The following is a 72,089-nucleotide window of genomic DNA, read 5'->3' on the forward strand; positions in this document are numbered from 1 at the left end:
CACCAGCTTCGCCCGACGGTCGTCGAGCTTCACACGGGATCACGCATCGATGGCCTTGGGCTGCCTCGTGGGAAGCCCCAGTCGGGGGTGGATGCGCCCGACGTCCATCATGACCCACTTGCTCCAGAAGCCGTCGATCCTCTTCCTAGTCTTCGATATGGCATTGGCTTTGGAGTATGCAACAAAGCCCGCACATGCTGAGATGTGGGCATCAGAAACTTGAAGGGAGAAGAAATGGCGCAGCAAGGCCACTCAGGGCATCACCCCGACGTGTGCCTCATAGTAGTAGGCGAAAATCGCCAGGAGAAGGACAGAGTTGGGGTGGAGATGCAAGGCATGCAGACTGTATTGGCGGAGAACAACAAGAAAGAACTCAGAGAAAGGATGCACCAGACCAGCGATGATGGCGCTCATGAAGAACCGATAGAAAGTGCTCCCCTTGCCCTCTGGCTGAGCGGAGCCGGGTCGGAGCACAGTCTCCCCCACCTCGCTGCCCTGCACCGCCGTCATCAGGCGCGCGAGGGCGAGATTCTTCTCTGTCATATTTGGGTGATCCAGAGCTGGCGAGTACCAGGCCAGTGGAGCCCCGACCGGGGTCTTGCGAGGCGCCATCGCTCGCCGGAGGTGAGAGATTGAGGCGGATCTGGAAGATTTAGGAAGCAAGGGGGTGAAGGGCAAGAAAGGGGATCTGAAGCGAGACGGATGAGGGCAAAGAAAGTAAGCCTGACCTAGACCAGCCCTTTTGACAGTCGGGCAGTTGTCGAGGTGTCGTGGGGAAGCGGAGACGCCCGCGTCCAATCAACTACCACGCGGCGCCCAAGGCCGCAGGCTGTTGGGGCCTGCGGCACTCCCCACTTGCCCCTTCGCTCCTCTGCTAAGCCAAGTCTGAGCGCGCCTTGGGCCCGGAGGCTACTGTCGGCGTTCTGGGAATGGGGGTCCCCAGACTTGCCTGCCTGCAGCCTGCGGCGTAGGTCAAGTGGTTGCCCAGTGCGGCCCATCTTCATCGACTCAAGCTCAAGACCCTCGTGAGGGGCCGAGCCTCGCGGGGCGGACGACAGGAAGCTTCCTCAGGAGCGACCTCGCTAGGTAGGATCGCGAGGAGGCGGAGAGATCAAGGCAGGGGTACCTCGCGAGGTGCCCGTGACGCAAGCCATGACGATCGAGACCAGGCGGGCGCCGGCCTGTGCAGTGTCCTCGTTTCCTCTTTGGTGCAAAGGGGGCAAGCTCAGGCGCGGAGTACCGAGGCATCAAGTAAAGGTTGCCATTTCAGTGCAATGAGACCAAGAGCAGCAGAGCGGCAGGATGGAGGTCACCATGGAGCCCAAGACGGCGTCATCGCCAATGCCTTTGGCAGTCAAAGACCAACTTTAGTCATGATAAGTGTACTAGATGTTCCCCTTCAAAATGGCCATTGTTGGCGCCCTTCCCGCTCAATATTTGGGAAGAGGACCAGGGCCTCTATATATAGGGCTAGCCACCACAGTAGGGAGACAACTCGACCGGTCAGAGGGGACGGCTCATCCAGAGCAGGCATCTTAGATCGAATCCTTCCCAAGCAGAACACCACCACAAGAACACCCCTCGCGAGGTTGTTCTTCCTTTGTACTATTCAACATCAGCCCCTGAGGCAATCCACACACCACACACTAGAGTAGGGTATTACACCACAATGGTGGCCTGAACGAGTATAAACTCCGTGTCCTTTTTGTTGTTCATCTTGCTAGTCTAGATTCTCAGCGAGGCATTGGGACGTGGGTTGGTAGAGGAAAGATCTTCGCGCGCACCCCAGAGTTTGAACCTTAAGGGTTTGCCAGAACCCCACATCCGACATCCTGCGGTAGCGTCGATGATTGATCAATGCGGGGGAGGGGGAAGGGATCCTTGGGGCAAGCCTTATTGAGGTCCTTGAAATCGACACATAGGCGCCAGGATTTGTCCTTCTTTGGTACCATCACCAGGTTTGCTAGCCAATCCGGATGTTTTATGTCTCTGATGAATCCGGCCTCGAGTAACTTGGCTAGCTCTTCTCCCGTGGCTTGTCGCTTAGGTTCTGAGAAGCACCGAAGAGTCTGCTTGACCGGCTTGTATGCCTTCAGTATGTTTATGTTATGTTCGGCCAGCCTGCGTGGGATGCCTGGCATGTCTGAAGGATGCCAGGAAAACATGTCCCAATTCTCGCGCAGGAACTCTCGTAGTGCGGCGTCTGTTGTGGGGTTCAATTGTGCCCCAATGGATGCTGTTTTTGTAGGGTCCGTTGGGTGGACCTGGAATTTGACTATTTCGTCCGCTGGTTTGAAAGAGGTGGACTTGGGTCGTTTGTCGAGTATCACGTCGTCCCTGTCCACTATGGAGCGCAGCATGGTTAGATCTTCAGCCGCTAGGGCTTCAGATAGTGCCTCAAGGGCCAGTGCGGCGGTTTTGTTTTCAGCACGGAGTGCTAAGTCCGGATCACTAGCTAGAGTGATGATTCCATTGGGCCTGAGCATTTTGAGCTTCATGTACCCGTAGTGGGGGATAGCTTGAAAGCTCGTGAACGCGTCCCGCCCTAAAAGGGCGTGGTATCCGCTACTAAACGGGGCCACTTGGAATGTGATTTCTTCGGACCTATAATTCTCTGGCGTGCCGAATACCACATCTAGTGTGATTTTTCCCACGCATCGTGCCTCTCGACTAGGGATGATTCCCCTGAAGGTCGTGCTGCTTCACTCAATGCGGCTCTTGTCTATTTCCATCTTGTTGAGGGTCTCCTCATAGATGAGGTTTAATCCGCTGCCGCCGTCCATGAGCACTTTAGTAAGCCTGAAGCCGTCCACGATTGGACTAAGGACCAAAGCGGCTGGTGCCTGAACTGTTCGGAATTGAGGTTCGTCACTGGCATTGAAAGTTATAGCCGTGTCGTTCCATGGATTTATTGCTGCAACGTGGCAGACTTCCGCGAGGGTGTGGAGTGCTCGCTTGCGCCTATTATTTGAGGCGAAAGTCTCGAAGACTGTCAGTATCGTATTATTATCTTCGGCGGGATGTTGCTCTACGGTATGGTTGATGAGGAGATCCTCGCCGCTCTTTGCTACCTGCCGGTGTATCCAACATGCTCTAAGGCTATGTGTTGGTATGGTATCTGGTGTGCTGTGAATTTTCCATGGCCCATTGAGCCATTCCTCCAATACGGTTCCACACCCTGCAGCGGGCCTTGGTTTTTTGGTAATTGAATCGGGTGACTTGCGAGAGTTTACCCTTTTAGTTCGGATGAAGGGTTTAGCGAGAGCCGGAGGATCCCAGAATTTTGTTTGGGTTTTCCAGGAGCTTTCCATCGCACAGTACTTCTGTATTATGGCCGCCAAGTCAGCAAAGTGTACTATGTCACGGCGACTTATGGCGTTGAGGATTCCCTTGTCCGTGCAATTTTTGCAAAAGAATGAGATTGCCTCTTCCTCGCGACAGTCCTTAACCTTATTCATTACAAGGAGGAATCTGGCCCAGAAGTGATGTACTATCTCTTGGGGCTCTTGTCTGATGTGGGAAAGATTGCTTGTATCTTGGTGGGTGGGTAGATTTAAGTCCAAACCCTAACCCGATCTGAGATCCAGGGCAGAGAAGCTTCCGAGCTTGGGAGCCCGGGATCCGGGGTGTTGCCCAATTTTTTTGGCCCGCTGTCCGATTCTAAGTTCGGAGCCTAGGGCCTATCCTCCTGTAGACGGGTATCCAGCTCGGAGAGCTTGGGAATTCGGACATAGTTCGTCCTCATAATAGAGGATGAATCAGCGCATTGCTCTTCCACTAACGCTATCTGATGAGTGGCCGGTGGAGAATTAATCTCCCTTTGGTCGGGTTTAAGCCCTATCCGATCATAGTCCGTAGCCACCCCCAGAGCGGCGATGCAATCCAAGAGGTCATTCAAGGAGGAGAGCTCCATTGGATCCAACTGCTTGGCAAGTTCCGAGTTGACATGGAGGCTGTTTTTGATGACCTGAGAAGTCATCGTCGGCGCGACGGCCGATCAGGCGGTCATGACGAAGCCGCCTAGTCGGAGAGTTTGGCCTAGAGCCAGGGTTCCTAATGGTAACAGGAGGCAGGGGACACGATGTTTACCAGGTTCGGGCCCTCTCGATGGAGGTAATACCCTACTTCCTGCTTGATTGATCTTGATGATATGAGTATTACAAGAGTTGATCTACCACGAGATCGTAGAGGCTAAACCCTAGAAGCTAGCCTATGATTATGATTGTTGTTGTCCTATGGACTAAACCCTCCGGTTTATATAGACACCGGAGGGGGATAGGGTTACACAGAGTCGGTTACAGAGAAGGAGATATACACATCCGAATCGCCAAGCTTGCCTTCCACGCAAAGGAGAGTCCCATCCGGACACGGGACGAAGTCTTCAATCTTGTATCTTCATAGTCCAACAGTCCGGCCAAAGTATATAGTCCGGCTGTCCGAGGACCCCCTAATCCAGGACTCCCTCACCCGCCTCTCATGCATGCGACCGTGCCTCACATGCCTGCGATCGTGCCATGCAGGCAAAGGTAGAAGTCGGGTGCGCGGAGAGCGACAAGTTGGTGGCCGGCGGCTCCGTGTCCGCCGCGATCACCGAGGAGAAGTAGAACACGGGAGTACACCGCCGTTTGGGTCCCACAAAGGCCACCGCCTAGGCGACACCGGCGTACACAACCGCTGTCTTGCCCGGTTCTTCTCTTTTGAGGACCTCCGTCCATCCCATATGGGCTTCACAGAAGCGAAGGCACCACCTTCCCCTCTGGTGAAGCATTAGTCGGGGGTTTCACTCCGATGAGTGGCGGGAAGTGAGCCACCCTTTGCGCTGAAGCATATACCTCCGGGGCTCCCGACAGTCCGGTGATCGGGCTGCCGGACATGAGGAAGACAAAGGGATCCGCGGGCGGCGATTTAGATTAGGTATTACTTATACCTTTCCTCGCAAAAATGGTATTAATTATACCTTCAGAGCCGGACTAGCACCGTTGATGTAAATGTACTGAAATCCGTTATGTTTATATGAAAATCCGGCTTTTTATATGAAATCCGTCATGTTTGCATGAAATCCTACCATGTTTGCACGAATTTCGTCCGATTAGTTTTAGTAGTTGTGAAAATATATGCGACTAGTATTGGATGGTTGCCTCCCGCATCCGTCTTCGCGGACTGGTCCCCTGTTCGCAGGTGGTTTTTTGCGGGTTGCCATCGGAGGTGCTCTTAAAAAGGAAATTACATGCAAGTATAAAAGAAGAAACACTCTTTTAGTATTTTATCATAGTGACCTTTTTACGTGGGATGATCCTATTTACATTTTAAGTCCTATATAATCGACTAGTACTACATGTGCTTATTGAGTGAGAGATACAGAAAGATGGTGTACTTTTTATTTTTTTAGTAAACCGTTGTTTCTTTAAGAACCATGTGATTGGTACTTGTAAGATGCTGTAGTATTTCAGTTTGTGCCAAGCCACTTGGTAGTAGTGCCTATCCATTGAAACTACAATATTTCCCCACTATTGTACTTGGAATATTACAATGGTTAATGGAAAGAGTAAGGCCATATTTCACGACTACTTATCTGAAGCATCATACTAGACACCACATTTTTTTCCTTTCTGTATACATTGTATATCCGAGTGCCAAAACATCCAATGTAGTGAAGCAAACCAAGCTGTAAATTTTCATTTTTCTCATCCTCCATTTCCATCTCTATTCACCAAAGCAATTGCTATCCTGGTTTGGACACATGCCTTAGGGATGAGTGACATAGGGGAAAACAATACATCAACTTCTTGAAAGAGCTCTAGAAAGAGGGACCAATACTGTAGCTTGGCAGCTGGTGGGACCTAGATGAGCATATGTTTCAGCATGATCGTCTCTATAAACCTACAAGGCAGATCTACTGGTCACTCGTTGAGGCCATCTACCATGGACGTGGCACTACCATGTGGGCCCATCTAGAGATGGAGCCAGGATTCGAGTATTGGGGGGGGGGGGGGGAGGGGAGATAACTTGGGAAATTAATGTCCAATGCAACCAAAAAAATGTGTCGCCTTGGCGCAACTGGAACGCTGTTACAATTCTATTATCTTAATTTTACCCTGACTATTTCCAATATGTTCAAAAATTTATCAATAATTTTGCAGACCATAACTTAGTTTGTGGGTAATTCCCTTTTTGGTGCAGATTATCATGCAATTCTAAAGCAAGTCATCTCCCATTGGACTGGATTAATAACTTTGGGGGACGAATAGGGGCCTAGCGAGTGGGGGTGAGGGTGGGGGTGGGGCAACGCCCCTGCTCGTCCCCCAGGCTCCGCCACTGGGCCCATCTCTAGCCTGTAGGCCTTGGCTTCAGCTGCTACCGAAGCAAACCCTACTAATTCATAATCGCATAATTCATAAATCGGGAGCTCCTATTTGACGTATTTGACGCAGACAGAGACACCAAATTCATAACCGCATAATTCATAAATCGGGAGCTCCTATGTGATGCATTATGTGTCAAATAGCGACCGGACGCACGTAGAGACACCCGACTGGGCCAACCCTTGGTGTAGCGATCGTGTCTGTACTGTAGCGCAATAATTTGATTGTCTAAAAAGAGAAAACGACGTGTCCTAGCAAGGATTCGAACCATCTGTGTCGATTGATACACCACCGAATTTTATTGTAAATCTTCTTGTGGACGATGTAGTAGTCATTGATAAATAAAGCTAGCCGTGAAGGCCTTTCCTAAAAAAAGGATTCGAACCATATACCTATTGATCGCAACGAGAGTAGCTAAACCAGTCGACCTAACAAGCATTCAGGACTAAATACGAGTGTGTAAGTTTAAGAGCAAAGGTAAATACATAATCGGGGCATTTTTGGGTTCTTTTAATCTTTTCTTGGAAATTTTTGAAAAGCAAATAATGTTTCAACATCTGACAATTATATGAACAACTCGAACAAACTTTTAAAATTCAAACTTTTCAACAAAAGCATGAATTTTTACGATTTTTGAAAAATCCCAAACATTTTCTAAAATGCGAACATTTTTTTGAATTTGAGAACAAAATTTGATACAGGAATATTTTTAAAAAAATTCAGAACAAATTTTCAAAAGTGCAAACTATTTTTTGAAATTCCCAAACATTTTTTTAAAATGAGAAGATTTTTTCAGTTTTCAGAACATTTTTCGAAAAAAATCAGAAAGGTGAACAAATCTTGAAATCCAAAATAGTTTTTTAAAACACAAACAATTTTTGGAAATTTTAACATTATTGAAAATACAAACAAACTTTTAAAACATGAACAATTTGGAAAACAAAGAACAATTTTAGAAAAAATTCGAACATTTTTTAATTGTTACAAAAATTAAAACTAAGAACAACATTTTCCGAAAGTCAGAAAAATATGGAAATGCGAACATTTTCAAACTTTTCAAACAAAAATTCATAAGACTGGAGCATTTTTAAAATCCAAAAGATTCCAAATAAGGGTGTTTGCATTTGAGAAAAAACTTGCTGAAAGAAGGGTGTTTGCATTTGCACTTGAACATAAAAAAAATTCCAAATAAGTATGTTGTCACTGCCATTGACAAGCAATTTCAAACCACAAAGATGATTAACAATAGAACTATTGATGATTCAACAAGGATATTAAAAAGGAAATTGCATGCAAGTATAAAAGAAGAAACACTCTTTTAGCATTTGATCATAGTGATCTTTTTTCGTGGGATGATCCTATTTACATTTTAAGTCCTATAATCGACTAGTATTACATGTGCTTATTGAGTGAGAGATAGTGAAAGACGGTGTACTTTTTTATCTTTTAGAAAACCCTTGTTTCTTTAAGAACCATGCGATTGGTACTTGTTAGATATTGTAGTATTTCAGTCTGTGCTAAGCCACTTGGTAGTAGTGCCTATCCATTGAAACTACAATATTTTCCCACTATTGTACTTGGAATATTACAATGATTAATGCAAAGAGTAAGGCCATATTTCACGACTACTTATATGAAGCATCATACTAGACATCACATGTTTTTCCTTGCTGTATACATCGTATATCTGAGTGCCAAAACATCCAATGTAGTGAAGCAAACCAAGCTGTAAATTGTCATTTTTCTCATCCTCCATTTCCATCACTATTCATCAAATCAATTGCTATCCTGGTTTGGATATAAGCCTTAGGGATGAGCGCCATATGGAAAAACAATGCATCAACTTATTGAAAGAGCTCTAGAAAGAGGGACCGATACTGTAGCTTGGTAGCTGATGGGACCTAGATGAGAATCTTTTTTTGGAATGGCCATCTCTATAAACCTACAAGGGAGATCGACTGGTCACTCGTTAAGGCCATCTGCCATTGACGTGTCACTACCATGTAGGCCCATCTCTTGCCTGCAGGCCTTGGTTTCAGGCGCTACCGAAGAAAACCCTACTCTCTCTGTTTCTATCGTCTTTTGCATGGTCGCTTCATCCCTCGTCCCCCGCATGCGCCGCTGCTCGATCTCCTCCCCACAAATGCACGGTCTACGCTGGCGTTTCAAAAGAAGTTGATGGTGAACAAAAATTTCAGGACCTAGCGAGACATAGGTGGCATGAGCATCATGTGTAATAGATAATTAAGGAAGAGTTTACTTAAGGAAGAACATTTTTACCATCGCGAACATCGTGTACATATGCACCTTTCTAAATTAGTCTGTTCGCTGTTTTGGCACAAGAAAGTGAGAAAGAAGAGTGTACTTAAGGAAGGAAATCTTTACCATCAACACTAGTCATATGAAACTACTCCTTTACTTTTTCCACATATCAAACTAAAATTGCGTTTTTTTATGTTTATGCCTTTATATTTTTCATGATATATATATATATATATATATATATATATGTGTGTGTGTGTGTGTGTGTGTGTGTGTGTGTGTGTGTGTGTGTGTGTGTGTGTTATTTTGTTAAGGTTTATTGTTCCTCAATTGCACTAGGGCCTCCATAATGCTAGAGCCGGCCCTGCCCGCCAGCGTCTTCTGAGGCCCTATGGTAGAGCTCCTCACCGTCAAGTTCAATGTCGACAGTGGGTTCTGTCATTGGTCGCTGTCCGAACCAGATAGCATGACATCGTCCTCATGCACGGATGCAGAACTCGACGGAAGCGGTGTCTCAAGGCTGACGGGGCTAAGCTCTACGTCGAGAATCTGCATCCGCCGGTTACACACCCACAACCAGTAACACAAACACATGGTCAAACGATCCTTGAGCCCTTCGCCTAAATTGCAAGCAACAACGATCTTCGCCGATCCTTTGCCCATGGCGCTGGCCAGATCGTGCTCTTCTACACTACGAGGAGGGTGGCTCTCTGTGGCAAGCTAGGAAGAACGATGGGTGTGTGGTGTGTAGAACCCTTGATTGGTTCACTTTTATAGGCCGACCAGATTGGGTGTTGGTTCCTCAACCTCGCCCGAGGGGGTGTGGGTGCAAGAGTAAGTGCGCACGAAGCAAAATGTTTCGCTAGCATGTGGATAACACACTTTTTATGTTTTATTGGTTCTCCCTGATTGTGTTTAGGTGTTTGATTTGGTTGCTTGATCTAGCTACTTATGCTTACAGTGTGGTCCACCGTGTGTTTGTTCTACAACGAAACATGCAACCGATACAACCAGAAGTTTGTGAGTAATTTAATGAATATATTGGTGTTTGAGTTGATTGGGGGGTAACCGATGTGGTATCACACACTATAGGAAAAACTAGAAGTGGATGTGTGCTTTACCGTGCCTTCCTTCATCGTGGGACCTATTTTTTGTCATTTATTGTTGATAGCTGTTGGTTTTTTTCTTAGTCTTTTTAAGCTAGGTGCGTCAATAGTTACGAGTGAGACATGGCAAGAAGCGATAAACTTTCCGTGACCATTCTAACTTTTGTAGGTGATCCATGAAATGAAACTAATAATCGCATAGCAATACAAGTTCATGTTTCAAGAATCAAACATTGCATCTACTCTATAATTTTGTGATCAACCAAAGAATCGCAACTGAAGAACATATAACAAACAAGGTAGAATATCACTTGAATTGTATTTAAGACATGATTATTTCACACGCATATGAGACATGTTTTCAAGGACTATATATGTACGTCCTTTTAAGCAACACCTTGACATTCTTAACTTATACAGTAAGAGTGAAGAAAAATTAGACTCATTTAAGACAATAAAACTGAGCATGTTTCTGACTGTCTTTTTTTTATTATTTGAACATTCTTGACCGTCAGATCTGTTGTGTACATTGGCCTTCACAACACGTTCTAGTTCCTATGCCAAAAATCCATAAACTGAGCCTTTTCTCTCAACCAAATTATCTAACCCATAGCTCTCCACGAGCTTTAGAAGAGATGTGATGCAATAACGACATACGCGCCTCTTATTGAGAATGACACGGGTGTGGTCCACCATGTGTTTGTTCTGCAGGGAAACATGCAACCGATACAACCAGAAGTTTGTGTGTAATTTGATGAATATATTGGTGTTTGAGTTGATTTGCGGTAATGGTTTAAGCAATGTGGTATCACACACTATAGGAAAAAGTAGAAGTAGACGCGTGCTTTGCCGTGCCATCCTTCATCATGGGACCTATTTTGTATTAGTCTTTTTAAGCTAGGCGCAACCTTATGTTTGGTATTTTTGTTCCTTTTCCAGTAAAAATTTGGAGGGAGCGAGGGAGGGAGGGAGGGAGGGGGAGGAGAGAGAGAGAGAGAGAGCATTGGTTGGGATGTGGCTCTAATACACGATGAAAGTTTTGCGACACATATCAGCCGATGCATAACACATGAACGAAACCACACATCACAAGGCCGGTGGAGTCATGCCACAGGAAAGTGTTAATCACAGGGCCGGTGGAAGTCCCCTTGCCCCATGCAAGGGTTGAATGGGTTCAGGAAGCAGAAAAATGAATCATGGGCTGACAAAGCGGGCCCACCTGCCTTCCAAACCATGGAGAAAAGAAGAATACTCTGTTTCTAGGAAGCTTTAATTTCTTTTAGAGACATAGTTAATTTATTTGAAAGGCTATAAAGCATTTTTTTCTAATATGTATCAGATAATATCTCATACAGGTAATCTGATTTCAAATTAAATCAACATGTACTACAAAGGACACCATTAGTTGCAACCATCAAATGACGCTAGTTTTACTTTCCACGAGGAACAACATGCACACACGTGAGACACATTATGACATTAACAAGCAGAGCAAACCACCATGATAGCACATCATATCATCTACCTATTTTTTGGTCCATGAGCACTTCACTAAACATAAGAGTATCAACTGAATATTGCATAATCTGAGATACTTGAATGTCAAAGTACTCAACACATAACCACCATGAGAAGAATACATATTTGGAGGAGCCACACCGGCATGGCATTTCCATGGGAACCCAACACCATCTCTCTACAACATGTTCTTTAGGGAGTCTCTCTACAACATGGTATCCCCATCCAGAACCCTTGTTCCTCATAGACATTTTTCCTCATCACAAATTTGCGGCTTAGCCTCATGCAGCCCCTTTGTTGCTCACCACAGCCCCAACTAGGATAACCACCGATTGTTGAGTACACCATACTGGTGAGAGGTGCAAGAGGATGTCAAGTCACCTAATGAGGCAAGAGTCAGGGGGCAACGACCGGACGGTGAGTGAGATAAGATATACATCGGATCAAGTTTAGCAAAGAAGGACCATCAATCAATCACCCAGGCTGTCCGCTGCATCGATGCCGGCAGTGTCAATCGCCATCGACTTCCTAGCTCCCCACTTATCACTTGTCATTATTACCTTAGGTCTATAACAGTGAAACCAGCAATGATGAAAGCCATTTCCATGTCAATTAACAGTAAAAACCAAGAGATTGTGCTACTCTTTATCTATCACATTCTAATAATCATCATCTAATCAACAATGACATCATGTTAAGTAATTTTCAATATGTACACTGTAGATGACGTTGCTATTACGGAGTTCACATCTAGCAAATCATGTCAAAATAGATCATATACATGCAAGCAGCAGAATCATGCTTCATATATATGCAAGCAAGTGGACTAAAGTCCACATGTACTAATCAGATCATACATAGTAGACAACAGGAATGTTGCTTTGCTCTATGTTAATGATCACTAATACAAATAAGTTCACACATAGCAGATAATAAAATTATATGTGCTCCTGATCATAACATGTACAGAGAAGTACATGATAACATATCTACTTATCTAATCATAGCTATTCAAACCCACATACATTCAGCCAAAATTGAAGAGGAATACCAGCACAACTTCTATTAGGGAAGTGCACCATGTCTACCAACCTCTGTTCCCAGTCTCTGTTCGTCTTTGCTCGCCTTCAGTCACGCTCAAAGCTGATGCAAAAAAATACCAACAAAATATCAAACAATGAAACAAAAAGGAGAACAATGGGCAATGAAAAATAGTGCACAATATACTATTCTAAAGCAAGGAAATCAACCTTGCCTTGAAAACATGTGTCGTGAGCAGCATCATGCAATTTGAGCTCGTAGCAAAGAAGGGGTACTAATCCTCCATAGCTTTCAACTGAAGGCCAACACTCCAGTCCATTCATATTACAATCTGGAATGTTTATAACAAAATTTGAACAACGGTCCAAAACCTTAGTAAAATACATTTGGAACAAAAGGAATAACCATTACTAGTAAATATCATAGATGTTTTGTGATTGTATAGCTTACTGTGAGCTCAAAGATAAATATAGGTGCGGCTCTTTGTGAATGCCTAAATGCATCAATACAGGTATCTCAACTCATTTATCATTGCTTTGGGCAAAAATTAAAGAAGCCAAAAAAGCATTTTTATCTGAATGTGTGTAGAAATCTCTAGGAATCTCTTTACATATAGCTTGCTTTATGGCCGAAACCTTGAATTAGTATGGAGATTCCTAAGTGCATTGCCACATAATCAATATGACACTAACTCAGGCCATTACCATACTTTAGGAATAGGAACAAGATAGAACTTTTTTAACAAAACATCTATCTTGGAGAAGATTCCTGATATAAAACATGACAGTTAGCACAAATTCATACCATAACAGTATGGGGACCAACGATGCAAGGGGCAGTCTAGCCATCAAAGTAAAGTTATAAGATTACCGCTTGAAGAACTCACACTATTTGCACCAGCAACACAGAGACACAGTGGTATAGTAGCTTCTCTCCACTTCACCAGCAGACTAGTATCCATTCCTAAAACAACACAGTAAAGAGATAATAAATGTAACAATAGAAGAAAACTACACCGCAAATGAAAATCTAGATACCATCGAGCATGCCTGATTGATAAAGAAATGTTGTCAACCATAAAAAAATAAAGGTACATTCTGTAAAGTATGGATGGTGTCTGAACTAATTCTCACACTATGAAGAAAGTAATGAGAAATTTCGTAAACTAAGAATTCAACCAACAAGTAAGAGGAAACTAAACTTACAAATAATCTATGTTCATTCCTTTGCATAATATGTTGCACTTATCATCTGCAATATAGACACCAATCCATTGAAATTTCTCACCTGTACCTGAAAGTTATTGAAGGGAGGAGCTAACTTACCAATACTGTACCTAAAAGTACGTGAAAGCTAAGGAAACTAAACTGCACCTGAAAAGTTAACTTCTCACATGTACATGAAAGTACCTGATATACTCCTCCTCGTCCGCTGAAAGTACCTAAAAGTTAAGGAAACTAAACTCGCCATAGTTTGTGGATTAAAATGGATGACTATTTGGAATAAAGGATTGTGGATTAGAGCATACCAAGCGAGCTGCCAATTAGAAGTCAATTTGTAGTGTGATACCATTTCATTCGAATATGTTCTCTCAAAGCCACTAGTGAAAGAACATGCAATGCTCCCATGTTTGGTTTTGGTAATTTATGAAAATCTCTATGGACTAATGGTTGCCTTGAGTTATATTTGAAGGATTCGTCCATAGGCTTGTCTTGAAGTCCATGTGTTGGTTCAAGGATTTTATGTGTTGGCCAAGGTGCTATTCAAGGAATTAACCAAAGATTGGTCTTGTGAGAGTTGAGCTTATTGCAAGCATGTCTTGAAGAATAAGATTGTGTGATCATTCATGTTTACCTTCAAGGAGTCATACAAATAAAGAGAGTTGGAAAGATCAAGGTTGATCAAGACTAAGTCAAGAGTGAATCAAGTTGATAAACACACAAAGCGTACAAGATGTACTGAGAGGGATCAAGTGATCCCATGGTATGGTAAGCATTGTCCATTACGCTTTGTGTACTAACCCATGATCTACGTGTGAGTTCTATGTGGGGTTAGGTTTGTTTCCATGGGTTTGCATCAAGAGGAAGATCTCATACAACCCATGGAGGATGACATGAAGTGGTGATCGTCATCAAGATTGCCGTGTGCAAGTTTAAGTGGAGCATCACGAAGAGATCAAGTGCTTGAAGCTTGTTGTCCATTGTGGTGACAATGGACTTGTGAAGATGTGCAGAAGAGTGGATCACCCATAGTGGATTATGGTGGAGAAATCAATTGGTCTTCATCAACCCAACACAATCAAGAAAGGTGGTCCATCTTGAGGAGGACAAGATCATCACCATCTAGCTCAAGTGGATCATGCGCAAGGCAAAGGTTTGCCCTTGATAGGTTTTCTATTTTACTGGTCTCATGGTGGTAGTAGGGAGACTGGGTTATAGGATCGATTGCCGTACTATCAAAGGGGCTCTCAAGTTGGTATCTTGATCCTATCGTTCATAGAGAGCTCAAACCATTGCATCCTTGCATCATATTTCTTGGTTCTTGTTTGGTTCTTCTCCTTGTGAGATTTGGAGCTTATGGTCATTTTAATGACAAGCTCGAGTTCATCGAAAACAGAGTTCACATGTATCTTCTATGATGTTTTTGATGTTCGGGTTTTTGCATGTTCTCTTTATGAGTCTTAGAGCTTATAGTCATCTTGATGGCAAGCTCAAGTTCACCGAAAACGGAGTTCACATGCATCTTCTATGATGTTTTAGATGTTGGGGGTTATGCCATTTCTTCTCTGTTGGAGGTTTCACTCATCTATATGTTAGGCATACCTCCCCTGCCTCTTCTTACTATAACCAGTTGTTGTTGGATAGTTCTGGGCTCATATGCAGAAGTTATGGCAGTTCTGTGCTTTCTTCTTACACCTGCGGTAGTACCATGCCTTGGAGCAGTAGTACCGCCTAGAGAAACAGGCGGTAGTACCGCCCAGAGCTTCACGCGGTGGTTCTGCTCCAGTGCCGCTCTAGTACCGCCTCAATTCGAGACTTGCTTTTCTCGTGTCAGGTTCAGCGGCAGTAGCAGCGACAGTAGGAGCGGTAGTACCGCTCATAAGCGGTAGTACCGCACCTACCACCGCTACTAGTGCCGCTCTAGGTCTCTCTTCTTCCCTCTTGCTCTCTCTTGTGTGCTCTGACCCCAGCGGTAGTACCACTAGGGCAGGCGATAGTACCGCCTGTAGCGGCAGGCGGTAGTACCGCTCACTTGAGCGGTAGTACCGCTCGTGTGCGGGCTGAGCATAACGGTTGGATATTTTCCCCGCCTATAAAAGGGGGTCTTCTCCCACATTGAACTTTATCCCTTTAGCTCGAGTTCTTCCCCCATTATTGACCTTCTTAGAGCTTGCTATCTCTCAATCCGTCCATGGATTCTTGCTAGTTTTGGGGGGGGGGGGGAATAGAGAGGAGATCTAGATCCACATTTCCATCAATCACTTTCTTCTCTATGTGAGGGGAACCCCTTGGATCTAGATCTTGGAGTTCTTGGTGTTCTCCTTCTTGTTCTTCCTCTCATTTTCCTCGCTTGCATTAGTTGCTTTGGTGGGACTTGAGAGAGAAGGACTTGGGCACTCCGTGTTCCCTTGCCATTGCATTTGGTGCATCGGTTTGAGTTCTCCATGGTGATACGTGGAAGTTACAAGTTGAGAAGCTTATTACTCTTGGGTGCTTGGTACCCTTGAGCTTGTCCTCTTAGGTGCTTGGGCACCCTAGACTGTTGGTGGTGTTCGGAGCTCAATCATTGTGGTGTAAAGCTACGACCAAGTGTCGGGGTCTCCAATTAGGTTGTGGAGACCGCCCCCAAGGGTTGCCAAAGTGTACGGGTTCGATGACCGCACCCAAGGGTTGCCATTTGTACGGGTTCGGTGAACACCCTCAAGGATCCCTTAGTGGAATCACGACACCTTGCATTGTGCGAGGGCGTGAGGAGATTACGGTGGCCTTAGTGGCTTCTTGGGGAGCATTGTGCCTCCACACTACTAGGGAAAACCTTATACACAGAAACTTAGCAGTAGCGCTGGTCAAAATGGGGTGCTACTGCTAATTAGCAGTAGCGCATGCAGCTAACAAGCGCTACTGCTACCAGCTTAGCAGCAGCGCGTCTCGGCAAAACCACGCTACTACTAAAATTGGCCGACCGTTCCCGTCACGCTAGGTTTAGCAGTAGCGCGCCCATGGAAACCATGCTACTGCTAATTAGATAGTAGTAGTGTGCTTTTTCTGCAAGTTGCTACTGCTAATTTTGAACCTGGCCACATGGCGGGCCCCGCTTAGCAGTAGCGCGTCCGCCAGGAGCGCACTACTGCTATCATTTTAGCAGCAACGCGTTTTCTGACCAGCACTACTGCTAAACCGCAGCCGTACCACCTTTTCCCTCCCCCTCTCCCCCTCCCCCATCCTCTCTTCCTTCACTTTCCCCTCCCACCTCCTCTCTCCCTCACTTTGCTTCTTCCTCACTACTTCTCCCACCCATTACTCTCCTTCTTCTACCTATTTTTCTCTCTCCTTATTACTCCTAGCTAACTACACTACCTCCATTAATGCATCTCCTTTCTCTTTTTCCTTCCCCCTCCACTAGTTGAACTTGTCTCCTCCCAAACTAGCTAGCTAGGTAGATCTAGCTAGCATTTAGTGAAGTGACCTATGTACCTCCCTAACTAGATATATAGCCTTGTCAAGAAGAGCTTTGTCCACTTTTGATCATTCCATAGGTGTGTGTGGCGACACGACAACATCGTCACCATGCTCGATCTCGAGATAGTTGATTTAAAAGTTATGCTTTTGCAAGAATGGAAATATGTGTATGTGTGCGATATGACATAATCGAGCGATATGATGGAAATTATGTGTGTGGCATGAGTTGCCGCTGAATTGTGCTTGTGAGTTGCCTATATTTTTCTGAAATGACGATTTATTTCCGTTTCATCGAATTCCAGGCAAACTCTATATGTCCTATTTTTAGGGAAGGTCATGCCGAATTTTTGTATGACTTTGATGCATGCATGCATTTTTATAATCAATTTGTTTATTATTACCATGCATGCGTTCATGATGGTCAGTGGAACGGTGGTGGACAGGTGGTTGTGGTCGGCGGTGCAGGACATGAAAGAAAATAACCTGACAGAGGTTTTATGCCCTTGTCAAAGATGCAAAGGAGGAGTTTGGTTTGACCCCTATGATGTGATGGCACAACTGCTCATGAGTGGTTTCATGGATGGCTATACTCGGTGGATAATTGAAGATGAGGATGATGATGCTGAGGAGGCCGACGGGGCAGACAATGACGACATGGGGCAAGACGAAGAGATCATCGATAATGGTGGCGGAGAAGGGGCCGGACATGGTGGCGGGGAAGAGGCCGGACATGGTGGCAGAGAAGGGGCCGGACATGGTGGCGGAGAAAACATGGACTCCACACTGCAAACTTCATCGGTACTAAGTTCAATTGTGCGGGACCTCATGTTCAAGCACTGCTTCGCAAGGAGACGAGTATTGAGAGAGCTTCTTCTAGAGAGGAGGCCAAGCTACAACAACTGGTGGTAGACTCGAACACTCCATTGTATGATGGTTGCAATCCCCGGGTGACCCGCTTGAGTTTCACGCTCGAACTCCTGAAGACGAAGGCTAAAAACAAATGGACTGACACTAGCCTCGATGAGCTTCTCAAGTACCTAAAGGATGTTCTTTCCGCAGGGAATCTATGTCCTACTATGTGGATGAGGCCAAGAAGATCGTGTGCCCTCTTGATCTGCCGCACGTTAGATACCATGCATGCATCAACGATTGCATCATTTATCAGAAGGAGAACACGGAAAAAACAAGTTGTCCATTGTGCAATGCTTCTCGATACAAGAAGGCCAAGAAGAAATCTCCCTAGAAAGTTGTATGGTACTTACCGATCACTCCCCGTCTACAATGGTATTTCGTAGATCCCAAGGAAGCAAAGCTCATGCGCTAGCACGTGGAGAGGAAGAAGCCCGGTGATGGAGATGATGCGAAGCTGAGACACATTGTAGATGGAAGCCAGTGGAAAGCGTTCAACAACGAATATTGGTATTTTGCATGTGATGCAAGAAACATCATGCTCGGCGCGTGTACTGATGGCATGCATCCGTTTGGCAACCAGAATACCAATCATAGCACATGGCCCGTGTTTGTATGGATGTATAACCTCCCCCTAGTTGTGCATGAAGTCGAAGTACATACACATGAGCATGCTAATTCAAGGGCCGAAACAACCAGGAAATAATATTAATCTATATCTAGGGCTACTTCAAGAGGAGTTAGACATGTTATGGAAAATACCGGCCAAGACATGGGACGCCAGCAAAGGCAAGTATTTCTATATGAGAGCCACGTTGATCACGACGGTGCACGACTATCTCGGTTATGAATGTCACATGCTAGGTGTGCCATGGATATTGCGGATGCACGCGGTGCATGGATGATACGACATCTTAGCAGCTAACGTCAAGGAAAGATGGAGGGTCTGGGAAAATTGTGTACATGGGGCATCAAAGATGGCTCGGGAAGGACGACCCATGGAGAAACCGTGGAGATCTATTCAATGGTGAGGCTGAGCATCGAGGACCTCCACGTAAGCGGAGCGGCGCCGAAATCAATGAGCTGTTGAAAAACTCGGAACAGTGCCCCGTGCCGGGAAAGACAATGAAAAAGGCACCAGAGCCACTACTGAAGGTATGTAAGACAAGGTCTGTTTTCTAGGACTTGGAGTTCTGGCACAAACTCGACATGCCTCATTGCCTTGATCAAATGCATATCTATAAGAATGTCCTTGAGAGCTTGCTTGCGACATTGATGAACATGCCGGATAAGACCAAGGATGGGCCGAAGGTAAGAAAAGACTTGCAAGATTTGGAAATCAGGGAAGATCTGCACATGCCGCCCCGTAAAAAGTCAGAGGAGACAGAGACGGAGACAGAGGCGCGGGAGAAGAAGGGCAAAAAAGTAAAGGAATAGGATTATTGCCCCCCTTCTTGCTTCACTTTAAGTCCGGTTGAGATCGATTAATTCTTCAAGTGCCTTACCGGAATCAAAGTTAGTTTCGGTTACTGTGGCAAGATAAGCAGATATCTAGACACGAAGAAGAAAAGGTTCAGCGAGATGAAGTCCCATGATTGTCATGTGATGATGACGCAGATACTGATGTTACCCTTAGAGGGATAATGGACAAGCACGTCCGTGACATGCTTATTGGTCTCTGCAACTTTTTCGATGTCATCTCTCAAAAGTCGATCAGTGTGAAACAGCTCTGAAGGCTACATGAAGAGATCGTTGTGATACTAAATGAGCTTGAGATGTAGTTCCCGCCCGCGTTCTTTGACGTCATGGTGCATCTGTGTGTCCATATCATGGACGACATAATAGACCTGGGGCCGTCATTCCTGCACAACATGATGCCATTTGAGAGGATTCGTTCGTAACATGTCCCGTCCGGATGGAAGCATCATCCAGGGCTATCTAACACAAGAGTGCATCTCTTTCTGCGAGAATTTTCTATATGGTGCAGACCGACCGCCTGGTGTTGGTTTTCCAGTTAACAAGCACGATGGGAGGCTCAAAGGAGAAGGTCATTCCAACGGTCGCAGGAAACTGCATGTGGCCTACTTAGATCGATGCAATGACTTTGACAGAGCAAACTTGGTAGTGCTACAACACATAGACCAGTAGATCCTTTCGTGGCACTGCACAAAGAAACTATCGCAAAGAAGTATCATCACTGGGGGGATGCAGGACGGACGTCGAAGTTACTAGAGAGCACAACTCCACTTTCATGCATTGGGTCAAAGAGCATATTATTGCTAATCCCCCGAAAGAGGGCTCTAAGGACGGATTGCTCATATATGCCTTAGCACATGGCCCCTCACCCAACCTCGTCACCTATCAGGCATACGATATCAACGGATACACGTTCTACACGGAGGCCAAAGATATGGACAGTGATGATCAGAACTCATGGGTTACGATGGAATGCATGACTGGCAGCGACAACGGCGCAACTGAGAGATTTTACGGAAGGGTCGAGGAGATCTGGGAGCTTGACTACTATGGTTGCACAATGCGATGATGTTCCGTGTCAGATAGGCTAAGAATTTCAAAAGAGAAAACCGGTATTTCACTACCATGACTATACCTGACGCCAAGATTGCTACTGTGAATGCTATCGCAAAAAACGAGCCATGGATACATGCTAAGCACGTGACACAATGCTTCTTCATAACCGACCCGTACAATCCCAGCCGTGTTGTCATGAGGAGAGGCAAAAGGAACATCATTGGAATGGATGGAGTCGCCACGAGGAAGACTACGACCAGTACGGTGATGTCTACTACACAACATTCTTCTTGTAGACGTTGTTGGGCCTCCAAGTGCAGAGGTTTGTAGGACAGTAGCAAATTTCTTTCAAGTGGATGACCTAAGGTTTATCAATCCGTGGGAGGCGTAGGATGAAGATGGTCTCACTCAAACAACCCTGCACCCAAATAGCAAAGAGTCTCTTGTGTCCCCAACACACCCAATACAATGGTAAATTGTATAGGTGCACTAGTTCGACGAAGAGGTGGTGATACAAGTGCAATATGGATGGTAGATAAAGGTATTTGTAATCTGAAATTATAAAAACAGCAAGGTAACAAATGATAAAAGTGAGCGTAAAGGGTATTGCAATGCTAGGAAACAAGGCCTAAGGTTCATACTTTCACTAGTGCTAGTTCTCTCAACAATAATTGAAGGAAATATGCCCTAGAGGCAATAATAAAGTTATTATTTATTTCCTTATATCACGATGAATGTTTATTATTCATGCTAGAATTGTATTAACCAGAAACATGATACATGTGTGAATACATAGACAAACTAAGTGTCACTAGTATGCCTGTACTTGACTAACTCGTTTATCAAAGATGGTTATGTTTCCTAGCCATGGACAAAGAATTATCATTTGATTAACGGGATAACATCATTAGAAGAATGATGTGATTGACTTGACCCATCCCGTTAGTTTAGCACTTGATCATTTAGTATGTTGCTACTCCTTTCTTCATGACTTATACATGTTCCTGTGACTATGAGATTATGCAACTCCCGTTTATCGGAGGAACACTTTGTGTGCTACCAAATGTCACAACGTAACTGTGTGATTATAAAGGTGCTCTACAGGTGTCTCCAAAGGTACTTGTTGGTTTGGCGTATTTTGAGATTATGATTTGTCACTCCGATTGTCGGAGAGGTATCTCTGGGCCCACTCGGTAATGCACATCACTATAAGCCTTGCAAGCATTGCAACTAATTAGTTGCTTGCGGGATGATGTATTACAGAACGAGTAAAGAGACTTGCCAGTAACGAGATTGAACTAGGTATTGAGATACCGACGATCGAATCTCAGGCAAGTAACATACCGATGAAAAGGGAACAACGAATGTTGTTATGCGGTTTGATCGATAAAGATCTTCGTAGAATATGTGGGAGCCAATATGAGCATCCAGGTTCCGCTATTGGTTATTCACCGGAGACGTGTCTCGGTCATGTCTACATAGTTCTCGAACCCGTAGGGTCCGCACGCTTAAAGTTCGATGATGGTTATATTATGAGTTTATGTGTTTTGATGTATCGAAGGAGTTCGGAGTCCCGGATGAGATCGGGGACATGATGAGGACTCTCAAAATGGTCGAGACGTAAAGATCGATATATTGGATGACCATATTCAGACTTCGGAAAGGTTCCAAATGATTCGGGTATTTTTCGGAGTACCGGAGAGTTACGGGAATTCGTATTGGGCCTTAATGGGCCATACGGGAAAGGAGAGAAAGGCACCAAAGGGTGGCCGCACCCCTCCCCATGGACTAGTCCGAATTGGACTAGGGAGGGGGGGCGCCCCCTTCCTTCCTTCTCCTTCTCCCTTCCCTTTCTCCTACTCCAACTTGGGAGGGGGGGGGGGGGAATCCTACTCCCGGTGGGAGTAGGACTCCCCTATGGCGCGCCAAGAGAGAGGGCCGACCCTCCCCTCCTCCACTCCTTTATATACGGAGGAGGGGGGCACCCCATAGACACAACAATTGATCCCTTGGATCTCTTAGCCGTGCGCGGTGCCCCCCTCCACCGTAGTCCACCTCGATAATATCGTAGCGGTGCTTAGGCAAAGCCCTGTGTCGGTAGAACATCATCATCGTCACCACGCCATCGTGCTGACGGAACTCTCCCTCGACACTCGGCTGGATCGGAGTTCGAGGGACATCATCGAGCTGTACGTGTGCAAGAACTCAGAGGTGTCATGCTTTTGGTGCTTGATCGGTCGGGCCATGAAGATGTACGACTACATCAACCGCGTTGTGCTAACGCTTCCGCTTTCGATCTACGAGGGTACGTGGGCAACACTCTCCCCTTTCATTGCTATGCATCACCATGATCTTGCGTGTGCGTAGGATTTTTTTTTGAAATTACTACGTTACCCAACATCAGCATCCGAGCCTAGGTTTTATGCGTTGATGTTATATGCACGAGTAGAACACAAGTGAGTTGTGGGTGATACAAGTCATACTACTTACCAGCATGTCATACTTTGGTTCGGCGGTATTGTTGGATGAATCGGCCCGGACCGACATTACGCGTACGCTTACGCGAGATTGGTTTTACCGCCGTGCTTTGCACATAGGTGACTAGCGGGTGTCAGTTTCTCCAACTTTAGTTGAACCGAGTATGGCTACGCCCGGTACTTGAGAAGGTTAAAACAACACTAACTTGACGAACTATCGTTGTGGTTTTGATGCGTAGGTAAGAACGGTTCTTGCTTAGCCCGTAGCAGCCACGTAAAATTTGCAACAACAAAGTAGAGGACGTCTAACTTGTTTTTGCAGGGCATGTTGTGATGTGATATGGTCAAGATGCGATGCTATATTTTATTGTATGAGATGATCATGTTTTGTAACCGAGTTATCGGCAACTGGCAGGAGCCATATGGTTGTCGCTTTATTGTATGAAATGCAAGCACCCTGTAATTGCTTTACTTTATCACTAAGCGGTAGCGATAGTTGTAGAAGCAATAGATGGCGAAAAGACAATGATGCTACGATGGAGATCAACGTGTCACGCAGGTGACGATGGTGATCATGACGGTGCTTCGGAGATGGATATCACAAGCACAAGATGATGATGACCATATCATATCACTTATATTGATTGCATGTGATGTTTATCCTTTATGCATCTTATCTTGCTTTGATTAACGGTAGCATTTTAAGATGATCTCTCACTAATTATCAAGAAGTGTTCTCCCTGAGTATGCACCGTTGTGAAAGTTCTTCGTGCTGAGACACCACGTGATGATCGGGTGTGATAGGTTCTACGTTCAAATACAACGGGTGCAAAACAGTTGCATACGCGGAATACTCAGGTTAAACTTGATGAGCCTAGCATATACAGATATGGCCTCGGAACACGGAGACCGAAAGGTCGAACGTGAATCATATAGTAGATATGATCAACATAGTGATGTTCACCATTGAAAACTACATCTCACGTGATGATCGGACATGGTTTAGTTGATTTGGATCACGTGATCACTTAGATGACTAGAGAGATGTCTGTCTAAGTGGGAATTCTTAAGTAATATGATTAATTGAACTTTAATTTATCAGGAACTTAGTCCTGGTAGTATTTTTCAAATTATGGTGTAGATCAATAGCTCGCGTTGTTGCTTCCCTATGTTTTATATGCGTTCCTAGAGAAAACTAAGTTGAAAGATGTTAGTAGCAACGATGCGGACTTGGTCCATGATCTGAGGTTTATCCTCATTGCTGCACAGAAGAATTATGTCCTTTATGCATCGCTAGGTAACAGACGTATTGCAGGAGCAGATGCAGACGTTATGAACGTTTGGCTAGCTCAATATGATGGCTTAGAACCGGGACTACAAAAATGTTTTTGAAACGTCATGGAACATATAAGATGTTTCAAGAGATGAAATTGGTATTTTAGACTCATGCCCGTGTCAAGAGGTATGAGACCTTTGACAACTACTTCGCCTAAAAGATGGAGGAGAATTTCTCAACTAGTGAGCAAGTACTTAGATTGTCTGAGTACTACAATCGCTTGAATCAAGTGGGAGTTAATCTTCCAGATAAGAGAGTGATTGGCAGAGTTCTCTAGTCACCATCACCAAGTTACTGGAACTTCGTGATGAACTATAATGCAATGGATGACGAAAACGATTCCCGAGCTCTTCGTGATGCTGAAATCGACGAAGGTAGAAATCAAGAAAGAGCATCAAGTGTTGATGATTGACAAGACCACTAGTTTCAAGAAAAGGGCAAAGGGAAAGAAAGGGAACTTCAAGTAGAATCACAAGCAAGTTGTCACTCCCGCGAAGAAGCCCAAAGCTGGACCAAAGCCTGAAACTGAGTCTCAGCTTGTGCTACTAACTCTATTTCTTGTGAAGCATCCATATTGAAGGATAATGTTGAGCTAAAGTCTCAACTTGAGTTGCTATCTAGCAATTATGGTAAATTGGAAGAAAGTCATGAAAAGCTTTCTAGCACTCATGGCGATCTTCTAGTATCCCATAATGTGCTAAAGTTAGCTCATGTAACATCTATTAAGCCTCATGTGGATACTAGCACTATTTCAATTCAAAATGCTATATTTCCATGTGCTAGTCCTTGTAATTCATCTACTCATAATGTGGCTACATCTTGTGATGAATTAATTTCCTTGCCTTGTTGCTCTAACGATGAATCATATATGTCCTCTAGTACTTGAGCTGATACTAACCATGTAGAGGAAAAGACTTGGAAAAGGGTCATGAAGGGAAGTCCACACTTGACAATATTTTGAGTGGACAAAATCCCCCAATGACAAGGGTGGACTTGGATTCAACTCCAATAAGAAGAAAAAGTCCAAGAACAACAAGAAGAAGAGCCAATAACAAGTCAAGAATTCAGCCAAGATTATTTGCTTCAAGTGTAAAATTGAAGGACATCATGTTATATCTTGCCCATTGAAGAATAAGCCCATTAGTTTCAAGCAACAAGGAAAGAAGCCTCAAGTCCGAACTCAAGTTGAAGAACGTCCACTTCCCAAGAAGACTCAAGTTAATTCTTCTCAAGTTGAGAAATCAAGTGAGAATAAAGTGAAGAGTATATGTTGCTACTTATGTTGTGAGAAGGGTCACCTTTCTTCTTCATGCACTAATGGTACCGTATCCAACCCTATTATGATTGATGATATTCTCTTTGAAAGGATAAGGTTGGCAATGTGTTTGCCAAGTTTTTTGGTACTCAAAGTGGTATCAAGGAAAGAACCATTTAGGTTGCCAAGCTTATTGTGACTAACCTCTTAGGACCCAACTTGGTTAGGGACCAACAAGCTCAAACTTGATCAATAGGTGATTTTGGAGGGCATTGGAGACTTGGCTACATTATGGAGAATCAAGGGATCTTTATCATTCATATTGTCTCAAGCCAAGTCATTTGGATTATCAAGTTTCTATCTTATATCCAATGTGCCTCCTTGCGGTAACTTGTACTTAAATTGTTTACATTGAAACTTACTTGCCCCTTTGCATGTTTTGGTTTTGTAGCTTGCATGTGTTTGTATATGTTAGCTTCCAATTTGCTTATGTTGAGTAATCAAGTATGTGTATGTGAAGGAAATATGCCCTAGAGGCAATAATAAAGTTATTACTTATTTCCTTATATCATGATAAATGTTTATTATTCATGCTAGAATTGTATTAACCGGAAACATAATACATGTGTGAATACATAGACAAACAGAGTGTCACTAGTATGCCTCTACTTGACTAGCTCATTAATCAAATATGGTTATGTTTCCTAGCCATGGACAAAGAGTTGTCATTTGATTAACAGGATCACATCATTAGGAGAATGATGTGATTGGCATGACCCATTCCGTTAGCTTAGCACACGATCGTTTAGTATGTTGTTGTTGCTTTCTTCATGACTTATACATGTTCCTATGACTATGAGATTATGCGACTCCCGTTTACCAGAGGAACACTTTGTGTGCTACAAAACGTCACAACGTAACTGGGTGATTATAAAGGTGCTCTACAGGTGTCTCCGAAGGTACATGTTGGGTTGGCGTATTTCGAGATTAGGATTTGTCACTCCAATTGTCGGAGAGGTATCTCTGCCCCCTCTCGGTAATACACATCACTTAAGCGTTCCAAGCATTGCAACTAATGAGTTAGTTGCGGGATGATGTATTACGGAACGAGTAAAGAGACTTGCCGGTAACGAGATTGAACTAGGTATTGAGATACCGACGATCGAATCTCGGGCAAGTAACATACCGATGACAAAGGGAACAACGTATGTCGTTATGCGGTCTGACCGATAAAGATCTTCGCAGAATATGTGGGAGCCAATATGAGCATCCAGGTTCCGCTATTGGTTATTGACCGGAGACGTGTCTCGGTCATGTCTACATAGTTCTCGAACCTGTAGGGTCTGCACGCTTAAGGTTTCGATGACAGTTATATTATGAGTTTATGTATTTTGATGTACCTAAGGAGTTCGGAGTCCCGGATGAGATCGGGGACATGATGAGGAGTCTCGAAATGGTCGAGACGTAAAGATCGATATATTGGACGACTATATTCGGACTTCGAAAAGGTTCCGAGTGATTCGGGTATTTTTCGGAGTACCAGAGAGTTACGGGAATTCGCCGGGGAGTATATGGGCCTTATTGGGCCATACGGGGATAGAGGAGAGAGGCCAAAAGGAAGGAGGCCTGCGCCCCCCTCTGGTCTGAATTGGACAAGGGGCGCAGCCCCCTTTTCCTTCTTCCTCTCCCCCTCTTTCCCCTTCTCCTACTCCAACAAGGAAGGAGGGAGTCCTACTCCCGGTGGGAGTAGGACTCCCCTTGGCGCGCCCCCTCCTAGGCCGGCCGCCCCCTCCCCCTTGCTCCTTTATATACGGGGGCAGGGGGGCACCTCTAGGCACAACAACAACAATTGATCCCTTGGATCTCTTAGCCGTGTGCGGTGTCCCCCTCCACCATAGTCCACCTCGATAATACTGTAGCGGTGCTTAGGTGAAGCCCTACGATGGTAGAACATCAAGATCGTCACCACGCCGTCATGTTGACAGAACTCTTACCCGACACTTTGCTGGATCGGAGTCCGGGGATCGTTATCGAGCTGAACATGTGCTAGAACTTGGAGGTGCCGTAGTTTCGGTGCTTGATTGGTCGGGCCGTGAAGACGTACGACTGCATCAACCGCGTTGTTATAACGCTTCCGCTTTCGGTCTATGAGGGTACGTGGACACACTCTCCCCTCTTTTTGCTATGCATCACCATGATCTTGCGTGTGCGTAGGAAATTTTTGAAATTACTACGTTCCCCAACGGTGGCATCCGAGCCTGGGTTTTATGCGTTGATGTTATATGAACGAGTAGAACACAAGTGAGTTGTGGGCGATACAAGTCATATTGCTTACCAGCATGTCATACTTTGGTTCGGCGGTACTGTTGGATGAAGCGGCCCGGACCGACATTACGCGTACGCTTACGCGAGACTGGTTCTACCGATGTTCTTTGCACACAGGTGGCTGGCGGGTGTTAGTTTCTCCAACTTTAGTTGAACCGGGTGTGGCTACGCCCGGTCCTTTTGAAGGTTAAAACAGCACTAACTTGACGAACTATCGTTGTGGTTTTGATGCGTAGGTAAGAACGGTTCTTGCTCAGCCCGTAGCAGCCATGTAAAACTTGCAACAACAAAGTAGAGGACGTCTAACTTGTTTTTGCAGGGCATGTTGTGATGTGATATGGTCAAGACGTGATGCTATATTTTATTGTATAAGATGATCATGTTTTGTAACCGAGTTATCGGCAACTGGCAGGAGCCATATGGTTGTCGCTTTATTGTATGAAATGCAAGCGCCCTATAATTGCTTGACTTTATCACTAAGCGGTAGAGATAGTCGTAGAAGCAATAGATGGCGAAACAACAACGATGCTAGGATGGAGATCAAGGTGTCGCGCAGGTGACGATGGTGATCACGACGGTGCTTCGGAGATGGAGATCACAAGCACAAGATGATGATGGCCATATCATATCACTTATATTGATTGCATGTGATGTTTATCCTTTATGCATCTTATCTTGCTTTGACTGACAGTAGCATTTTAAGATGATCTCTCACTAATTATCAAGAAGTGTTCTCCCTGAGTATGCACCATTGCGAAAGTTCTTCGTGTTGAGACACCACGTGATGATCGGGTGTGATAGGCTCTACGTTCAAATACAACGGGTGCAAAACAGTTGCACACGCGGAATACTCAGGTTAAACTTGACAAGCCTAGCATATACAGATATGGACTCGGAACATGGAGACCGGAAGGTCGAACGTGAATCATATAGTAGATATGATCAACATAGTGATGTTCACCATTGAAAACTACTCCATCTCACGTGATGATCGGACATGGTTTAGTCGATTTGGATCACGTGATCACTTAGATGACTAGAGAGATGTCTGTCTAACTGGGAGTTCTTAAGTAATATGATTAATTGAACTTTAATTTATTATGAACTTAGTCCTGGTAGTATTTTGCAAATTATGTTGTAGATCAATAGCTCGCGTTGTTGCTTCCCTATGTTTTTGCTTCCCTATGTTTTTATATGTGTTCCTAGAGAAAACTAAGTTGAAAGATGTTAGTAGCAATGATGCGGACTTGGTCCGTGATCTGAGGTTTATCCTCATTGCTACACAGAAGAATTATGTCCTTTATGCACCGCTAGGTGACAGACCTATTGCAGGAGCAGATGCAAACGTTATGAATGTTTGGCTAGCTCAATATGATGACTACTTGATAGTTTTGTGCAACATGCTTTATGGCTTGGAACCGGGACTACAAAAAACGTTTTTGAAATGTCATGGAACATATAAGATGTTTCAAGAGATGAAATTGGTATTTCAGACTCATGCCCGTGTCAAGAGGTATGAGACCTTTGACAAATACTTCGCCTAAAAGATGGAGGAGAATTGCTCAACTAGTGAGCAAGTGCTTAGATTGTCTGAGTACTACAATCGCTTGAATCAAGTGGGAGTTAATCTTCCAGATAAGATAGTGATTGACAGAGTTCTCTAGTCACCATCACCAAGTTACTGGAACTTCGTGATGAACTATAATGCAAGGGATGACGAAAACGGTTCCCGAGCTCTTCGTGATGCTGAAATCGACGAAGGTAGAAATCAAGAAAGAGCATCAAGTGTTGATGATTGACAAGATCACTAGTTTCAAGAAAAGAGCAAAGGGAATGAAAGGGAACTTCAACTAGAATGACAAGCAAGTTGTCACTCCCGCGAAGAAGCCCAAAGCTTGACCAAAGCCTAAAACTGAGTGCTTACACTGCAAAGGAAATGGTCACTGGAAGCGGAAATGCCCTGAATATTTGGTGGATAAGAAGGATGGCAAAGTGAACAAGGGTATATTCGATATACAGGTTATTGATGTGTACCTTACTAGTGTTTCTAGTAGCCCTTGAGTATTTGATACTTGTTCGGTTGCTAAAAATTAGTAACTCGAAACAGGAGTTACAGAATAAACAGAGACTAGTTGAGGGTGAAGTGATGATGAGTGTTGGAAGTAGTTCCAAGATTGATATGATCATCATCGCACACTCCTAATACTTTTGGGATTAGTGTTAAACCTAAAAAAAATTTATTTGGCGTTTGCGTTGAGCATAAATATGATTTGAGCATGTTTATTGCAATACGGTTATTCATTTAAAGTCAGAGAATAATTGTTGTTCTGTTTACATGAATAAAACCTTCGATGGTCATACGCCCAATGAAAATAGTTTATTGGATCTCGATCGTAGTGATACACATATTCATAATATTGATGCCAAAAAGATGCAAAGTTTATAATGATAGTGCAACTTATTGGTGGCAATGCCGTTTGGGTCATATCGGTGTAAAGCGCATGAAGAAACTCCATAAAGATGGATTTTTGGAATCACTTGGTTATGAATCATTTGATGCTTGCGAACCGTGCCTTTTGGGCAAGATGACTAAAACTCCGTTCTCCGGAACAATGGAACGAGCTAGTGACTTATTGGAAATAATACATACTGATGTATGCGGTCCAATGAGTATTGATGCTCATGGCGGGTATCGTTATTTTCAGATCTTCACAAGATGATTTGAGCAGATATGAGTATATCTACTTAATAAAACACAAGTCTGAAACATTTGAAAAGTTCAAAGAATTTCAGAGTGAAGTGGAGAATCATCATAACAAGAAAATAAAGTTTCTACGATCTGATCGTGGAGGAGAATATTTGAGTTACCAGTTTGGCTTTCATATAAAACAATGTGGAATAGTTTCATAGTTCACGCCACCTGGAACACCACAGCATAGTGGTGTGTTCGAACGTTGTAACTGCATTTTATTGGATATGGTGCGATCTATGATGTATCTTACTGATTTACCAATATTGTTTTGGGGCTATGCATTAGAGACAGCTGCATTCACGTTAAAATAGGGCACCATCTAAATCCGTTGAGACGACACCATATGAACTATGGTTTAGCAATAAACCTAAGCTGTCGTTTCTTAAAGTTTGGGGCTGCGATGCTTATGAGAAAAAATTTCAACCTGATAAGCTCAAACTCAAATCGGAGAAGTGCGTCTTCATAGAATACCCAAAGGAAATTGTTGGGTACACCTTCTATCACAGATCCGAAGGCAAAATATTTGTTACTAAGATGGATCCTTTCTAGAGAAGGAGTTTCTCTCGAAAGAAGTGAGTGGGAGGAAAGTAGAGCTTCATAAGGTAATTGTACCTTCTCCCAAATTGGAAAGTAGTTCATCACAGAAATCAGTTCTAGTGATTCCTACACCAGTTAGTGAGGAAGCTAATGATGATGATCATGGAACTTCAGATTAAGTTACTACAGAACCTCGTAGGTCTTCCAGAGTAAGATCCGCACCAGATTGGTACGGTAATCCTATTCTGGAGGTCATGTTACTAGACCATGATGAACCTACAAACTATGAGGAAGCGATGATGAGCCCAAATTCTGCGAAATGGCTTGAGGCCATAAAATCTGAGATGGGATCCATGTATGAGAACAAAGTGTGGACTTTGGTGGACTTGCCCGATGATCGGCAAGCCATGGAAAATAAATGGATCTTCAAGAGGAAGACAGACGCTAGTAGTAGTGTTACAATCTACAAAGCTCGACTTGTCGCAAAAAGTTTTTTGACAAGTTCAAGGTGTTGAATACGATGAGATTTTCTCACTCATATCGATGCTTAAGTGTGTCCGAATCATGTTAGCAATTGCCACATTTTATGAAATCTGGCAAATGGATGTCAAAATTGCATTCCTTAATGGATTTATTAAAGAAGAGTTGTATATGATGCAACCAGAAGGTTTTGTCAATCCTAAAGGTGCTAACAAATTGTGCAAGCTCCAGCGATCCATCTATGGACTGGTGCAAGCATCTCGGAGTTGGAATATACGCTTTGATAAGTTGATCAAAGCATATAGTTTTATACAGACTTGCAGTGAAGCCTGTATTTACAATAAAGTGAGTGGGAGCACTATAGCCTTTCTGATAAGTATATGTGAGTGACATATTGTTGATCAGAAATGATGTAAAAAATTTCTGGAAAGCATAAAGAAGGGTTTGAAAGGAGTTCTTTAAAAGAAATACCTCAGTAAAGCTACTTACATATTGAGCATCAAGATCTATTGAGATAGATCAAGACGCTTGATAAGATTTTCAATGAGTACATACCTTGACAAGATTTTGAAGTAGTTCAAAATGGAACAGTCAAAGAAAGAGTTCTTGCCTGTGTTGCAAAATATGAAATTGAGTAAGACTCAAATCCCGACCACGACAGAAAATAGAAAGAGAATGAAAGTCATTCCCCATGCATCAGTCATAGGTTCTATAAAAGTATGTCATGCTATGGACCAGACCTGTTGTATACTCTGCCCTGGTTTGGCAAGGGAGTACAATAGTGATCTACGAGTAGATCACTGGACATTGGTCAAAATTATCCTTAGTGGAATAAGGATATGTTTCTCGATTATGGAGGTGACAAAAGGTTCATCGTAAAGGGTTACGTCGAGACAAGTTTTGGCACTGATCCAGATGACTCTAAGTCTTAATCTGGATACATATTGAAAGTGGGAGCAATTAGCTAGAGTAGCTCCGTGCAGAGCATTGTAGACATAGAATATTTGCAAAATACATACGGCTCTGAATGTGACAAACCCGTTGACTAAAGTTCTCTCACAAGCAAAACATGATCATACCTTAGTACTCTTTGGGTGTTAATCACATAGCAATGTGAACTAGATTATTGACTCTAGTAAACCCTTTGGGTGTTGATCACATGACAATGTGAACTATTGGGTATTAATCACATAAAGATGTGAATATTGGTGTTAAATCACATGGTAATGTGAACTAGATTATTGACTCTAGTGCAAGTGGGAGACTGGAGGAAATATGCCCTAGAGGCAATAATAAAGTTATTATTTATTTCCTTATATCATGATGAATGTTTATTATTCATGCTAGAATTGTATTAACCGGAAACATGATACATGTGTGAATACATAGACAAACTAAGTGTCACTAGTATGCCTCTACTTGACTAGCTCGTTTATCAAAGATGGTTATGTTTCCTAGCCATGGACAAAGAGTTGTCATTTGATTAACGGGATCACATCATTAGGAGAATGATGTGATTGACTTGACCCTTTCCGTTAGTTTAGCACTTGATCGTTTAGTATGTTGCTACTGCTTTCTTCATGACTTATACATGTTCCTGTGACTGAGATTATGCAACTCTCTTTTATCGGAGGAACACTTTGTGTGCTACCAAACGTCACAATGTAACTGGGTGATTATAAAGGTGCTCTACAGGTGTCTCCAAAGGTACTTGTTGGGTTGGCATATTTCAAGATTATGATTTGTCACTCCGATTGTCGGAGAGGTATCTCTAGGCCCACTCGGTAATGCACATCACTATAAGCCTTGCAAGCATTGTAACTAATTAGTTGGTTGCGGGATGATGTATTACGGAACAAGTAAAGAGACTTGCCGGTAACGAGATTGAACTAGGTATTGAGATACCGACGATTGAATCTCGGGCAAGTAACATACCGATGACAAAAGGAACAACGTATGTTGTTATGCGGTTTGACCGATAAAGATCTTTGTAGAATATGTGGGAGCCAGTATGAGCATCCAGGTTCCGCTATTGGTTATTCACCGAAGACGTGTCTCAGTCATGTCTACATAGTTCTCGAACCCGTAGGGTCTGCACGCTTAAAGTTCGATGACGGTTATATTATGAGTTTATGTGTTTTGATATATCGAAAGAGTTCAGAGTCCCGGATGAGATCGGGGACATGACGAGGAGTCTCAAAATGGTCGAGACGTAAAGATTGATATATTGGACAACTATATTCAGACTTCGGAAAGGTTCCGAGTGATTCGGTTATTTTTCGGAGTACCGGAGAGTTACGGGAATTCGTATTTGGCCTTAATGCGCCATACGGGAAAGGAGAGAAAGGCACCAAAGGGTGGCCGCACCCCTCCCCATGAAATAGTCTGAATTGGACTAGGGTGGGGGGGGCCTTCCTTCCTTCTCCTTCTCCCTTCCATTTCTCCTACTCCAACTTGAAAGGGGGGGGGATCCTACTCCCGGTGGGAGTAGGACTCCCCTATGGCGCGCCCAAGAGAGAGGGCCGGCCCTCCCCTCCTCTACTCCTTTATATACGGAGGAGGGGGGCACCCCATAGACACAACAATTGATCCCTTGGATCTCTTAGCCGTGTGCGGTGCCCCCTCCACCATAGTCCACCTCGATAATATCATAGCGGTGCTTAGGCGAAGCCCTGCGTCGGTAGAACAACATCATCGTCACCACGCTGTCGTGCTGACGGAACTCTCCCTCGACACTCGGCTGGATCTATAACATTCCAAATTTTACACTAGATCATCAATGCATATCATATTTTATTTGTTTTGGTTTGATCCTAGAAATTCTACGCAACTCAAGGACCCTCGGAGAGAGTTGGGGATTTTGTTATTTTCATATTTGAGTTTTCGCGAATTTTGAAAATAGGATCATTTGATTTTATTTATTTTATCTTCAATTATTTCGATTGTAAAAATAAGAGAGAGGGAATAAAATGACTTTCCCAAAATGAAGAAACATTGAGGATTTAATAAAAAATCAGATAAGGTTTATTTTGGAGTTTTCGCTATTTTATTTGAATTTAGAAAAAATTGCACATGTTTCAAAACTGCATATTAGGGCCAAGAAAATGTTTATCTTGTTCTAAATATTTTATTTAGACGGTGAAAATTTGTTTTGACATTTTTAGATTTTTATTTCTTTTTCTGAATTTATTTTTCTGTTCGGCGGAATTATTATTTGAAAAAAAAACGTGCGCGCCTGACTGGGCCAAAGCCCAGCCGAGCCTGGCCGGCTCGCCTGCCGCCACCGTCTCCCGCGCGCCGCCGCACCGCGCCGCCGCCGACCCGGACACGGAGTACGAGCCGGACTCCTCCCCGCCGCCGCTGCCTTGCCCCCTCCCCCAAGCCACCGCACCCCTCCCCCTTTAAATACCGAGCCCGGGGCCCCCCTTGGAGCCCCAAGCCGCCGCCGCCGCCATCCACCGCCGCCGCAGCCGCGCCCCGCCTCCGCTGCCAGCCGCCGCAACCGACGCCTGCCGCCGCCACTCCCCACCACCCCGCCGACCCACAGCCCCGCCAGAGTCTCGCCGGAGCCCGAGCCGAGGTAGCCGCCGCCCCGTCCCGGTTTTCTAATAAAACCAATCCGGTTTTTTTAGAAAACCTAGATCCGTTTTTAGATCGGTTTTTTAGGGTTTATTTTATTTAGCGAGCGTTCGCCCATTCATTCGTTTTAACGAACGTTTTCGCCGTTTAGTTTCAGTTAACGAACGTCCGTTCGTTAATATGTTCGTCAATTTTCTTTTTATCGGATTATTCCGCGATTATTTCTGATAGCGATTTCTAATCCGATTTTCTTTTTAGTTTAACTTTTCGCTCGTTTATCGGAATCCGGCGATTCAAGCGTTTAGAGTTTCGCCTCGAAACCCTCTTTCCGTTTAATCAACTCAAACAAGTTTTTGCTTCTGGAAAATTTGACCTAGGTCCAGATTAGTAAATGAAGCTTGTTTCTTTCGCCTTTTGGTTTTCGTTGCTTCGTTCGATTTGATTCTTTTGCCAACCGGAGTTCTTAAGTTGAACTTTCTGGTTAGATCTCTTATTTGAGTTTTACATGTGCATTAGATGAGTACTTATTGTATTCTTGTTTGTTTGTTTGTTGTGATAGAGTATCCGGATTGCGCCGCTTGCTACTTCGAATCCCTAGGTTTCACGGATCATCAGCAAGGCAAGTAACACTTTGACCATATCTCTTTACTACCCAGTTTTATTGCATTAGATCAATCCCCAAACAATTGCATGATTAGGATCTGATTTTAATATGTGGGTTTTGGGAAGTAGATGAGGTAGTACCTATTACCTGTTTATTATCAAACCTTTGGGAGTTACTTCTACGTTTGCTTATTACCATGCTATGCTAGTAGACGTGGATTGGGTGAGTGTATCCATGACAGATGTGATATTGTTAAATTAATGGTTTATTTAAGGTGGCAACTTTAATACACATCTGGGTGGATTGAGGCACCTAGGTATTCCAGGATTGCCTATTTGTTTTTGGACCGCCACCCAGGCTCAAAGGGATCATGAGATTATTCATGCTAGAAACTTCCGTGTGCAGCCGCAAGCTACTATGGGCTCTAGCATAGTTGATTAAGTCGTGCGAACTCTTACAGTGGTAGACTAGCAGATGTAGGGGAAAGTAGGTGTAACGGTCTACCCATCGTAAGGTGCTAGCGCTTCTGAAAGACTATGTCTCGGTCATCCGTTTCTCAAACACCATGTAGTGCGAGAAAACCGACGGAGGAGATCGAGTCTTGTGGGGAAAAGTGCGCAAACCTCTGCAGAGTGTACAAACTAATCATGATTAGCTGTGTCCCCGGTTATGGACGTTTTGAGTATCTAGTACTTGGATTATCATGTGAATCTCATCATGTTACTCTAATTAATGTTGTTGGGTTTTTAATAATGATGCTTAATTGGGATTGAGGATGCTGTCAACCATTCTCAATGTTTAACAACCACCATGATAGTTAAATAAAATTTATTCCTTTGCAGTAGGGAAAAATTGGCTTTATGCAAAACTGTAACCATAGAGCTTTCCACCAGCCATATATGCATGTAGTGTAGCCTTATTCTTTCATTACTCTGTATGTGTTACATTGCCAGCATATTCCATGTCCTGACCTGTTTCGGGCTGCAACCTTTCATGTTGCAGACTTTTCAGACGACGAGTAAGATGCCTTAGGATCGTGGTCCTATACTCAGTCATGTCGTTGGAGTTGATGGACTCACTTATCTTCCAAGCCTTCCGCTGTCATCGTTGTTAGATGGCCTTAAGCCATATTTATTGTAATGAGTTCTCTTTTGAGACATTCAATGTAATAAGTGTGTGATTGCCACTCTGTTATAAATCCTTCAAGTATTGTGCGTGTCGGCATTACTGATCCAGGGATGACACTGATGCACAGAGATCAGACTGTTTGAGGTCTGGTCGCTACAAGATGGTATCAGGGCACACGCTGACTGTAGGACATGACCATTAAGCTAAAGCCCTAGATCACTACTCACTCTTCTCATTTCTGACTCCTCATCTTTTCTACTCTCTTTTAGGATGGCGGATGCAAGGAACAAGTTCACGCAACCGGATGAAGATACACCCTTTGGACGACACCTGAAGGAAGTCACTAAGTATCTGAACATCGGAGTACCAAGCTTCACCGGGACCTACAATGCCACTTCACCTGAAGAGGAGCACTGGATGATTCAAGTTCAAGTTCCAGGAAGGACGTTCATGCCCGTCACTGAGCCCATAGAGTTTTCCTTTGATGCACCAACCTGGAGTCTAGGAAAGAGCATGGCAGCCCACATCACAATGGGACGTATTGGAGAGGTTTACCACAAGGAGCTTAAGGATACTATCTACCAGATTTGTGGGCGCCGAGATGAGCAACGGGAGATGATCAGCACCAGGAAGGATAGATCAATTGCAGCTTTCATCCAGGAGTTAAACCAGCACATTCGACGCCAGGAGAACTAGATGTGCGCACGCATGATAGATCTGAAGAAGGCCATGACCAAGATCACGGAACTGGAGGAAGAACTCAAGTCTACACGCGATGGATATGAGCAGGAAATAGCAACACTAGTGGAGAAGAGCGATGATCTGAAGAAGAAGCTAAAAGTATTCATGGGATTTCCCGCAACTATAGGAGAAGAGGAAGATTGCACCTGTCCAGAGAACTACATCATCATCGACGACACCGACTCGGACCCAGACAATAGCGATGATGACTATGTTGATGAAGCTGGAGCAGATATCATGGAGTCTTCATCGGAGCAGTTTTTCTAGTCGACCACCATAACAGTAGTAGTATTCCCCCATGTATCTAGTATAGTCCAAGCACTTTTTGTAACAATAGATAGACCGTTGTATGCCCTTGTTTGATTGAATGAAGCGCTTTTGTTTGCTTTTGTCTCATATGCATATGGGTAGTGTTTTCTCTCTAGACCTCATTCTATTCTATATTCTCATCTTTTCTAAACCCTCAGATGCCTCCGAGACATGACAATGGATTTACTTTCCCATCGGAGCTCACTCAATTGATCCAGCAGCAAAATGCCTTGATGCAGTTGCTAGTCCAGAATCAGAACCAGGGGAACAACAACAACAACCCACCACCACCACCACATGTTGATCACTTAACCCGTTTTCTTATGCTGAATCCGCCGGTGTTTTCCAGTAGCACCGAGCCGATAGTTGCAGATGATTGGCTCCACAAAACAGCCAGGGAGTTGACCACTGCAGGATGCACAGATGCGGAGAAGGTGTGATTTGCTGCACATCAGCTTGAAGGACCCGCAGCATCATGGTGCGAGAATTTCACAGCCACCTATCCAGTAGACACTATCACATGTGATCAGTTTCAGCAGGCTTTCCGTACTGCCCATGTTTCAACAGGATCTATGGCCATGAAGAAGTGTGAGTTTCGCAACTTACGCCAAGGAGGACATACAGTTGGTCAATATGTGGATGAATTTAGTAAGTTAGCACGTTATGCCCCAGATGACGTTGCTACTGATGCAGCTAAGCAGGAGAAGTTTCTGGAAGGACTGAATGATGAGCTGAGTGATACGTGTCCAACGTATCTATAATTTTTGGTTGCTCCATGCTACTTTATCTACTGTTTTAGGCAATATTGGGCTTTATTATCCACTTTTATATTATTTTTGGGACTAACCTATTAACCGGAGGCCCAGCCCAGATTTGCTGTTTTATGCCTATTTCAGTGTTTTGAGGAAAAGGAATATCAGACTGAGTATAACCGGAACGAAATCAACTTGAGAAGTTATTTTTGGAAGGGAAAGTAACCCAGAGAACTTGGAGTGCATGTCAGGGGAGATACAGGCTGCCCACGAGGGTGGGGTGCACCCCCTAGGCGCGCCCCCTACCTCGTGGGGCCCCCGTAGCTCCTCCGACGTACCCCCTGTACCCATATATACCTACATACCCTAAAACTTCTAGAACAGAAGATAGATTGGGAGTTCCGCCGCCGCAAGCCTCTGTAGCCACCAAAAACCAATCGGGACCCTGTTCCGGCACCCTGCCGGAGGGAGATCCCATCACCGGAGGCCATCTTCATCATCCTGGCACTATCCATGACGAGGAGGGAGTAGTTCGCCCTCGGGGCTGAGGGTATGTACCAGTAGCTATGTGTTTGATCTCTCTCTCTCGTGTTGTCTCTCGTGTCCCCTCTATGGCACGATCTTGATGTATCCCGAGCTTTGCTATTGTAGTTGGATCTTATGATGTTTTCTCCCCCTCTACTCTCTTGTGATGAATTGAGTTTCCCCTTTGAAGTTATCTTATCGGATTGAGTCTTTTATGAGAACACTTGATGTATGTCTTGCCGTGATTATCTGTGGTGACAATGGGATATCATATGCCACTTGATGTATGTTTTGGCGATCAACTTGCGGGTTTCGTGACATTGGGAACCTATGCATAGGGGTTGGCACACGTTCTTGACTCTCCGGTAGTAGCTTTGGGGCACTCTTTGAAGTACTTTTATGTTGTTTGGATGAATCTGAGATTGTGTGATGCATATCATATAATCATGCCCACGGATACTTGAGGTAACAATGGAGTATCTAGGTGACATTAGGGTTTTGGTTGATTTGTGTCTTAAGGTGTTATTCTAGTACAAACTCTTTTATAGATCGATCCGAAAGAATAACTTTGAGGTGGTTTCGTACCCTACCATAATCTCTACGTTTGTTCTCCGCTATTAGTGGCTTTGGAGTGACTCTTTGTTGCATGTTGAGGGCTTGTTATATGATCTATCTATGTTATTATTGTTGAGAGAACTTGCACTAGTGAAAGTATGAACCCTAGGCCTTGTTTCCTATCATTGCAATACCATTTACGCTCACTTTTATCATTAGTTACCTTGCTGTTTTTATTATTTCAGATTACAAAAACCTATATCTACTATCTATTTTGCACTTGTATCTTCATCTCTTCGCCGAACTAGTGCACCTATACAATTTACCATTGTATTGGGTGTGTTGGGGACACAAGAGACTCTTTGTTATTTGGTTGCACGGTTGTTTCAGAGAGACCATCTTCATCCTACGCCTCCTACGGATTGATAAACCTTAGGCCATCCACTTGAGGGAAATTTGCTACTGTCCTACAAACCTGTGCACTTGTAGGCCCAACAACGTCTACAAGAAGAAGGTTGTGTAGTAGACATCACTGAGCATGCAGTTGTTGGTAGCAAGTTTCAACAACTACCAGGAGTTGGTAGACCGTGCTCTTATGATTGAAGGGAAGCAACAACAGATTGAAAACCGCAAGAGGAAGTATGGACAAGGGAAGTACAATTCTGGAGCTCAGCAGAAGCCACGTTTTACCCCGAAATTGGGAGGACATTTTCAGCATACCCATGGAGGAGGTAGCTCGCATAATCATAATGGCCCCAAGAATGGAAATGGAGGAAGCAATGGCTAGAACCGTACCAACCCATCAACCCCAGCTAAGAAATACCTGAGCCAAGTCACTTGCTTTAAGTGTCAGAAGACTGGACATTATGCAAATGAATGTCCTGAAGCCCAGAATGGACATGGCAATGGAAGCTCGGGGAAGAAACCAAACCCTTTCAACAGGGGACAGGTGAACCATGTTAACATGGAGGAGGTTGAAGCCCAGCCAGATGCAGTAATAGGTAAGTTTTTGGTTAAGTCATTCAATGCAATCGTTCTTTTTGACACTGGTGCATCGCATTCATACATATCAAGGGGATTTGTGGATAGATATAAACTGCCCACCAAAGTTCTTAGAACACCTATGTTAGTAAGCTCACTAGGAGCGGAGTATATGGCCAGTCGAGGATGTTTTCAAGTGCCATTGAGTATAGGTAGGCATGTTTTCCCCTCGGATTTAACCATTTTGGAGTCTCAAGGTTTGGATGCGATTCTGGGTATGGATTGGCTATCGATGTATGGAGGGAACATCGATTGCGCCAGTAAGTCGATTTTGCTTACCACCCCAGAAGGGAGAAGGGTCAAGTATGTATCAAGACATGAGCCGAAGAGGATGCAAGTAAATTCCTTATCAGGAGTTGTGCAGGAGGAAGTACCAGTGGTGAAGGATTTCCCTGATGTATTTCCGGAAGAGTTGCCAGGCATGCCACCGGATAGATACATTGAGTTTTTGATTGCGCTTTTGCAAGAAAGGCTAGATGTTTGTGCTGAAGATTTAAATTATCTTGGCCGTATTTGTGGACTTTGCAATGAAAGTGGTCATTTAGCTATCCGATGCAAATTGTTTCACGATCTAATCGTGTCCAAAAATTGTGATGAGTTGATTTCCCTTTCAAATTATAATGAACTTAGCTTGCTTATGGGTTATGAAGAAATGAAACGTTTAACTAATGATCTTCCAGAATTTGCCCGTTATAAACTTCTTGGCTTTGATCTAGAAGAAATTTACATGTATTGTGCGGTGAATTGCATTGAAAATCCTTGTATTGCCAATTACATAAAGAAAAGAAAACAAATAGAGGATGAAGAGAATACTAATGAAAGGGAAGAGACTTCCCAATATCCTCCTATTATTTCTTATGATGAATCAGGTAACGAGGGGGAGCCTTCTACTCAACCAATCTCATCAATAAGGAGCTCAAAGAGGAAGGTTGAACCCACACATAATGTGAAGAAGAAGAAGAAAATAAGGAGCAACAAAGGTAGAAAGGTATCCCTCCCAAATGATGTTGCTCCTACTACTCATTATGATGATGATAATTGCTATACTATTGGTGCTATCAATATTTTAAATGATGAGAGTGATTATGCTTATGATATGAAAGGGCCCAAGCTTGGGGAAGCTATGTTTGATTGGGATGAAATATTTGAGAATATATTTGCTGGAATTAATGTTTGTCCCAAGCTTGGGGATGATATGTTTAATGAAGATGATATTTTTAGCATCCCAAGTTTTGATATGCAAAGTTGTTATGATGATAGCATGCCTCCTACCTATGATGATTATATTGATGAAAGTGGGTTCGGAAGAGAGTCAACTTTAGGAAGTAGTGATCCCAATATTTTGGAGGATGTTGAATTTTATTGTGATGAATACGAAAGTGGATTTGGAAGAGTGGCAACTTTATTTAGTGATTCCACTATCTGGGGAGAGGTTTCAATCGATTATGATGAGAACAAAGTTGCTACTTATGATGATTATTGTGATGAAACTTATGCTATAAAAATTAGTGAGGATTATATTACAAATATTGTCATGATTATGATTACCCTTTTTCTGAACATTACTCTTTTAATGTGGAAACAATTTTTAGTGTTCAAGTCTCTCATGATACTCCCACTACTATTCATGAGAAGAATCTTGCTTATGTGGAGAGTAGTAAATTTTCTATGCTTGTAGATCATGAAAAGAATGCTTTAGGTGCTGTTTATATTGTGGAATTCATTCATGATGCTACTGAAAATTATTATGAGAGAGGATCATATGCTTCTACATATTGCAATAATATCAAGTTTCCTCTCTATGTGCTTAAAATCTTGAAGTTATGCTTGTTGTGCCATCCTATGCTAGTTGATTATTGTTCCCATAAGTTGTTTGCTCACAAAATCCCTATGCACAGGAAGTGGGTTATACTTAAACGTGCTAGTCATATGCTTCATGATGCTCCCGTTATGTTTCAATTCTTATCTTTTATGTGAGCATCGTTGTCATCATCATGCCTAGCTAGAAAGGCATTAAAGAAAAGCGCTTGTTGGGAGACAACCCAATATTTATACTTACTGTTTTTGTGTGTCCACATGATTATGCTACTGTAGTAATCATGTTTTATAGCTTTTGTTTCAATAAAGTGCCAAGTAGAACCTTTGGGGAGACTTGGGTGAAGTTTATATGATCTTGCTGTAGAAAACAGAAACTTTTGCGCTCACGAGAATAGCTGCCATTTTTTACTGAAGAGTGATTTTAGGTTGATTCCTTTTGCATATTATTAATAGACAAATTGCTCAGGTCCAGAAATTTATTTCATAATTTTTGGGGTTCTAGAAGTATACGTTTGATACAGATTACTACAGACTGTTCTGTTTTTGACAGATTCTGTTTTCATTGTGTTGTTTGCTTATTTTGATGAATCTATGAGTAGTATCGGAGGGTATGAACCATAGATAAGTTGGAATAAAGTAGATATTACATCAATATGAATTTATAATGAGTTCATTGCAGTAACTAAGCGGTAGTTTTATTTTCTTATACTAACGGAGCTTACGAGTTTTTGTTTTGAGTTTTGTGTGGTTAAAGTTTTCAAGTTTTGGGTAAGGATTCGATGGAATATGGAATAAGGAGTGGAAAGAGCCTAAGCTTGGGGATTCCCAAGGCACCCCAAGGTAATATTCAAGGACAACCAAGAGCCTAAGCTTGGGGATGCCCCGGATGGCATCCCCTCTTTCGTCTTCGTTCATCGGTAACTTTACTTGGAGCTATATTTTTATTAGCCACATGATCGGTGTTTTGCTTGGAGCGTCATTTTATTTTTCTAGTTTTTGCTTGCTGTTAGTTATAATAATTTTTTGCATCTTTAGTTTCAATAAAAAAGTCAAGGATATCCTTTGCCATGCTTATTTTGCTAGTATACATGTTGCTGTTTGAAAACAGAAAGTTTACCGCTGTTGCAAACATTCCCTAGAAAAGTCAGGGAATGGTATAACGTTGAATCTTTTTGAATGTTAAGCTCTGATAAATTTATTACAGTGGGAATTTTAGTTCATAATTTTTGGAGTCAGGGAAGTATTGTTACTCTTGCATTCTTTACAGACTGTACTGTTTTGGCAGATTGCTGTTATGTTTGCATTATTTGCATATGTTTGCTTGTTTAATGATTCTATTTGATGATAGGAGTATTAAATATGCAGAGGGCATTTAGTATGCAATTTTGAATAATAATTTAGTGATTTGTTACAGTAGAAAATGATAAGGTTTTGCATTGGTTTATACTAACCTATCTCACGAGTTCTTGTTGAGTTTGTTGTGAATGAAGCTTTTGATAAAAAGAGAAACCATGATATGAGAGGAATTAAGGAGACACAAAAGTTCAAGCTTGGGGATGCCCAAGCCACCCCAAAATAATATTTCAAGAAGTCTCAAGCATCTAAGCTTGGGGATGCCCCGGTAGGCATCCCACCTTTCTTCTTCGGTAATCATCGGTTAGTATCAGTTGAGCCTAAGTTTTTGCTTCTTCACATGAGTTGTGCTATCCTTGCATTGTCATTTATTTTGTTTTTCTTGCTGTTTGAATAAGATACCAAGATCTGAAATTCTTTAATGAGAGAGAGCCATACACAAATTGGAATTTGTTAGAATACTCTATGTACTTCACTTATATCTTTTGAGCATGATAATTTTTGCTCTAGTGCTTCACTTATATATATTTTAGAGCACGGTGGTGGATTTGTTTCAAAAGAAACTATTGATCTCTCATGCTTCACTTAGATTATTTTGAGAGTTTTTAATAGCATGGTAATTTGCTTAAAGATAATATACTTGGTATTCAAGATATGTGGAACTTTCTTTTGAGTGCGTTGAATACTAAGATAAGTTTGATGCTTGATAATTGTTTTGAGATATGGAGGTGATAATATCAAATCAATGCTAGTTGGGGTGAGTATGAATTTAAAGAATGCTTGTGTTGAAGTTTGTGATTCCCGTAGCATGCACGTATGGTGAACCACTTTGTGATGAAGTCGGAGCACAATTTTATTTATTGATTGTCTTCCTTATGAGTGGCAGTCGGGGACGAGCGATGGTCTTTTCCTGCCAATCTATCCCCCTAGGAGCATGCGCATAATGCTTTGGTTTTTGATGACTTCTAAATTTTTGCAACAAGTGCATGAGTTCTTATGACTAATGTTGAGTCCATGGATTATACGCACTCTCATCCTTCCACCATTGCTAGCCTTTCTAATACCGCACACTTTTCGCCGGTATCATACACCCACCATATACCTTCCTCAAAACAGCCACCATACCTACCTATCATGGCATTTCCATAGCCATTCCAAGATATATTGCCATGCAACTTTCCACCGTTCCGTTCATATGACACACATTACTTTTTTCATATTGCTTTTTGCATGAACATGTAGTTGACATTGTATTTGTGGCAAGGCCACCTTCATAATTTTCATACATGTCACTCTTGATTCATTGCATATCCCGGTACACCGCCGGAGGCATTCATATAGAGTCATATTTTGTTCTAAGTATCGAGTTGTAATTGTTGAGTTGTAAGAAAAATAAAAGTGTGATGATCATCATTATTAGAGCATTGTCCCAGTGAGGAAAGGATGATGGAGACTATGATTCCCCCATAAGTCGCGATGAGACTCTGGACGAAATATAAAAAAAAGAGTGGCCATAAAAAAAGAGAAAAGGCCCAAATAAAAAAATATGAGAGAAAAAGAGAGAAGGGACAATGCTACTATCCTTTTACCACACTTGTGCTTCAAAGTAGCACCATGATCTTCATGATAGAGAGTCTCATATGTTGTCACTTTCATATATTAGTGGGAATTTTTCATTATAGAAATTGGCTTGTATATTCCAATGATGGGCTTCCTCAAAAGTGCCCTAGGTCTTCGTGAGCAAGCAAGTTGGATGCACACCCACTTAGTTTCTTTTGTTGAACTTTCATATACTTATAGCTCTAGTGCATCCGTTGCATGGCAATCCCTACTCACTCACATCGATATCTATTGATGGGCATCTCCATAGCCCATTGATACGCCTAGTTGATGTGAGACTATCTTCTCCTTTTTTGTCTTCTCCACAACCACCATTCTATTCCACCTATAGTGCTATGTCCATGGCTCACGCTCATGTATTGCGTGAAAGTTGAAAAAGTTTGAGATTACTAAAGTATGAAACAATTGCTTGGCTCGTCATCGGGGTTCTGCATGATTAAATACTTTGTGTGATGAAGATAGAGCTTAGCCAGACTATATGATTTTGTAGGGATAACTTTCTTTGGCCATGCTATTTTGAGGAGACATGATTGCTTTAATTTGTATGCTTGAAGTATTATTACCTTTATGTTAATATGAACCTTTGTCTTGAATCTTTCGGATCTGAATATTCATGCCACAATTAAGAAGATTTACATTGAAATTATGCCAAAGTATCACTCTGCATCAAAAATTCTTTTTTATCATTTACCTACTCGAGGACGAGCAGGAATTAAGCTTGCGGATGCTTGATATGTCTCCAACATATCCATAATTTTTTATTGCTCCATGCTACTTTATCTACTGTTTTAGGCAATATTGGGCTTTATTATCCACTTTTATATTATTTTTGGGACTAACCTATTAACCGGAGGCCCAGCCCAGATTTGCTGTTTTATGCCTATTTCAGTGTTTCAAGGAAAAGGAATATCAGACGGAGTCCAAACGGAACGAAATCAACTGGAGAAGTTATTTTTGGAAGGAAAGCAACCCAGGGAACTTGGAGTGCACGTCAGGGGAGATACAGGCTGCCCACGAGGGTGGGGTGTGCCCCCCTGGGCGCGCCACCTGCCTCGTGGGGCCCCTGTAGCTCCTCCGACGTACCCCCTGTACCCATATATACCTACGTACCCTAAAACTTCCAGAACAGAAGATAGATCGGGAGTTCCGCCGCCGCAAGCCTCTGTAGCCACCAAAAACCAATCGGGACCCTGTTCCGGCACCCTGCCGGAGGGGGATCCCATCACCGGAGGCCATCTTCATCATCCCGGCGCTATCCATGACGAGGAGGGAGTAGTTCACCCTCGGGGCTGAGGGTAAGTACCAGTAGCTATGTGTTTGATCTCTCTCTCTCTCTCGTTTCCCCTCTATGGCACGATCTTGATGTATCCTGAGCTTTGCTATTGTAGTTGGATCTTATGATGTTTCTCCCCCTCTACTCTCTTGTGATGAATTGAGTTTCCCCTTTGAAGTTATCTTATCGGATTTAGTCTTTTATGAGAACACTTGATGTATGTCTTGCCGTGATTATCTGTGGTGACAATGGGATATCATGTGCCACTTGATGTATGTTTTGGTGATCAACTTGCGGGTTTCGTGACATTGGGAACCTATGCATAGGGGTTGGCACACGTTCTTGACTCTCCGGTAGTAGCTTTGGGGCACTCTTTGAAGTACTTTTATGTTGGTTGGATGAATCTAAGATTGTGTGACGCATATCGTATAATCATGCCCACGGATACTTGAGGTGACAATGGAGTATCTAGGTGACATTAGGGTTTTGGTTGATTTGTGCGTTAAGGTGTTATTCTAGTATGAACTCTTTTATAGATCGATCCGAAAGAATAACTTTGAGGTGGTTTCGTACCCTACCATAATCTCTACGTTTGTTCTCCGCTATTAGTGGCTTTGGAGTGACTCTTTGTTGCATGTTGAGGGCTTGTTATATGATCTATCTATGTTATTATTGTTGAGAGAACTTGCACTAGTGAAAGTATGAACCCTAGGCCTTGTTTCCTATCATTGCAACACCATTTACGCTCATTTTTATCATTAGTTACCTTGCTGTTTTTATTATTTCAGATTACAAAAACCTATATCTACTATCTATTTTGCACTTGTATCTTCATCTCTTCGCCGAACTAGTGCACCTATACCATTTACCATTGTATTGGGTGTGTTGGGGACACAAGAGACTCTTTGTTATTTGGTTGCACGGTTGTTTGAGAGAGACCATCTTCATCCTACGCCTCCTACGGATTGATAAACCTTAGGTCATCCACTTGAGGGAAATTTGCTGCTGTCCTACAAACCTGTGCACTTGCAGGCCCAACAACGTCTACAAGAAGAAGGTTGTGTAGTAGACATCACTGAGCATGTAGTTGTTGGTATCAAGTTTCAACAACTACCAGGAGTTGGTAGACCATGCTCTTATGATTGAAGGGAAGCAACAACAGATTGAAAACCGCAAGAGGAAGTATGGACAAGGGAAGTACAATTCTAGAGCTCAGAAGAAGCCACGTTTTACCCCGAAATCGGGAGGACAATTTTAGCATACCCATGGAGGAGGTAGCTCACATAATCATAATGGCCCCAAGAATGGAAATGGAGGAAGCAATGGCTAGATCCTACCAACCCATCAACCCCAGCTAAGAAAGACCTGAGCCAAGTCACTTGCTTTAAGTGTCAGAAGACTGGACATTATGCAAATGAATGTCCTGAAGCCCAGAATGGACATGGCAATGGAAGCTCGGGGAAGAAACCAAACCCTTTCAACAGGGGACAGGTCAACCACGTTAACATGGAGGAGGTTGAAGCCCAACCAGATGCAGTAATAGGTAAGTTTTTGGTTAAGTCATTCACTGCAATCGTTCTTTTTAACACTGGTGCATCGCATTCATACATATCAAGGGGATTTGTGGATAAATATAAACTGCCCACCAAAGTTCTTAGAACACTATGTTAGTAAGCTCACCAGGAGCGGAGTACATGGCCAGTCGAGGATGTTTTCAAGTGCCATTGAGTATAGGTAGGCATGTTTTCCCCTCGGATTTAATCATTTTGGAGTCTCAAGGTTTGGATGTGATTCTGGGTATGGATTGGCTATTGATGTATGGAGGGAACATTGATTGCGCCAGTAAGTCGATTTTGCTTACCACCCCAGAAGGGAGAAGGATCAAGTATGTATCAAGACATGAGCCGAAGAGGATGCAAGTAAATTCCTTATCAGGAGTTGTGCATGAGGAAGTACCAGTGGTGAAGGATTTCCCTGATGTATTTCCGGAAGAGTTGCCAGGCATGCCACCGGATAGAGACATTGAGTTTTTGATTGCGCTTTTGCGAGTCACAGGGCCGAATCTAAGAGATCGTACAGGATGCCCACTAAAGATTTGGAGGAAATTAAGAAGCAGATTAAGGAATTATTGGATAAAGGATATATTCGCCCAAGTTCTTCGCCTTGGGGATCGCTAGTATTTCTAGTGGAGAAGAAAGATGGATCATTGAGGATGGTTGTTGATTATCGAGGATTGAATGCAGTAACAATCAAGAACAAGTACCCGTTGCTGATGATCAATGATTTGTTTGACCGATTGCAAGGAGCTAAGGTATTTTCCAAGATTGATTTTCGATCAGGATACCATCAGTTGAAGATTCGAGAGCAGGATATACCCAAGACGGCTTTTACCACCAGGTATGGGCTGTACGAGTACACCGTTATGTCATTTGGTATGACTAACGCACCTGCCTATTTCATGAACATGATGAACAAGGTGTTTATGGAGTTTTTGGATAAGTTCGTCGTGGTGTTCATTGATGATATTTTAGTCTACTCGAAGAATGAAGAGGAGCATAAGGAGCATTTGCGTTTGGTACTGGAGAAGCTCAGAGAACATCAGTTATATGCCAAGTTCAGCAAATGTGAATTTTGGTTGAAGGAAGTTGGATTCCTCGGACATGTTATATCCGGAGAAGGAATAGCAGTAGACCCCACCAAAGTTGTCACTGTGACAAACTGGGAAGCACCAACAACAGTTGGAGAGATCCAGAGTTTCCTTGGACTCGCAGGATACTACCAGAGATTTATTGAGAATTTCTCGAAGATTGCAAAACCTATGACGGAGTTGTTGAAGAAGGATACCAAGTTCATTTGGACTGAGGAGTGTGAGGCCAGTTTCCAGGAGTTGAAGAAACGTTTGGTTACCTTGCCAGTGTTGATTCTGCCAGATCAGAGCAAGGATTACGAGGTGTATTGCAACGCTTCACGTCAAGGACTTGGAGCAGTGCTTATCTAGGAGGGGAGAGTTTTTTCGTATGCTTCACGACAGCTTAAGCCTCATGAGTTAAATTATGCTACCCATGATTTGGAGTTAGCAGCCATAGTGCATGCATTGAAGACTTGGAGACATTTTCTCATCAAAAACCATTGTGAGGTGTACACGGATCACAAGAGTTTGAAGTACATTTTCACACAGAAGGAGTTGAATCTAAGGCAAAGGAGATGGTTGGAACTCATCAAAGATTATGATATGAGGTTGCATTACCATCCCGGAAAGGCTAACGTAGTAGCTGATGCATTGAGCCGCAAGAGCCATGTTAACACCCTCATGAATGGAGAGTTACCAAAGGAGTTAGCCGAGGACCTTCGGGAGCTATGTTTGGAGATAGTTCTGAGAGGCTATGTAGCAACATTGGAGATTCAGTCGACTTTGATGGATAAGATCAGAGAAGCCCAGAAGACTGACAAGGAGATTGCCTCCATAAAGGAGAGGATGAGGAAAGGAAAAGCTAAGGGATTTCGTGAGAATGAGCACGATACCTTATGGTTTGAAGATCGTGTTTATGTGCCTAATGACCCGGAGATCAGGAAGTTGATTCTGCAAGAGGCCCATGATTCACCATATTCGATTCACCCAGGAAATACCAAGATGTATTTAGATTTGAAGGATACCTTCTGGTGGACCAGAATGAAGAAGGATATTGCAGAGTATGTAGCAGTTTGTGATGTATGTGAGAGACTAAAGGCAGAGCATCAGAAGCCAGCAGGATTGTTACAGCCATTGCCAATACCCGAATGGAAGTGGGATAAACTAGGCATGGATTTCATTACGGGATTGCCCAGGACTCGTCCAGGCTATGACTCGATTTGGGTTATAGTCGATTGTTTGACGAAGGTAGCTCATTTCATACCAGTAAAGACCACTTACACCAGTGCTAAGTTGGCACAGATATACCTGACCAAGATCGTATGTCTGCATGGAGTTCCGAGGAGCATTGTATCAGATAGAGGAACCCAGTTTACCTCAAAGTTCTGGAACCAGTTGCACGAAACCTTGGGTACCACGCTAGAGTTCAGTACAGCTTATCACCTGCAGACAGATGGACAGACGGAGAGAGTCAATCAGATTTTGGAGGATATGCTGAGAGCCTGTGCGCTAGATTATGGATCTAGTTGGGATAACAAATTCCCATATGCGGAGTTTTCTTACAACAACAGTTATCAATCCAGTTTGAAGATGGCCCCTTTTGAAGTCTTGTACGGAAGGAGGTGCAGGACCCCGTTGTCGTGGGATGAAGTTGGAGACCGCCAGTTGTTTGGACCGGATTTGATCAAGGAGTCTGAACAGAAGGTGAAATTGATTCGCGATAGGCTCAAAGTAGCCCAGTCCAAGCAGAAGAGCTACGCAGATTCAAAACGCAAGGGGACAGTTTACGAAGTCGGAGACAGAGTTTATCTTCGAGTATCTCCACTTCGAGGAGTTAAGTGTTTTCGTGTTAAAGGAAAGTTAGCGCCACGTTTTGTGGGACCATACAAAGTTTTGGAGCATATGGGAGAAGTTGCCTACAATTTGCAATTGCCCGAAGGATTGTCAGCAGTTCATGATGTACTCCATGTGTCCCAGTTGAAGAAGTGCCATGCAGAGATGGCTGATATACCGCTGAGAGATACAGTGCCGCTGGAAGTGATTCAGTTGGACAGTGATTTGACCTATTGAAAGTGCAACTATCCCTAGGTGGTTTTGGTAATTCATAACAACATATAGCTCATTGAGCTAATGCTATTCCAAGACTATTATTTCAGGAAAGCTCAATGAATGGCATGGCATGGATGATGGAAGTGGATCCCTCAAAATACTAAGGAAAAGGATTGGCTCAAGCTCAAAAGCTCAAGACTCTTCATTTTACATTTTAGTGATCCAAGATCACATTGAGTCTATAGGAAAAGCCAATACTATCAAGAAGGGATGAGGTGTTGCTTAATGAGCATCTTGCTTCATGTGCTTAGTGATATGGTCCAAAACCCTCAACTACTTTCCCACATCCACAAATGACCTAAACCTAAAGCCAAAATCGGTCACACCGATTCTTCCAATCCGGCGCCACCGATTCCAAAAGTCATAGCCACTGCCACAAACCCGAAGCAAATCGGTCTTACCGATAGGGATCTCGGTCTCACCGAGATGGGGTTGCAATCTCTCTGTTTCCCTTCGTAACGTTTCGGTCTAACCGAAGTGAGTGATCGGTCCCACCGAGATTGCAATGTAAACTCTCTGCTTCCTTTTTGTAACATTTCGGTCTCACCAAAAAGAGCAAATCGGTCCCACCGAGTTTACTTGACCAACTCTCTGGTTAGCTAATTACCAAAATCGGTCTCATCGAGTTTGTGTAATCGGTCTCACCGAGATTACGTTATGCCCTAACCCTAACCGAATCGGTCTCACCGAGATGCATGTCAGTCCCACCGAAAATCACTAACGGTCACTAGGTTTACTAAATCGGTCCGACCGAGTTTAACGATTCGGTCCCATCGAGTTTGGTAAATTGTGTGTAACGGTTAGATTTTGTGTGGAGGCTATATATACCCCTCCACCTCCTCTTCATTCGGGGAGAGAGCCATCAGACTAAACCTACACTTCCAACTTACCATTTCTGAGAGATAACCACCTATTGATGTGTTGAGGCCAAGATATTCCATTCCTACCATATGAATCTTGATCTCTAGCCTTCCCCAAGTTGCTTTCCACTCAATCTCTCTTTCCACCAGATCCAAATCCTATGAGAGAGAGTTGAGTGTTGGGGAGACTATCATTTGAAGCACAAGAGCAAGGAGTTCATCATCAACGCACCATTTGTTACTTCTTGGAGAGTGGTGTCTCCTAGATTGGCTAGGTGTCACTTGGGAGCCTCCGACAAGATTGTGGAGTTGAACCAAGGAGTTTGTAAGGGCAAGGAGATCGCCTACTTCGTGAAGATCTACTGCTAGTGAGGCAAGTCCTTTGTGGGCGACGACCATGGTGGGATAGACAAGGTTGCTTCTTCGTGGACCCTTATGCCATTGCACTAGTGACTCTCGGTCTGACCGAGAATTACTAATCGGTGCAACCGATTTGAGGACTCTGTGAAACCCTAGCAGTCTCGGTACTACTCAACTGAAACTCGGTCCAACCGAGATCATCGTTTTAGGTTCCAAAACTGCTTCTGTATCACCGAGTTTGAAAATCGGTGGATCCGAAATGCTTTCTGTGGAAAACTAAAACTAAACTTTTGAGTCATTCTTTTGCAAAAACCTCTGCATTTTGTGATGCTCATCTTTTCTATCTCATCTATAACTCTTCACAGGGTCCGCAGTCAGCTTTTGCAGTATGTCTGATCAAAGTGACAGCCAGAACAGGTCAGAAGAGCAGATGGACTTGAGTCAGGGCACTAGCCCCTCAACCTCAGAAGAGCAGAAGTACTCCTAGCAATTTTCCTAAGGCTGCAACTAGGCAAAGGAGGAAAAGAACTTCAGATTCTGAGGATGAAGATTACAAGGCCGAGGAAGATGAGGCTACTTCCAAGAAAGTGGTGCTTAAGAAGGAAATTGGCTCAGCAAAGGATATAAAGCCAGGCATGAAGATTAAAAGGCCTGCAAGAAGGTAACCTATGCCCAAGGCCAGAGCATCAACTCAACTGCCTGTGAATCCTGATCCCAAAGAGCCAGTTGATGAAAGCAAGAAGAGGAAGGAAAGGGTCAAGAAGACCATAGCCATAGTTGTTGGGCAACCCTCCATGATGGAAGAGGAAGAGCTTGCTGCACCAGCTCCAAAGGCACCTAAGCTTATGGGTGATGCAATCAGATCAGGAGCTGCAACATCTAAGCCCAAGGAAGCACCCAAAGCTGCCCCCAAGGCCAAGTCTGCACCAAAGAGGAATACCAGGAGTATTCCAGCTGCTGAGAAGAACAAGGCCCCAGTGCCTGCGATTGCTGAGGAAGAAGATGAAGAAGGATAGGTTCTAAGGAAACTCAAGCCAAAGATACCAGATCACAATGATACCCATCCAGTGGCTGAGGACATGAGAATCAGGAAGGATTCAGGGCTAAGACTATGGAGAATGGCAGATCCATATGCCACAAGAAGAAGAACTGCTGTTGATTACAGGTTCCATACAAAGGAACAACATGACTTCTATGAGACAATCTTATTGGACAAGAAGCCCATAGTTTGTGACATGAGGTGGGTTGACTGGAAATTCATCAAGGAAAATGAACAACACTATCCTGGAGTGCAAGACAGCTTTGTTGATTGTGGAGTTGCAGACTTTGTTGGGCAAAAGCTCACAAATTGGAATGATGAGCTTATCATGCAGTTCTACTCCACAGCACACTTCTACCTAGATGGAAGAATTGTTTGGATGTCTGAAGGTACAAGGTACCAATCCACTATAGAAGAATGGGCAAAACTGATAAATGCCCCAAGGAGAATGAGGATGACCTAGACGTTTATGCCAAGAAGAAGATGGGTCACAATTCAATGGCTCACATGTACAAGGAAATTCCAGACAAAGCCCTGGAGACTTTCACTTTTGGATCAGTCCATTTTCTGTTGTCAGGACTGCCGACTATAAATTGGATTCTACGGCACACTTTGTTGCCCAAGTCTGGTGACCATAACATGATCAGAGGGCATGCCATCAATATGTTGCATTTATTTGATGTGCCACAAAAGTTCAAAGTCATGAGCCTGATCATTGAAACAATCAAGAGGACTGCAGCAGATTAGAAGAGGAGCTATGGATATGCACCTCAGATTCAAGAATTGATAAACTCAAAGATGGGCACAGGAAAATATCAGTTGGATAAGGAACACTTTCCACTTTATCCAGACTTTGAGGACAATGAGGTTGTCATGAATGAAGATGATCCACAATCAGTTCAAGCTCAGGAGAAGAAAGATAAGGCAAGGAAGGAGAAGGCTGCCAAGATGCCAACTCAAGAGGAGGCATCTGAGTATTTCTTGAAAAACAAGCAGGAGCAGCTTGGTTACTTGATAGCATCATCTCCGAGGATTGAGAAGGGGTTGGCCACCTTAACTCAGAATCAGGAGAGCCTGGAGAGAATCATGGAACAAAAGTTCTATGATCTAGATGTCAAGGTAACTGAGATTCAGTCAGTTGTGGAGCAGCTCCAGGATGACATGCAGGAGAGGAAGGGCAAGACAACCACAAATGTCTTTGCCAGAGTGCCTAGAGCCTAGAGGTCGGCTGCTGTGCTAGTGCCAGACACTAGAGCAACATCTTCAGCACCAGCTACTGCCCCTTCAGCTCCAGTGCACCTAGCTTCAGCATCAACTCCAGCACCCTCTACATCAACTGAAGCCTTCGTCGAAGGAGTTATCAGGACACCACCACCAGAAGATCAAGCCTGGGAGTCGATCTAGCACTATGCATTTTCTATGAACTTTTTGGTAACTTGTTTCCAAAGGGGGAGAAAAATGTATAGATCATAGGCTTCGAGAGAGAGAGTGTTGCTTTTGTTCTCTCTTGCTTTATTTGATCTTTGTTTGCTTTTTTGTTGAGATACTATGCTTGTGAGACATTGATGATCAGGTGTTTGATCATAAGCTACACTTATGCATGCTTGATATTATCCTATCTATCTTATGTGATCACTCACTATGCTTGGTGATGAGTGCATGTATTCATTGTTTATTATTTTGAGCGCTCCACCAAGATGTATGTGACATGGAAGAGTAACCCATGAGTCTAATTCATTGTGCATTTGCATTCCAAAGCAAATCTAAAACTATGCACAAATTTAGGGGGAGCTCTTGCTTATCACATACTTCTCAAAGCGACGATGTTATTTAAATTTTATTATCTTTTGTCAAAGCTTTGATCTATATGTTGTCATCAATTACCAAAAAGGGGGAGATTGAAAGTGCAACTATCCCTAGGTGGTTTTGGTAATTCATAACAACATATAGCTCATTGAGCTAATGCTATTCCAAGACTATTATTTCAGGAAAGCACAATGAATGGCATGGCATGGATGATGGAAGTGGATCCCTCAAAATACTAAGGACAAAGGATTGGCTCAAGCTCAAAAGCTCAAGACTCTTCATTTTACATTTTAGTGATCCAAGATCACATTGAGTTTATAGGAAAAGCCAATACTATCAAGAAGGGATGAGGTGTTGCTTAATGAGCATCTTGCTTCATGTGCTTAGTGATATGCTCCAAAACCCTCAACTACTTTCCCACATCCACAAATGACCTAAACCTAAAGCCAAAATCGGTCACATCGATTCTTCCAATCCGGCGCCACCGATTTCAAAAGTCATAGCCACTGCCACAAACCCTAAGAAAATCGGTCTTACCGATAGGGATCTCGGTCTCACCGAGATGGGGTTGCAATCTCTCTGTTTCCCTTCGTAACGTTTCGGTCTAACCGAAGTGAGTGATCGGTCCCACCGAGATTGCAATGTAAACTCTCTGTTTCCTTTTTGTAACATTTCGGTCTCACCGAAAAGAGCAAATCGGTCCCACCGAGTTTACCTGACCAACTCTCTGGTTAGCTAACTACCAAAATCGGTCTCACCGAGTTTGTGTAATCGGTCTCACCGAGATTACGTTATGCCCTAACCCTAACCGAATCGGTCTCACCGAGATGCATGTCAGTCCCACCGAAAATCACTAACGGTCACTAGGTTTACTCAATCGGTCCGACCAAGTTTAACGATTCGGTCCCACCGAGTTTGGTAAATTGTGTGTAACGGTTAGATTTTGTGTGGAGGCTATATATACCCCTCCACCTCCTCTTCATTCGGGGAGAGAGCCATCAGACTAAACCTATACTTCCAACTTACCATTTCTGAGAGAGAACCACCTACTCATGTGTTGAGGCCAAGATATTCCATTCCTACCATATGAATCTTGATCTCTAGCCTTCCCCAAGTTGCTTTCCACACAATCCCTCTTTCCACCAGATCCAAATCCTATGAGAGAGAGTTGAGTGTTGGGGAGACTATCATTTGAACCACAAGAGCAAGGAGTTCATCATCAACGCACCATTTGTTACTTCTTGGAGAGTGGTGTCTCCTAGATTGGCTAGGTGTCACTTGGGAGCCTCCGACAAGATTGTGGAGTTGAACCAAGGAGTTTGTAAGGGCAAGGAGATTGCCTACTTCGTGAAGATCTACCGCTAGTGAGGCAAGTCCTTCGTGGGCGATGACCATGGTGGGATAGACAAGGTTGCTTCTTCGTGGACCCTTCTTGGGTGGAGCCATCCGTGGACTCGCGCAGCCATTACCCTTTGTGGGTTGAAGTCTCCATCAATGTGGATGTATGATAGCACCACCTATCGGAACCACGCCAAAAACATCCGTGTCTCCAATTGCGTTTGAGTCCTCCAAACCCTTCCCTTTACTTTCTTACAAGTTGCATGCTTTAATTTCCGCTGCCTATATACTCTTTGCATGCTTGCTTGAATTGTGTGATGATTGCTTGACTTGTCCTAAAATAGCTAAAATCTGCCAAACTCTAAAATTGGGAAAAGGTTAAGTTTTTAATTGGTCAAGTAGTCTAATCACCCCCCTCTAGACTTACTTCAAGGTCCTACACCTATGAGGAGATAACCAGTCAAGATTCTTGAGTATGCCAGCCGAGTCACCCGCAGCAAGGTTATCAAGTTTTGCAAGGTTCAGTGGAGCCACCACACCGAGGATGAAGCCACTTGGGAGCGAGAGGAAGATCTACTGAAGGACCACCCTCACCTATTTTCTAGCCAACCCGAATCTCGAGGGCGAGATTCATCTTAAGGGGGGTAGGTTTGTAACATCCCAAATTTTCAATTTGGAATGTTATACACTAGATCATCAATGCATATCATATTTTATTTGGTTTGGTTTGATCCTAGAAATTCTACGCAACTCAAGGACCCTCAGAGAGAGTTGGGGATTTCGTTATTTTCATATTTGAGTTTTCTCGATTTTTGAAAATAGGATCATTTGATTTTATTTCTTTTATCTTCAATTATTTTGATTATAAAAATAAGAGAGAGGGAATAAAATGACTTTCCCAAAATAAAGAAATATTGAGGATTTAATAAAAAACAGATAAGGTTTATTTTGGAGTTTTCGCTATTTTGTTTGAATTTAGGAAAAATTGCACGTTTTCAAAACTGCATATTAGGGCCAAGAAAATGTTCATCTTGTTCTAAATATTTTATTTAGACGGTGAAAATTTGTTTTGGCATTTTTAGATTTTTATTTCTTTTTCTAGAATTTATTTTTCTGTTTGGCGGAATTATTATTCAAAAAAAAACGTGCGCGCCCGACTGGGTCGAAGCCCAGCCGAGCCACGCCGACCCGCCTGCCGCCGCCGTCTCCCGCACGCCTCTGCGCCGCGCCGCCACCGAGCCGGACACGAAGTCCGAGCCGGACTCCTCCCCGCCGCCGCTGCCTTGCCCCCTCCCCAAACCACCGCACCCCCTCCCCCTTTAAATACCAAGCCCGGGGCCCCCCTGGAGCACCAAGCCACCGCCGCCGCCAGCCACCGCCGCCGCAGCCGCGCCCCACCGCCAAGCTGCCAGCCACCGCCGCCTCCGCTGACGCCTGACGCCGCCAGTCCCCACCGCCCCGCCGACACGCAGCCTCGCCGGACCCCACTGGGGTCTCGCCAGAGCCCGAGCCAAGGTAGCCGCCGCCCCGCCCTGGTTTTCTAATAAAACCAATTCCGTTTTTTAGAAAACCTAGACCCGTTTTTCTAGATCTGTTTTTTAGGGTTTATTTTTATTTAGCGAGCGTTCGCCTGTTCATTCGTATTAACGAATGTTTTCGCCGTTTAGTTTCAGTTAACGAATGTCCGTTCGTTAATCTATTTGTCAGTTTTCTTTTTATTGGATTATTCCGCGATTATTTCTGATCGCGATTTCTGATCCGATTTTCGTTTTAGTTTAACTTTTCGCTCGTTTATTGGAATCCATTGATTCAAGCGCCTAGAGTTTCGTCTCGAAACCCTCTTTCCGTTTAATCAACTCAAACAAGTTTTTGCTTGTGTAAAATTTGACCTAGGTCCAGATTAGTAAACGATGCTTGTTTCTTTCATCGTTTGATTTTTGTTGCTTCGTTCGATTTGATTCTTTTGCCAACCGGAGTTCTTAAGTTGAACTTTCTGGTTAGATCTCTTATTTGAGTTTTACCTGTGCATTAGATGAGTACTTATTGTATGCTTGTCTGTTTGATTGTTTCGATAGAGTATCCGGATTGCGCCGCTTGCTAGTTCGAATCCCTAGGTTTCACGGATCATCAGCAAGGCAAGTAACACTTTGATCATATCTCTTTACTACCCAGTTTTATTGCATTAGATCAATCCTCAAACAATTGCATGATTAAGATCTGATTTTAATATGTGGGTTTTGGGAAGTAGATGAGGTAGTACCTATTACCTGTTTATTATCAAACCTTTGGGAGTTACTTCTACGTTTGCTTATTACCATGCTATGCTAGTAGACGTGGATTGGGTGAGTGTATCCATGACAGATGTGAGATTGTTAAATTAATGGTTTATTTGAGGTGACAACTTTAATACACATCTGGGTGGATTGAGGCACCAGGGTATTCCTGGATTGCCTGTTTGTTTTTGGACAGGCTCATAGGGATCATAAGATTATTCATGCTAGAAACTTCCATGTGAAGCCGCAAGCTACTATGGGCTCTAGCATAGTTGATTAAGTCGTGCGAACTCTTACAGTGGTAGACTAGCAGATGTAGGGGATAGTAGGTGTAACGGTCTACCCATCGTAAGGTGCTAGTGCTTCTGAAAGACTATGTCTCGGTCATCCGTTTCTCAAACACCATGTAGTGCGAGAAAACCAACGAAGGAGATAGAGTCTTGTGGGGAAAAGTGCGCAAACCTCTGCAGAGTGTACAAACTAATCATGATTAGCCGCCTACCCGGTTATGGATGTTTTGAGTATCTAGTACTTGGATTATCATGTGAATCTCATCATGTTACTCTAATTAATGTTTTTGGGTTTTTAATGATGATGCTTAATTGGGATTGAGAATGCTGTCAACCATTCTCAATGTTTAACAACCACCATGATAGTTAAATAAAATTTATTCCTTTGTAGTAGGGAAAAATTGGCTTTATGCAAAACTGTAACCATAGAGCTTTCCACCAGCCATATATGCATGTAGTGTAGCCTTATTCTTTCATTACTCTCTATGTGTTACATTACCAGCATATTCCATGTGCTGACCCGTTTCGGGCTGCAACGTTCATGTTGCAGACTTTTCAGACGACGAGTAAGATGCCTTATGATCGTGGTCCTATACTCAGTGATGCCGTTGGAGTTGATGGACTCACTTATCTTCCAAGCCTTCGTTGTTATCGTTGTTAGATGGCCTTAAGCCATATTTATTGTAATGAGTTCTCTTTTGAGACATTGGATGTAATAAGTGTGTGATTGCCACTCTGTTATAAATCCTTCAAGTACTGTGCGTGTTAGCATTACTGATCCAGGGATGACACTGATGCACAAAGATCAGACTGTTTGAGGTATGGTCGCTACAGGATCAGAGTTCGAGGGACGTCATCAAGTTGTACGTGTGCAAGAACTTGGAGGTGCCGTGCTTTCGGTGCTTGATCGGTCGGGCCGTGAAGACGTACGACTACATCAACCGTGTTGTGCTAATGCTTCCGCTTTCAGTCTACGAGGGTACGTGGACAACACTCTCCCCTCTCGTTGCTATGCATCACCATGATCTTGCGTGTGCGTAGGAAGTTTTTTGAATTACTATATTACCCAACAATAATAACATAATTGGATCATATAACTATCCCTCAACATGCAACAAAGAATCACTCCAAAGTCACCAATAGCAGAGAACAAACGAAGAGATTATAGTAGGGTACGAAACCATCTCAAAGTTATCCTTTCTGATCTATCTATTCAAGAGTCCGTAGTAAAATAACGTGAAGCTATTCTTTCCGTTCAATCTATCATAGAGTTCATAGTAGAATAACACCTTAAGACACAAATCAACCAAAACCCTAATGTCGCCTAGATACTCCATTGTCACCTCAAGTATCCGCGGGTATGATTATACGATATGCATCACAAAATCTTAGATTCATCTATTCAACCAACACAAAGTACTTCAAAGAGTGCCTCAAAGTTTCTACCGAAGAGTCAAGACGAAAACGTGCGCCAACCCCTATGCATAAGTTCACAAGGTCACTGAACCCGCAAGTTGATCACCAAAACATACATCAAGTAGATCACGTGATATCCCATTGTCACCACAGATAAGCACATGCAGGACATACATCAAGTGTTCTCAAATCCTTAAAGACTCAATCCGATAAGATAACTTCAAAGGGAAAACTCAATCCATTACAAGAGAGTAGAGGGGGGAAACATCATAAGATCCAACTATAATAGCAAAGCTCGCAATACATCAAGATCGTATCACCTCAAGAACACGGGAGAGAGAGATCAAACACATAGCTACTGGTACATACCCTCAGCTCCAAGGGTGAACTACTCCCTCCTCGTCATGGAGAGCGCTAGGATGATGAAGATGGCCACCAGTGAGGGATCCCCCCCCTCCGGTAGGGTGCCGGAACAGGGTCCTGATTGGTTTTCGGTGGCTATAGAGGCTTGCGGCGGCGGAACTCCCGATCTATTGTGTTTTCTGGAGGTTTCTGTATTTATAGGAATTTTTGGCATAGATCTCACGTCAAGGAGGTGCCCGAGTCATCCACAAGGTAGGCCCACACGCCCGGGGGGGAGCCCCCACCCTCGTGGACGGCTCGGGACTGTTCTGGCCCAACTCTTTTGCTCCGGGGTCTTCTTTTGGTCCATAAAAAATCGTCAAAAATTGGCACGTCAATTGGACTCCGTTTGGTATTTCTTTTCTGTAAAACTCAAAAACAAGGAAAAAAACAGAAACTGGCACTGGGCTCTAGGTTAATAGGTTGGTCCCAAAAATCATATAAAATAGCATATAAATGCATATAAAACATCCTAGATGGATAATATAATAGCATGAATACTTCGTAAATTATAGATACGTTGGAGACATATCATACGGCAACCCAATGAGGGAAGATGACGATGGCGATGAAGTATACGTCAAAAGAAGAATCAATACTACATTACCTAAGAAATATCATACTCCATGGAAAAGGAAAAGTCACAATGAGGGCCTCAATTATTCTTCAACGAACAAGAAGGGAAAGAAGCTCACTCAAAAACAAAAACTTCGATGCTGAGGAACCGTTATCATTCAAATGATGTAATATATATGTTCCTATTTTGTGTATGCACTTAACCGTTATGCATGGGTCAAATGATGTAATATATATGTTCCTTGTATACATACTTAACTGTCAAATGATGCAATATATATCACCTTAGTTATATACATTGTATCACCTTCCCTTTGTTCCTGCTCTCAAAAAAAGAAAAATAAGAAAAGAAAAGGGAGAGAAAATAAAGGAAAAGAAAATAGAAGAAACCAACAAGAAAACTGCTATAGGTACTCGTTATAGCAGTAGCACTTTTCTAAAAAAGGGCTACAACTAGTCAAACAAGCAGCAACGCAGTCCATAGAAACACGCTATAACTACCTGCGATGGTGATACGTCTCCAACGTATCTACTTTTCTAAACACTTTTGCCCTTGTTTTGGACTCTAACTTGCATTAATTGAATGGAACTAACACGGACTGACACTGTTTTCAGCAGAATTGCCATGGTGTCATTTTTGTGTAGAAATAAAAGTTCTTTGAATGACCTGAAACTTCACAGAGTCACGTTTTGAAATTAATAAAAAAATATTGGCGAAAAAATCAACAGAAGGGGGCCACACCATGTCCGCGAGGGTGGAGGGCGACCCCCTAGGGCATGCCCCCTACCTTGTGGGCCCCCTGGACCTCCACCGACCTCAACTCCAACTCTATATATTCACGTTCGGGGAGAAAAAAAATCAGAGAGAAGGATTCATCATGTTTTATGATATGGAGCCGCCGCCAAGCCTTGTTCTTCCTCAGGAGGGCTTATATGGAGTCCGTTCGGAGCTCCGGGGAGGGGAATCCATCACCATCATCATCATCAACTATCCTCCATCACCAATTCATGATGCTCACCATCGTGCGTGAGTAATCCCATCGTAGGCTTGTTGGACGGTGATGGGTTGGATGAGATTTACCATGTAATCGAGTTAGTTTTGTTAGGGTTTGATCCCTCGTATCCATTATGTTCTAAGATTGAAGTCGCTATGACTTTGCCATCCTTAATGCTTGTCATAAGGGCCCGAATGCCATGATTTCAAATCTGAACCTATTATGTTTTCATGAATATATGTGAGTTCTTGATCCTATCTTGCAAGTTATAGTCACCTACTATGTGTTATGATCCGGCGAACCCCGGAGTGACAATAGTCGGGACACTTCCCGGTGATTACCGTAGTTTGAGGAGTTTGAGTATTCACTAAGTGATAATGCTTTGGTTCGGTACTCTATTAAAAGGAGGCCTTAATATCCCTTAGTTTCCATTAGGACCCCACTGCCACGGGAGGGTAGGACTATATTCCATAAGCACGTATGACTATATTTGGAATACATGCCTACATTACATTGATGAACTGGAGCTAGTTTTGTGTCACCCTATGTTATAACTATTGCATGATGAATTACATCAGACATAATTATCCATCATTGATCCATTGCCTACGAGATTTTCACATATTGATCTTTGCTAAGTTACTTCTCCGTTGCCACTGTTACGATTGCTATAAAATTGCTACTGTTAGTTTTGCCACCGTTACCGCTACTTCCATACTACTTTGCTGCAGATATGAAGTCTTTCAAGTGTGGTTGAATGGACAACTCAGCTGCTAATACTTGAGAATATTCTTTGGCTCCCCTTGTGTCGAATCAATACATTTTGGTTGAATACTCTACCCTCGAAAATTGTTGCGATCCCCTATACTTGTGGGTTATCAAGACCTTTTTCTAGCGTCGTTGCCGGGGAGCATAACTCTATTATTTGAGTCACTTGGGATTTATATCTGTTGATCACTATGAGGAATTTGAAAGATAAAAGAAGCAAGCTTTTTTCCTCAACTACGAGGGGAGGTAAGGAACTGCCATCCAGCTCCACACTTGATTCACCTTCCGTTTTGAGTAAACTTGTGACACCTACACCTACTATTGATTCTGATATGTCGCATGTTATTGATGATGCCACTTTTGCTATGCATGATGCTTATGATGATACTACTTCTCTGCTTGATAATAATGTGCCACTAGGTGAATTTCTTGATGAACAACTTGGCATGGTTAGAGAGAATGAAATTACCAAAACTGATGATATTAAGGAAAGTGATGATGAAGATTCTCCCCCTAGATATGAATTGCCTATTGTACCTGAGGGTTATGTTATGGATGAAGAAACAACTAGAGACATTCTTGCTTGCAATGATAGATATGATCTTAAGAAACTGTTAGCTAAGTTGAAAGAAAAGTCTTTGAATGCTAGAATGCAATATGACCCTGCTTTTGTTAATTCACCTATCTGTGTTACTGATAAGGATTGTGAATTATCTGTCAATCCTGAGTTAATTACTTTGGTTGAATCTGATCCTTTCTATGGCTATGAATCTGAAACTGTTGTGGCACATCTTAGTAAACTAAATGATATAGCCACCCTATTTACTCATGATGAATTTTTTTTGCTATTACTATATTCTTAAATTGTTTCCTTTCTCGTTAAAGGGTGATGCTAAGATATGGTTTAATTCTCCTGCTCCTGGTTGTGTGCATAGTCCCCAGGATATGATTTATTACTTCTCTGCAAAATATTTCCCCACTCATAAGAAACAAGTTTCCATAAGGGGAATATTTAATTTTGTGCAAATTGAAGAAGAGAGTCTCCCACAAGCTTGGGGGAGGCTTCTCCGATTACTTAATGCTTTGCTTGATCATCCTCTCAAGAAAAATGAAATACTTGATATCTTTTATAATGGACTAACCGATGCTTCCTGGGACCACCTGGGTAGTTGTGCTGGTTGTGTTTTCAGGGAAAGAACTGTTGAGCAAGGTGAATTGCTATTGAATAATATATTGAGCAATGATAATGATTGGACACTTCCTGAACCAACTCCTAAGCCAACTCCAAAGAAAAGGGGTATTCTACTTCTCAGTCCTGAAGATATGCAAGAGGCAAAGAAATCTATGAAAGAAAAAGGTATTAAAGCTGAAGATGTTAAGAATTTACCACCTATTGAAGAAATACATGGTCTTGATAACCTGACATGGGTAGTAAAGTTAAATTCTCTTTATAGATTTGATGAAGGTGATATTCCTCGTAATAAGTCACTACTAGGGAAAACCCTAGCAGTAGCGCTGGTTTTGTGCTCACTAGTAGCGCGGGTAGGCGCGCTACTAATAAGGCGCTACAGCTATTGCTTAGCAGTAACGCGTGCCGGCGCGCGCTACTGCTAGGACAAATAGTTGTAGCATTTGTTCACCCCCACGCTACTACTAATGAAACTAGTGGCAGCGCGTTTTGTGTCCATCGCTACTAGTATTCATTTTTTATTTTTTTATTTTTAGTGTATTTATGAGGTTTTCTCTCCATCGTACAAATATTGGTACAATACCAGTTATGAGGTTTACATCATTATGTCCAGTGTGTCAAATGAAGGTGGATTAGGTTCAAGTGGAGGCAATATGTGGTGCATGTCAAAAGTATACTACTAATCCAAACTTGATCTAGTTTGGACTAGCAGTACTTTCGATGTGCACCACATGTTGCCTCCACTTGAATCTAATCCGCCAGCACAAGCTATTTAATCATCATCATAGTAATTACCACCAACATTATTTATTTAATCACCACTAACACTAGCTAATAATAATCATCACAGTCATTACCACCAACACTAGCTATTTTATCATCATAGTAATAGTGTAGCACATCATCATCCTCAAACTCATTTCTAGCTAGCTAATCACTCTTGCTGCTCTCTCTTAGGTAAAATAACATAAAACATGTGTAGCTCTCCTCTTTGATCAAGTTGGAGCATGCAGATGAACCTATCTCCTAATCGTGGGATGCGCTTCTATTTGCTGCCCCCTAGTACTTCTCTGCGCTCCCCCATCACATATTTGGTCCAGTCTTGCACTATTAAGCATCCGTCGCTAATCTTGAATGCACTACAGTAATCTGTAGGATATCTTGGCCGTAAGCTAATAATACTCATGGTACCTTTAGTCTCGATCCCATAAGGCACAACATTCATCGGGACTCCCTGTTGAAGAACATCATATGGTAACATACTTAGCAATGAAGTTTAGCTTCAAAAATAATGTATGGAAAAGATGCACTAAGGACAAATATTAAATTTTTTACCATCCTCCCTAAATAGATGTGACCGTAGTTCAGTACGAACACTATTGGTCGCACGTTTTCAGTACTAACATTTCTAAATCCAGGAAGAAAATTTGTCTTGACAGTATCAAGATCCGCAAGCCATGAAACATAATGACTGAGCTCCTCGCAGTTGAGTTCAGCCCTGGCACAGTATACGGTCCTGTCTACCAAGCGCTGGACATGTTTGCTTGCACCGAATTAAGCTATCAATAGAAATTAATTGTCAACTATTTTTGAATAAACAATATCAAAGACATAAATATGGTTGAGAAACTCACATTTTGGTATAACTGGAGGTGTCTGCACATCGACCCAGATGTCGGTATTACCTTCAATATCATCTTCTGGACGAATATCAAAGGTGATAACCATATCAGGCTCAAATGCATAAGTCTTGCATAGTGCTCGCCATGTTTTGCATCCAAAATAGGTGTAGTCGTCTGAATTGTATAATTTTGTGTGGAAAATATAACCATGCTCGGTCTTCAAGTAAAATTTCTTTACCTCCATAGTACGACTGCAACCTATCTTATCCAATACAAAAACTCTTGCATGGCAGGGGATACGCTAGTAGAATAGTAAAAACAAATTATAAGTTGAAGCAAATGAAGCATATGTCATGCTTAATTACGAAAAAAGACTTGTCGTTGTGACTTACTGTATCCACTTTGAAATTCTCGTCCAGCTTGATGCTGAAGCGCCTATCATCTAGGAAGATTTCGTCGCACAGGCCGTGCTCGTCTTTGCAGTATTTGCAAATACCGAAATCCTTTTCATCGTCAGACATTTCCTATGTTCATTGTTAAAACATTAATTGAAAATTGATCGAAGACAACTACCAGGATACTCAACACACCAATCCGGGGCACTCGATATTTCCTACATATTCTGGCACAAGTCATGCCAAAATTCACAAAAAAATCCGGCATGACCTTTGCTAAAATAGGACATATCGAGCGCCTGAAATTTGCCGGAACGGAAATGAATCAACACTCCGGCAAAACATAGGCCACTCGGAGGTGTAACTTGCAAACATGACCGGCCACTTGGGCAAGCACATATCATATTTGAGCAACACAAGATATACATTTCAAAATATCTTATAGGACTCAAATTAGCATGCATTGAATAAGAAAAAGTAAATCATCTCATGCGTGTTCGTACATCGTCGAATATTATCACTAATACATCCCGGATCGTGTCATACATACAACATCACTAATACAACTAAAACCCTAGCACAGGACGGGTATCGGCGCGGGCGGTGGACACCCACAGAGAAGGAACCATCACGGGATCATAGCTCCAGTGAGATCCCTGGAGAACCTGCCAGGTATTGGAGAACCTGTGCTCCAACGCAAACAAGTAGCGACGGACATGCGCGTCCTTCTCACTGACACGGTGACGCACCACCTCCGCGGGGTCCTCGAGCCTCTAGACCGTCACTGGCCCACGCGACCGCCACCAAAGAAGGTTCGGGTCAATGACAGGCTGGCTCCTCACCAACCTACACCCCCCGGTAGGTAGCGCCTCCCAGTACCACCCCGACGGAGCCCAGTCCCGGACATGGCCCATCTGGTCAAGCAGGTGTCGTCCTCCACCAACTCGACGATGAGGATGCGGGATAGGCATCGTCCACGTCGATGCGGGAAAAATTTCTTTAACTAAAAAAAAAGCAACAAGTTCTTACTAACATGTTCTATTAATTCAATTAGTTCTTACTGAAAATAAACTTACTATAAATAAAAATAAACTAGTACCTAGCTAATTAGTACCTAGTTCTTACTAACTAATTAGTACCTAGGAACTACTGCTAAGGGTTCATACTAACTAACTAACTAACACTAAATTAACTAACTAACACTAAAAATAGCCTAGGGTTCATACTAACTAGCACTAAATAGCTAGGGTTCATACTAAGCAAATTAATAAGAGGGATCAGAAGGGGAGAGTGCTTACAGAGGGCGGGGAGAGAGATGGGTCGGGGGAGACGGTGGCAAGGCGGGGTCGGGGGAGACGGTGGCGAGGCGGGTCGAGGGAGACGGCGGCGAGGCGGGGCCGGGGGAGACGGCGGCAAGGCGGGGTCGGGGGAGACGGCCGCGAGGCAGGGTCGGGGGAGACGACGGCGATACAGCGGCGAGGCGGAGGTCACGAGGGGGAGAAGAGAGAGTGGTGAATTGGGGGAGGAAGAGGAGGGAATCAGGCCGCGCGGGGGGTTAGGTGAGAATAGATTTAACAGTAGCGTGGGAGGGGAAAACGCGCTGCTGCTAAAATCGGTAGTAGTAGCGCCGTTTCTAGAAGGGCGCTACTACTATACCTAGTTAGTCAGGAACAGTGTGGCAATTATAGTAGTAGCGCGTTCAGTTCCTGCCGCGCTACTGCTAAGGGGGTAACAATAGCGCGGTTTTGGCAGACGCGCTACTACTAATTAGCAGTAGCGCCTCATTTTAACACGCGCTACTGGTAAGATTCTGTGTATAAGGTTTTCCCTAGTAGTGAGTCTGCTAGTCAATGCTTGGATGAGTTGATAATTTCATTCTTAAACAAGAAAACTTCAATGCTTATGTTGGTAGACAATTGAAACGTAATGCTTATATGGTTGAACACTTGAGTGATTATATGTCTAGAGTTAAAGGTGACCTTAAGCTTATTAGTAAACATGCATCCATGGTTACCACTCAAGTAGAACAAGTACTTAAGGCACAAGATGATCTGCTCAATGAATTAAATAATAAGAACAATGATAATGCTGTTAGAGTTATGACTAGAGGTGGTAAAATGGCCCAGGAACCTTTGTATCCCGAGGGCCATACTAAGAGAGTTGAGCAAGATTCTCAGAGAACTAATGTTGATGCACCTAGTCCTTCTAAGAGAAAAAAGAATAAGGATAGGACTTTGCATGCTTCTAGTGAACTTGTTATAGACATACCTGAGAATCCCAATGATATTTCTATTTCTGATGCTGAAACACAATCTGGTAATGAAGATGAACTTAGTGATAATGTTAATGATGATGTTCATGTTGATGCTCAACCTAGTAATAACAATGATGTAGAGATTGATCCTACTGTTGATCTTGATAACCCACAATCAAAGAATCAACGTTATGATAAGAGAGACTTTGTTGCTAGGAAGCACGGAAGGAAAGAAAACCATGGGTTGAGAAACCCATGCCTTTTCCTCCTAAGCCATCCAAGAAAAAGGATGATGAGGATTTTGAGCGCTTTGCTGAAATGATTAGACCTATATTTTTGCGTATGCGTTTGACTGATATGCTTAAAATGAATCCCTATGCTAAGTATATGAAAGATATTGTTACAAATAAAAGAAAGATACTGGAAGCTGAAATTTCCACCATGCTTGCTAATTATACTTTTAAGGGTGGAATACCAAAGAAACTTGGAGATCCAGGAGTACCAACTATACCATGCTCCATTAAAAGAAACTATATTAAAACTGCTTTATGTGATCTTGGAGCCGGTGTTAGTGTTATGTCTTTCTCTTTGTATCGTAGACTTGATTTGAATAAGTTGACACCTGCTGAAATCTCTTTGCAAATGGCCGATAAATCAACTGCTACACCCATCGGTATTTGTGAGGATGTGCCTGTTGTGGTTGCAAACGTTACTATCTTAACGGACTTTGTTATTCTTGATATTCCCGAGGACGGCAGTATGTCGATCATCCTTGGTAGACCTTTTCTAAATACTGCAGGGGTTGTTATTGACTGCAACAAAGGCAATTTCACTTTTCATGTTAATGGTAATGAGCATACAATATACTTTCCGAAGAAACAACCTCAAGTTCATAGTATCAATTCTATTGGAAAAATTTCAACTATTAGTATTGGAGGTTCTGAATTCCCTTTTCCTACTGTCATAAAGAAATATGATATTCTTATTGTTGGGGACATGCATATCCCCGTTGAGGTAACATAGTATTATTCAAAAATTCTCTGTTTTCATGTTATTTGGAAGAAGTTTGTTAACAAGACTTGATCAACCTTGTTACCGGATTCCTTTTGATGAGCATGAGATGGATGAAGTTAAAAGGCACAACTCCCTGTACCATCCTTTTACTTTCCATTATTTAGATTTAATAAAGCAAAAATAGTATTTTCTGTCTGTTTTCTGAATTATCCATGCAATAAAAATATCCCAAAAATAAAAGTTCTCCAAATGCCCTGAAAATTGATTATGATTTTTTTGTAGAATATTTAAGAATTTCTGGCACTTAGAACACACCAGGGGGGCCCACCATTTGGTCAGGAGGGTGGTGGGCGCGCCCTACCCTCCTGGGTGCGCCCCCTTCCTCGTGGGTCCCATGTGGCCCCCTCCACTTATTCCAGCACCCACACACTTCGTCTTCCTCCAGAAAAAATCATGCCGTAGCTCAAACCCGTGTTCTTGCTCGTTTTGTTGTCGTTTTCGATCTCCTTGCTCAAAGCTCCATTCATGAAACTGCTTTGGGGGATTGTTCTTCGATATGTGACTCTTCCAATGGTCCAATTAGTTTTTGTTCTAGTGCTTTATTTATTGCAAATTTTTGCTGCTAAGGTGACCCTGTTCTTGAGCTTGCATGGCAAATTTATATGGTCCAAAGTAGTTTTAATGCATGATATAGCCTCTAGGCACTTGTGGGAGTAGTTGCTATCAATCTTGTTGAGTTTGGTTCACTTTAATTTTGAGTCACTAAAAATTTCAGAAATTTTTCAGAGGAAGAAAAATGTTTAGGAAAATGTACCAAGGTGGTTCTTCAAGGAAGCAAGCACTGAGGCTTGCGATACGTGAGCCAGACCTTGAACCACGAATAGAAGCTCCAGTGCGGCCTTGTGAATGGTCGTCGGATGAATTGATGATCCAAGCTGGCTTCAAGGATGAATTTGATGAGTATGTGCGTAATGCTGATCTTGAGGACTTCGTATCAGATAAGTACCGCCAATACTATCACCTCACTGATTCCTTTGTGTGGAGGTTTAACTTTTCATCTAAGCACAACACTCACACTGTTTTATTTGACCTCTATGATAAATCATATACCATGGACCTTGAAGATTTTAACACTGCTTGCAAAATCCCACAGTGGGGCATCTTTAGTGAACCTCACAAATCTGAATATAATGATTTCCTATCACTATGGGAGAAACTAGAAATATTACACAATACCATAGGGAGCATTCATTTTCCTACCATACATTATTTTGCTCTCTTTATAGGTAGATGCATTAACGGTAAGGATGAACTTAGCCACATGTGTGTCCCATATCTTAGTGTCCTCAAGAGTGCGGTATTAGGTGATAAACAATATAACTTGGGGGCCATTGTTGCACAGAGGTTACATCTTAATGCTAAAGATGGAGTTTCATTTGGTGGAATTTATGCAACTCATTTAGCAGGTTATCTTGGTGTGTCCATAAATGAAAATGATATTGAGTTGCCACCTGCTTGTCTAGATTATAATGCTATGGTTCGCCATCAGTTTCTTGAAAGGAACAAATAGTACCTCCAGTACCGACTAATCTTTGACAGACGTTGTGCTATCCATGTTACTCTTCCTGCTCCTGCCTTCTTTAACTTTTAGGAAAATGGGAGACGTTTTATAACCAGAGAGGAGGCAAACAAGTTTGAGAAGAAGATGGAGGCTTCTCACCTCCATGCTGCAGCCCTTCAGGCAGTAGCTGCTGCATCTCAGTACAACCCTGACTACAACTTGGGATATCCGCCAGGCCAGCCGTGGCCTTAGACCAACTTATGCCAAAAGCCTAAGCTTGGGGGAGTATGTATTTCTCACCGACATTACATTCATGTTCACACA

Source organism: Triticum aestivum, chromosome 1B (assembly GCF_018294505.1).
Source record: "Triticum aestivum cultivar Chinese Spring chromosome 1B, IWGSC CS RefSeq v2.1, whole genome shotgun sequence".
Classification (NCBI taxonomy): domain Eukaryota; kingdom Viridiplantae; phylum Streptophyta; class Magnoliopsida; order Poales; family Poaceae; genus Triticum; species Triticum aestivum.